The 66,115-nt window shown below is 42.6% G+C and overlaps 1 protein-coding gene across 1 annotated transcript; it reads left to right on the forward strand.

Annotated features, from left to right (window-relative positions):
• The first annotated feature begins 34,523 nt into the window (after positions 1-34,523).
• On the forward strand, positions 34,524-49,963 carry LOC137355592 (tetraspanin-1-like). The gene is made up of 7 exons (XM_068020884.1): positions 34,524-34,596; positions 36,407-36,613; positions 38,584-38,658; positions 40,216-40,323; positions 41,919-42,053; positions 44,413-44,496; positions 49,898-49,963. Exons 1-7 carry the CDS (start codon positions 34,540-34,542, stop codon positions 49,961-49,963), a joined length of 732 nt encoding a protein of 243 aa, XP_067876985.1. The 5' UTR covers positions 34,524-34,539.
• Positions 49,964-66,115: the final 16,152 nt, after the last annotated feature.

Genomic DNA, 66,115 nt, shown 5'->3' on the forward strand with positions numbered 1-66,115 from the left:
TGACATCTTTTACTGTTTCTATTAGGAATCTGGATGTAGCGTCCAGTTTGCTGTCGTCACTGACAGATCGTCCAGCTGCATCTTGATGCAGTTGAAGTCAACGCCTAGAATGACCGGCCTGGACGTCACCAGCAGCAGTGGGAGCTGCTGGACGACGGTCAGCCGCTCGCTGCATTGAACCGGGGCGTACATATTGATCAACCGGAGCGGAGCATTTTTGTACATTACATCTGCTACGAGGAGGCGACCGCCCACCACCTCCTTAACCTCGGAGATGGTGGTCACCTCCCCGCAGCAGAATACCCAGACCAGAGGAACGGGAATAATTACCCCCTGACCAGATCGATGGCCCGCGGGACCACCATCGCAACCATTGCCTGTAGGTGCTGAAGTGTGGTATTCCACACTCCTGCAGAAACAGTAGGTCGGCTTTGACCTTGGCAAGGTAGGTCAAGGTTGAAACACATCGTGTAGTGGATTTAATGCTATGCACGTTAATTGAAGCAATCTTTATACCCATTTTTTAAGTTAGTTTTTGCTTCCCACACCATTTGTCCTTGATAGTGCCAGTCCTTCCGTATGTTCCTGCATACCCATAGTGTACACAAGCTGTTTCACGTTTGTTGGGCTCAGAAACCGCTCCTGGTTTCTCATGCAGGGTTTGTTTCACTGGGGTGACATCGGTGGGGGGGTGGGTCTTGTAGCCAGCAAGGATTGGGTTGTCCTCTGCTGTTCACCTCTGTTCCTCCTCGAAAACATCACTGCTCCCGGCTTCCCGGAGCTGGAGTGCACCAGACGTGTCGTTGCTCTCGGTGTCCCGGAGCTGGGATGCGCATGGCATGTCGCTAGGTTCAGCGCTTTGGGTTTGGGGCGCGCAGGGCCCATCACAGCTTCCAGTGCCCGGGGGCTGGGGGCCTTTCTCTTCCAGCTCCTTTGAGATCTGCCGCTTCTTTTGCAGTTGCCATCGTTCCAGCCCTTCCTCGCCCATTGAGGAGGAGCTGTTGTAGTCTATCTCAGACGGTAGCCTCCTCTTGCCACTGGTTTGGGTGGTTGTCTGTTCCGCTTTTGGCTCTTTTTTCTTTGTGGTTTTCCATTGTACCACTTGCCACTGGCCTGTTTGTCCTTCTGCTGCCTCCTCCTCCATTGATTCTGCCTCCTGAGGGGTTTCCGGGCACGGAGTAGGTATTGGGTCACTGGTTTCAGCTGCCTCCCCTTTCTTCTCCTTCTCAGGTAGACTTTCCTCGCTGTGGAGACGGTTGCTTGTCTCCTTCCCAGCACCAGACGCATTCGTTGTTCCTTCTCCCAGCCTTTCCTTGGACCTTGCTGCCTGAACATAACTGAGGCAGAGTTTGGGGCAGGTTTTGTAGAGGTGGCCTGCCTCACCGCACAGGTTGCAACACTTACTCTGCTAACAGTCCTTGGGGGTCTGATGGCCTTCCTTCTTGCAGTTCTTGCAGACGACTGTGCTGCAGTTAGCTGCCGTGTGACCAGATTTGCCACAGGTGCAACACACTCTGGGCTGCCCAGCATACACCAAGAAGCCTCTACTTCCCCCGATAGTGAAGCTAGAGGGAGGGTGGATGATGGCTCCGTTGGCATCAACCTTCAAGGTCACCTTGACCTGCTGCTTGCTGGTCCAAATCCCAAATGGGTCCTTGACATCAGTGCTGCTGCCAGCCAACTCAATGCACCTGGCGAGGAAGGTGAGTATATCCACGACAGGAACATGGCGGCTGTAGAGGTGAATTGTCACCACCCAGTCGTGTTGTGACGGCAGTGTGAAGAGTGGCTCCTCTTTGAGGATGGACAGCGGCGCCAGGTTTCCCTTCTCCTTGAACAGCTTCAGGAACTTGATGCATCCGCCACATTCTTGAACGTCACATCGAAATATCCACTGCTGGGGAAGTCCTGCAGGCAGAAGATGTGTAGCTTGGAATACACAGCAATCGATGAGGATTTTCTTGATGAAGAAGGTACGATCAACCGGTGCATCTCCTTCCTTGTCCTTCACCACCACCCGAGTGGTTGTTACGCACTCCCTGGCCTGAAGCTCTACAATTGGTTACAGCCATTTTACTCAAAGCATACCTGGAACAGGATCAAAGGCCACTGATCATGGTCTCTCCCCTGCCAGGTAAGTATGGTTATTGACAACAGACAATCAGGCTAATACTTCAACTTTTGACTAGAAGTTGTTACGTTCATCTGCGTGACAACCACCATTGCACATTAAAGTAATTCATCCTATCTGAAGAAATTTGAGGCGTTTCTAAGATGATTAGATTCTATATATTTCAAGTGTTCTTTAGACAATTAAGGGACCAATATTAATATTAACACCAGAAAATTGGATTGCTAAAATTTGATGGATAATCCATTCCATTTTCATGTGATTTTTTTTCTACGATACAACTGCACTTTTATGCTATGATTCTACCTAGTAATTATGTATGACATCGCTATTGCTTGCTTTATGTGTACCTATAGTGATGAATTCTTCACCTAATGTATTATAACTCCAAATGTAGAAATGTAACCCCTACTGCACCAATGTGACAATTCCAGTTCACACATCAGTAATTCTTTAATGAGACTGTCAATATCAGACAAATTCTGTGCAGTTCTGTGGATCTGCATCCACCAGGAACAGGGTTGAATGCCCATCTTGAATTCACGTCAGGCCAAAGGGTTGCCAACCCTCCAGGATTGTCCTGGCATATTCAGGAATTGAAGATTAGTCTCCAGGACAGCACTGCAAACAACTAGAGAGAAAATCTAAAGGAGCATTCCATAAAATTGGTTTTGCTTCCATTTTCCTTCAACATTTTCACTTAGTTATGAAAATATTGGAGATAGTGAAACAGCCATTTTTCCCCTAATAGTCCTGATTAATGCAGTTGGGTAACGAACAGTCTATATGCTTTTCAAGATAGACCAATGGTGGGAGGATGAGGGAGGAATGGTTCAAGGCAGGAGGTCATGCGATGAAAGCTCCAGGAATGCAGCCAACCAGAGTTGGCAACACTAGTAAGAGAGTAGGTCTTTATCCCATCAGTCAGGACTGGATTTGAATGTAGTCCCAGCGGTAAGTGGACAATAGCATAACTGCTGTGAGGTTCTGGATGCCTGCAATTTTCCAACATGTGCGAGGCCCTGCTGGTGATGCAGGCCCTTGCAAAATTTACCCTTGTGTATCCACCCATCAAACTCCTGTTCCAGTCATTTAGAATAATTTAGACTGAAAAAAAAAAATATGGCCATTCCACATAAAATTTATCTTTAAAAGACTATATATTTGAAGTGCATACAGTAAATTTAATATTTATTCTTTAAGCACTAAATGTTCTTTTCAGTTAAAAAAAATTGATTTTTTTTCTATTACCAAAAAGCAGTAATGTTTTCTTCTGGTAAGTTTCTTTAATTGAGTACCACCCTTTGGTGCATATGTCTGGACTTAAAGTAAGGAGAAGACAAACTCAGCATTATTTTCATTATTATGTAATTGTGCAGAAGCTAGATAATAATGTTGCTCGTTGCTTTGAAGATTTCTCAACATTAAAGATTTCATCATGTCTTGTATTTGTAAACAGAAGGGACAACTTTACAGTCCACTTTAACATATTTTTCATGTTACTAGTTTTAAAATTCAGGGCACCCCACAGCTTCACTCAACCAAGTGGATGGAGGCAATGTGCTTCCACTTCACTGTCTAGGTTGCTTGGTAACTGGCCATCAGTAGATGCACAAGAGAAACATCTCAGCATTTGATTGGCACTTCTCCTGCCTCTCACAGGTATTACAGAGTTATTGGCCAATAATTGGGCAAATGGCCATTTTAAAAGTACTGGAAAAACTAATTAGTACTGAGTCCTCTCAGGCTAATAATAAAGTACAACACAGCCTAACTTGACATTTATATTAATGAGCTTGGCTCCAATGAATGACTATTATGTAAGCTATCATAAAGCCTTTCATGTTGTATTGTATTACTAAGAATGTAACACCTGTGTTATGTTAATGTAATATTTTTGCTATATTAACTCATATAATATAGCCTCTGTAATGTTCCATAAAGGGCTATATCAAAGAATGCAATCTAATTTTACACAAAGAGCATACCTAAATACAATGGAGTGTTCCAGAGATTATAGAAAGGCAGGAAGATGAATTTCTGTCCCTATCCTATTCATAACCTGAATGAAAGTAATTTAATTACACAAAATAATTGAGACAATTAAAACCAGCAGCAGCAGATAGCTCTCAGCATTGGCTCAATACAGGTGCTGCATGCAAGACAGTTGGTGTCGCATATAATTTAAGGCTAACATTCTTTAAAGAGGTAATGTCTTCATTAAAAGTGCATGCCAAAATCACACTTCATTTATTTATAAACACTAGAAGAGATGACAAAAAAACTTGCATTTATATAGCACTTTTCACAACCACCAGACGTCTCAAAGTGCTTTACAGCCAATGATTTTTTTTTTTGAAGTGCAGTCACTGTTGTAATGCAGAAAACGCAGCAGCCAATTTTCCACACAGCAAACGCGCACAGACAACATTAGGATATTGACCGGATAATCTGTTTTTGTGATTTTGTTAGAGGGATAAATATTGGCCAGGACACCGGGGATAACTCCCCTGCCCTTCTTCAAGATAGTGCCATGGGATCTTTGACATCCACCCAAGCAAGCAGATGGGGTCTTAGTTTAATGTCTCATCCAAAAGACAACACCTTTAACAGTCCAGCACTCCCTCAGAACTGCACAAGAGTGTCAGCTTTGATTTTTGTGCTCATGTCCTGTAGTGGGACTTAAACTCAGAACCTTCTGAAACAGAAGGAAGAGCACGACTAACAGAACCACTGCTGACACTAGAATTATAGTGATCGGGTTAGATGAGGAAGAATGGGAGGAGATTGAGTGGAGCATAAACATCAGCATGGACTGGCCTGTTTCTGTGCTGGATATTCTATGCAATTTTTAATAGAGGTGTTTAAAATCATGAAGGGTTTCAACAGAATAAATAAGGAGAAATTGTTTGCAGTGGCAGAAGGACCAATAACTAGAGGACAGAGATTTAAGATAATTGGCAAATAACCAGAATCAAGCTGAGGAGAATTTATTTACGCAGTGAGCTGTATGATTTAGAATGCACTACCTTTCTACGATTTGAATTTGGATCCAAATGGTTTTTCCCATTAAAATGCTCTTGGAATTTATTCAGAAATAGAAAGTGCTTTCAATAAAGTATGTGCCGCACAGATCTATTTAATCTTAAACTCTAAAAATATAGAGACCCGGAAGTGTACAGTATTGGGAGTTTGAAATTAACTAAACTGAGAACAATGAGATTATAAGTGCCATGCTAGTGGCTCAATGATGTCATTTCAATTCAATTCACACTTACGGCACTCTGCTCCCTCAAGCAAAAGCCTGACATTATAATCATCTGGACTGTGTTTTAAACCTAGCTTCATGCCTATTAAGCCTAGAGAGAAGAAGTAATCTGAGGAAATGGTGAATAATCTACACAGGTCGCAAATCTTGGCTAGTTGGTAGCACTCATGCCTCTGTGTCAGAAAGCCACGGTGCCTGATTTTAACCCACTCAAAGGCTGTCACTTACATGGAGGGCCCCTTTGGGTTCAAGTTCCACTCCAGTGACTGGAGCACATAATCCAGGCTGACACTCTAGTGCAGTACTGAAGGAGTGCTGCATTGTTGCAGATGCCGCCTTTCGGATAAGACACTAAACCAAGACAACATCTACCCTCTTAGGGGATATAAAAGATTGCCTGGCACCATAAGAGGTAGAGCAGGAGAGTTGTCCCCGGTGTCCTGGTCAGTATTTATCCCCCAAGCAATATCACTGGAACGGATTATCTGGTCATTATTTTACTGCTGTTTGTGAAAGTTTGCTGTATGCAAATTGATTGTTGCATTTGCTATATGACAGCAGTGACTACACCTCAAAAGTACTACAATGGGTGTAAAGTACTTTGGGATGCCTGAGGTTGTTGAAAGGTGTAAATTTACTTTTTCTTCTGTAATGACATCCCTGGAAACTTAACCCATTACCTGCAGTGAGAATAGTTGCCAATTTATCTTGACATCTCATATCCCTGTGCCTTTCCCTGCAATGTTTCCAGAAATACTTCAAAAGCGACTCATTTTCTTCATTACCATGTGCTTTTATATCTGGATGCAGCTGAAAGCAATTGTAACAAAGATAAATGTCTCTGAAAATGCACTCTGGTGACTGATGAGCGCACAAGATCCCAGGAGAATTTTCAGTAAGGTTACCAATAGTTAAGCCCAGAACTTTTCCATACCTCAATGCACAGATGCATCTAAGGAGGAAGCTAGATAAGCACGCTGGGAGAAAATGTAATAGAAGGTTATGTTGATATGGCGAGATGAAGAGGGGTGGGAGGAGGCTCATGTGGAACACAAACTCCAGCACGGACCAGTTGAGCTGAACGGCCTGTTTCCGCGCTGTACACTCAACGTAACGTGATGTAGCTCGGTGCCTGTTCCAACAGCCCTGGTTTAGCAGATATTCAATACCTATGGCTCGTCTCCTGTTCTGGCATAAACAGAGAAGTTTGGTTTAGGCACTAGAATCTTTTGTGGTCCTTTCTGGCTACATTTGCAATCTCTTTGACACAATGCGTTATATCTGGAGCATTTAGGCACTTTTCCAAAGATTTTGTGATCTTTCCGTATCCTTCTCCAGCTAATTAACCTTAGAAAGAGATTTTTTTTAAAGTTCTATTGTTCCCCCCCAACTGCTATTTCCATTTCTGTTCACTATGCTTCCCTTTATAGATTCGAACAGACAGTCGTGTCTATTTACCCCTTTATTTACACGCCATGAATATCAAGCCATTATTATCATTCTGCATGGGAAATTCATGCAGGTAAAAGGAGGAAATTGCAATTATGTTCACATTAGTTAAATGTGAAAAATGGCAACTTTACACATGGACTAATATTCAAACAAGGGGATCATTTGAGACATTAGAGATGGAATCGATAGATAGCGCTGCATAATACAGCTTTAAAAATCAACGCAGGAGAGAAATAATGTGCATACTTTGTACCAGAAAAAAGCCCACATTTTACAGTGTCTAATTCAAAATCTGCTTTAATTCTGTAGATTTCTGAGTCAGGACATCAAAGATACGGGACTGGGTTTTGCACCGGGCGGACCGGAGCTGGCCACTGACGTAAAAGTCGGCGGCGAACCCGCTTCCACCCGGCCTGGGGAGCCGACCCGCATTTTACGGGTCCCCGGGTTTTAATTGTTCCAAGGTGGCACATCCACCCGGGAGTGGTGGCCACTGCTGGGACTGCAGCCCAGCCGAGGACATGGAACCAGGAGTCCAAGTAAGTTTGGTTTGCCTCGCCGGGCTAATCGGTCGCGTCCCAGTGAGGCAAGAATGGTCGTTTGGGGGCAAGGGGGAGGCGCGTCTCGGGTCCTGGGGGTAGTTGGAGAAGCGGGGCATCCCTCAATCAGGTGCCCTGTGCCCATTTGTCCGCACCCCGCCCCCTCCCCCCCCCCCCCTCCACCCAGTGCGCTGAGAGGCCGAGAGGCCACCAGGTTTCACTGGCAGCCTTTCATGTCGCCCAGACACGCGCCTGCCACAGGTAAAATCCCCGTGGAGGAGGGCGCAGGCCCTTAAGAGGCCACTTAAGGGCCTTGATTGGCCTGGGGCAGGCGGCCCGTTTATCGCACCACCCCCCACCCCCCCACCCCACGTAAAGTGGGGCGAAGGCGGGTGCAGGTCAGGAAGGCCTCCCGAAGCCTCTCGCTCAATTTTATGCCACCCCCCCCCCTCCCCCCCACCACAATCTGGCTCGCTGAGGTGGCGTACAATTCCGGCCACGTAGTGGGATTTGTATGTAATGTGACATCTCCACCTCTATATTTATTTATATCTTTTCTAAAAAGAGTTTATACTCTTCAAGTATTGTCTTCCAGGAATCCAGGAGAGCCTTCCTCACCCAGGGCAGAAAATGAGGATAGTGGGTTTAGAAGTTAGTGGGATGGTGTCTGGGGGAAAGCAGTGAACAGTAAGGCAATTACAGAGCTGCCAGTGTCCAGTGCTGCTCTAACTAGGGGTAAAGCCAGTGTCCAGTGCGGCCCTAACTGGGGGTAAAGCCAGTGTCCAGTGCGGCCCTAACTGGGGGTAAAGCCAGTGTCCAGTGCTGCCCTAACTGGGGGTAAAGCCAGTGTCCAAGCGGCCCTAACTGGGGGTAAAGCCAGTGTCCAGTGCGGCCCTAACTGGGGGTAAAGCCAGTGTCCAGTGCGGCCGTAACTGGGGGGACAGCCAGTGTCCAGTGCTGCCCTAACTGGGGGTAAAGCCAGTGTCCAGTGCGGCCCTAACTGGGGGTAAGCCAGTGTCCAGTGCGGCTGTAACTGGGGGGACAGCCAGTGTCCAGTGCTGCCCTAACTGGGGGTAAAGCTGTTGTCCAGTGCTGCTCTAACTGGGGGTAAACACAGTGTCCAGTGCTGCCCTAACTGGGGGTAAAGCCAGTGTCCAGTGCGACCCTAACTGGGGGGAAAGCCAGCGTCCAGTGCTGCCCTAACTGGGGGTAAAGCCATTGTCCAGTGCTGCTCTAACTGGGGGTAAAGCCAGTGTCCAGTGCTGCCTTAACTGGGGGTAAAGCCAGTGTCCAGTGCTGCCCTAACTGGGGGCAACGCCAGTGTCCAGTGCTGCCCTAACTGGGGGTAAAGCCAGTGTCCAGTGCTGCTCTAACTGGGGGTAAAGCCGTTGTCCTGTGCTGCTCTAACTGGGGGTAAAGCCAGTGTCCAGTGCTGCTCTAACTGGGGGTAAAGCCAGTGGTCAGTGCTGCTCTAACTGGGGGTAAAGCCAGTGTCCAGTGCTGCTCTAACTGGGGGTAAAGCCAGTGGTCAGTGCGGCCCTAACTGGGGGTAAAGCCAGTGTCCAGTGCTGCTCTAACTGGGGGTAAAGGCAGTGTCCAGTGCTGCTCTAACTGGGGGTAAAGCCAGTGTCCAGTGCTGCCCTAACTGGGGGCAACGCCAGTGTCCAGTGCTGCTCTAACTGGGGGTAAAGCCAGTGGTCAGTGCGGCCCTAACTGGGGGTAAAGCTGTTGTCCAGTGCTGCTCTAACTGGGGGTAAAGGCAGTGTCCAGTGCTGCCCTAACTGGGGGTAAAGCCAGTGTCCAGTGCTGCTCTAACTGGGGGTAAAGCCGTTGTCCAGTGCTGCTCTAACTGGGGGTAAAGCTGTTGTCCAGTGCTGCTCTAACTGGGGGTAAAGCCAGTGTCCAGTGCTGCCCTAACTGGGGGTAAAGCTGTTGTCCAGTGCTGCTCTAACTGGGGGTAAAGGCAGTGTCCAGTGCTGCCCTAACTGGGGGTAAAGCCAGTGTCCAGTGCTGCTCTAACTGGGGGTAAAGCCGTTGTCCAGTGCTGCTCTAACTGGGGGTAAAGCTGTTGTCCAGTGCTGCTCTAACTGGGGGTAAAGCCAGTGATCAGTGCTGCTCTAACTGGGGGTAATGCCAGTGTCCAGTGCTGCTCTAACTGGGGGTAAAGCCAGTATTCCGTGCTGCCCTAACTGGGGGTAAAGCCGTTGTCCAGTGCTGCTCTAACTGGGGGTAAAGCCAGTGGTCAGTGCTGCTCTAACTGGGGGTAAAGCCAGTGTCCAGTGCTGCTCTAACTGGGGGTAAAGCCAGTGTCCAGTGCTGCCCTAACTGGGGGTAAAGCTGTTGTCCAGTGCTGCTCTAACTGGGGGTAAAGCTGTTGTCCAGTGCTGCTCTAACGGGGGGTAAAGCCAGTGGTCAGTGCTGCTCTAACTGGGGGTAAAGCCAGTGTCCAGTGCTGCTCTAACTGAGGGTAAAGCCAGTGTCCAGTGCTGCCCTAACTGGGGGTAAAGCTGTTGTCCAGTGCTGCTCTAACTGGGGGTAAAGCCAGTGGTCAGTGCTGCTCTAACTGGGGGTAAAGCTGTTGTCCAGTGCTGCTCTAACTGGGGGTAAAGCCAGTGGTCAGTGCTGCTCTAACTGGGGGTAAAGCCAGTGTCCAGTGCTGCCCTAACTGGGGGTAAAGCTGTTGTCCAGTGCTGCTCTAACTGGGGGTAAAGCTGTTGTCCAGTGCTGCTCTAACTGGGGGTAAAGCCAGTGGTCAGTGCTGCTCTAACTGGGGGTAAAGCCAGTGTCCAGTGCTGCTCTAACTGGGGGTAAAGCCAGTGTCCAGTGCTGCCCTAACTGGGGGTAAAGCTGTTGTCCAGTGCTGCTCTAACTGGGGGTAAAGCCAGTGGTCAGTGCTGCTCTAACTGGGGGTAAAGCCAGTGTCCAGTGCTGCCCTAACTGGGGGTAAAGCCAGTGTCCAGTGCTGCTCTAACTGGGGGTAAAGCCAGTGGTCAGTGCTGCTCTAACTGGGGGTAAAGCCAGTGTCCAGTGCTGCCCTAACTGGGGGTAAAGCCAGTGTCCAGTGCTGCTCTAACTGGGGGTAAAGCCAGTGGTCAGTGCTGCTCTAACTGGGGGTAAAGCCAGTGTCCAGTGCTGCCCTAACTGGGGGTAAAGCCAGTGTCCAGCGCGGTGAGGAGGGTTCCTGAGGTGGGCAGGAAGCGGATCCCGGGATTGGTGTTGGACCGAGCTGGATTTTAAAGCCTCCCCCAGTCGGCGCAGGCCGGGCCGGGCCGGGTCTAAAGGCCGCGCCGCTACTGCGCGATTTTAAATGTTGGCCGACTTGAAACCCCGTCTTAAAGGCGCAGCCCCGTGACAGAACCGGAGAGCTAACACGTACCCCACCCCAATAGCAACCCCAATACCCCTCTCAATATCCCCCCAATACCCCTCTCAATATCCCCCCAATACCCCTTTCAAACCCCCCCAATACCCTCTCAAAACCCCCCAATACCCCTTTCAAACCCCCCCAATACCCTCTCAAAACCCCCCAATACCCCTCTCAATATCCCCCCAATACCCCTCTCAAAACCCCCCAATACCCCTCTCAATATCCCCCCAATACCCCTTTCAAACCCCCCCATACCCTCTCAAAACCCCCCAATACCCCTCTCAATATCCCCCCAATACCCTCTCAAAACCCCCCAATACCCCTCTCAATATCCCCCCAATACCCCTCTCAAAACCCCCCAATACCCCTTTCAATACCCCTCTCAATACCAACACCCAATACCCCTGTCAACACCCCCAATACCCCTTTCAATAACATGCCCAATATCTCTCAACACCCACCCACAATACCCCTCTCAATACCGCTCAATATCCCTTTCGATACCAACCCACCCAATACCTCTCTCAATAACCGACCCCCCAATACCTCTCTGAATACTCGCCCCCAATACCCCTTTCAATACCAACTCTCCCAATACCCCTCTCAATACCTGACCCCCCCAATATCCCTCTCAACACCTGCCCCTATTACCCCTCTCAATACACCCAATACCCCTCTCAATACCAATCCCCCCCAAATCACTCTCAATACCCCCAATACCCCTCACAATTCCAACCCCCCAATACCCTTCTCAATACCAATCCCCGAATACCCCTCTTAGTACCAACCCCCTCTCCCCAATATCCCTCTCAATACCAACCCCCTAATACCCTTCTCACTAACACCCCCCCAATAACCCTCTCAATACCAGTCCCCCAATACCCCTTTTTACCAACCCTTCTATACCCTTCTCAACGCCCACCCCGAAAACCCCTCTCAATAACCTTAATACCCCTCTCAATACCCGACCTCCCCAACACACCTCTCAACAGCCGCCCCATTACCCCTCTTAATACCACCCCCATACCCCTCTCAATACCCGACCCCCCAATACCCTTCTCAATACCAACCCATCTGATACCCCTCTCAATACCAACTCCCCCAATACCCATCTTAATACCTGCCCCAATACCCCTCTCAATACCCCCCATACCCCTCTCAATACCAATCCCCCAATACACCTCTTAGTACCAACCCCCTCTCCACAATATCCCTCTCAACACCAACACCCCAATACCCTTTTCAATACCAAACCCCCAATAATCCTCTCAATACCCGTCCCCCCCATACCTCTCTTAATACCAAGCCCCTCCCCCCAATACTCCTCTCAATACCAATCTGCCCAATACCCCTCTAAATACCAACCCACCCCCCCAATACCCTCTCAATACCCCCCTATAACCCTCTCAATACCAACCCGCACAATATCCCTTTCAATACCCACCCCTCATACCCCTCTCAATACTAACCCCCATACCCCTCTCAATACCCAATACCCCTCTCAATACCAACACCCCAATACCCCTCTCAGTACCAGCCCCTCCCCCAATACCCCTCTCAATATCAACGCCCCCCCAATACCCCCCACTAACCCCACCTGGGGGACAAGCCAAAGGGTGACCTCCAACCCTCTCCAATCACTCCCAATACACCCCCAAGGGCCCGGGCCAGAGGGTGAGTCACATATTCCACAGCTGACCACCCCCCAAAAAAAAAAACCTCCACACTCCTACCTCCACTATACCCTCTCCCGGGCCCCAGGCCAGAGGGTATGCCCCCCTCCCATAGCCTCACTACCACCTCCTCCCTGGGCCAGAGGGTGAGTAACATATTCCTCCTCCCAAATACCCCACTAACCCGACCCACTGGGACCTGGACCAGTGGGTGAGTAACACATACCCACACCCAAATATCCTCACTATCCCCTCCCCAATCCAGGTCCAGAGGGCAAGTATCACATGCCCCCTCCCTCCCCAATACCCCTATCAACACCCCCCACCCTGGGGCCATGACTGGAGGGTAACACATTTTCTCCCACCCCAATACAGCCCACACCCCTACTCCAAATGTCCGCACTACCCCACACAACCCCCCTGCCCCCTTCCTGGGGCTTGAGCCGGAGCGTGTGTGAAACCCGAGCATCTTACTGTAGGTAAACAGTGAAAGCTAGTTTCCAATAGAGGAACAAGAGGACTGAGGGCTGTTAGACCATAGAATGCTTCACCTCATGACCTGAGGTAGAGACTAGAACATCATTTAAATGGGAATGGGATAAATATTTGAAAAGGAGTACTATGAAAGGATCTGGGGACTATGGTTAAAGGAGTTCGCACCAACACTGGTGACCAAATGGCCTCCTCCTGTGCTGTAATTTCTCTCATTCTATGAAAAGTCTCCTGTATTGAGTCCTGGCCCAGGGAATGCTTTAGAAATGTTGGTGCTCAGCTGAGTTTAGGACCCTGTGTTGAGACTCAGGTTGGAGGGCGGGGAGAGGGTGACTGGGAATGGAGATTGTGGGGTCTTGGGGCTCTGACGGGAGGGGAGAGACAGAGATTATAGGAACAGGAGCAGTGTCAAAAGATCAGTTGGGGGTCTAAGAGTCCAAATCTGTTTGAATGGTTGAAGACAACTGATTTGATGGTCGAAGAAGGTCAAGTGTTTAGGATCCTGAGGCTGTTCTAGTAATTGTGATCTGGGAGTCAGTCGTGTGAGACCGTTGGGCAACCAAACTGGTCAGTGCTCTGAGGCCATTTGTGGCTTGGCCGGGCAATGATTTGAGAGTGGGTGGGCAGTGGTTCTCAAAGTAGTCTTGAGGCAATTTCTCAGACCGCTGGGAGGATTGGCAACCTGAAGACTCATGGGAGCCTCTATGTTTTAAATATGGGAAATGACACTGTTTTGCCACGTGGGGGCAGATCGTACCACAACCTGAACATCCATTTACCAACGATTTTCTTTCTCTCCGTTTACTAATCCCATTCCATTGATTTTTAACATTTCAATTTTCTTACTATTTTTCATTTCCTAAAATCTAAATGGTAAAGGGGTACGGACGCAATCAAGTGTCTAAAATAACAAAAATCTGGTTTTCCATGCAAAATCATGATAGACAAAAACGCATGTACATAAATTGTGTTGAACTGTATCATGTCACTTGCACATAGTGAGTGTCATTGTTATATAAAATGAGGTACATCCCTTCCTTCCGTGGAAATTTTTTTTTTGCCAAAAACCTTTTCACAATATAGACTGATCTAGGCAATGGGCTTTAATAGGTAGAATTTAGGAGATCGTGGAGGTAGGCTGAAGAAAGGCAGGAAGGTGACCGTTCATTTTTAACTAGCCCCCACCACCCACCCCTTTCCACCCCCACAGGCTCTTTTCAGGTTATCGGAGCTTGGTTGCTCTGTTCTATCCCTATTCTGTAAACTTTCTCCAAGAAGTGCTTTACCTCGCTCCCTTTCCTTCAGAAGCCTGTTAAAAATGTGTCTCTTCAACTATATGTTAGCCTTTCCTACCCCCACAATCTTTTCCATTTCCTGCTCAGTGCCTTCCTCTCCCAATTTATAAACCATTCAACGAGATCCTTCTACACAATATATAATCTAGGATGCCGTTATTTCTGAAATGACATTCTTTGAGGTTACATCGCACTATTTTCATTGAGATTTTAAATATTTATATTTTATGCTAATTTGTGTTGTGGTATAAAATGTCCCCATGCCTCTCACACCTCAAACGTTACTAAGTCCACACTCAAAAGTCCAGTCCAACATGATGGAAAGTAAGTAATAATGAACTTAGATACAATCGTTTTTTTGAGCCATTAGTGTCATTTTGGAAATAGAACGTGTCTCAGACTATTAAATCTGGAATTCTCTCCCCCCAACAAAGCTATTGAGGCTGGTGGTTCAACTGCAAATTTAAGAACGGAAATTGATGAGATTTTTTTTGTTAGGCAGGGGTTTTAAGGATGCAGAACCAATGCGGGTAAATGGAGTTAAAATTCAGATCATGATCTAATTGAATGGTGGAACAGGCTCAATGGGCTGAATGGCCTATTCCTGTTCCTCTGCTCCTATTGGCTTGTAAAGAATAAACTAGTCGTATGAGAGCTGCATAACTCATTTATACCATACTCAAGAGTTCCAAATTTGTCACATATAGTTCATTTTCCATAGCTTGCCTGTTCCCTGACCAATGTACTCTAAGCCTTTCTCCTCAGTTTCAGAAAAATACAGAAATTACACTTGCAATATATATCATGTATCGTTTTAAGAATAAAGCAATACGAGAATTATAAATGTACATAATACTTTAGTTGGACATCATTGCCTTATCAGGGAATTTTCAGAATAGAAACATCCTTGTTCCAAAAACTTTGTTTTGGAGCTGTCATATCGGCAACTGGGAAATTTCTTGTCAAAGTTGCTGCAACATTTGCTGCTGTGGGATCTTCCTGGTTTGTAAGGCTTGGTAGCTCATTGCCTTTAAAAAACAAATCAATCAGAGAAGGAGTTTTCTCAATTTTCTCTCTTGATGTCACTGATTAGGGCGCGGTGCCCTGTTTGCCAGTGAAGGACAAATGCCATTTTTCCTGTGTGACATCAGATAGTGAATTTCAGCAAGCTATTTGACAGTGGGAGACACCATTACTATTCCTAATCCTGTTCTCACACAACACTACATGCTTTACAGCAGAAACTACTGGATGTCAGTCTGTAAGAATTTTGCTCTTATTTCCTCTTACTTACTCCAGGAACACTGACACCAGTTGAGGGTCCAGCGGCCACCAGCTGAGACCAGTTAACCCAGTTCAAATCAGGGCCCAAATCTGGCACCTTTCAATTCTGGAGCCTTTACCAAGTGAACCACCAAGAAGCAACTTTCTTCAGGCAGTTTTTGCAGCAGGGCAAAGATAATTCTTTTTGCCAAGTGTACTGATGGTAAAGACTGATAACACTTTCCCAAACATTTTTCAGTACTGACAATGCCCTTTTAAGTGTAATATGATAGATAAAAGTTACATATTATGCAGCCAGTGAGGTGAACGTGCAAAGCTTACTCAAATGTTTTCCCTAAAATAAAAGCAAAATACTGCGGATGCTGGAAATCTGAAATAAAAACAAGAAATGCTGGAACCACTCAGCAGGTCTGGCAGCATCTGTGGTAAGAGAAGCAGAGTTAACGTTTTCCCAGTGGAGAAAAAGAGAGAGAGAGTAGGAGAGATCAGGTGTAGAACCAGAGTTTGCACCAGGGCATCTGTGGGTGTATATATGTGCGAGGACAAACGACAGCTTTCATTCAGGTTTTTAAAACAACACTGCTCCTGCTTTGAATAGGGGACTTCAAACAGGATTATTGAACCAAAAACCTTGGATTGAGACAAGACATCAAACCACCTTCAGATTAGGGGCGAATACAACAGGGCTACAGCTTAAGGTAAGCAAGTTTAAAATAGTTGTCCTGTTTCTCCAGGAACTAATATTTGTCAGATGCATTAGTGAGCTGCAGTTTTCTATTACTCGGGAATTCTGATTATGCACACACATTTCAGTGCATTTCCGTGTTTTTAGTTTACTGATAAAAGATTTGCCCTGTGTGGTGGCATATTAAGTTCTACGTTATAATACCAGTTCCAATTTTAGATAGAAAAACAGACAGATTTTAAGAATAATTTTAAGTACATCCAGAAACGGTAGATGTACATTGGTTGGAAGAATAAGATTTCAATCCCCCAGTTTGTTGAGTTCCTGACTTGGCAGCATGAGGTGGGAGGAAATCAAAGGGGGATAATATAGATGTTGTCACTGTGCATTCATCTAATCTCAGATCAAGTTACCTCAAAAATTAAAAAAATGATAATGGAAACTTTATACACAACCAGTGTACCCTCTGTATAGATTATAAATTACACTTAATGAGGAACAGTGGATTATGCCACGTCAAAGCCAGCATCAGAGTATTTGTTTTTATATTGTCAGGACAAGTGTAGTTTAATGTTTTAAAATACACTTCTTTAACTTGGAAGTTTTTGCTTCATAAAAAATTTGCCGATATTGTTTGCAGTTTTAGCCCAATCTACTTGGTGTCCCCACAGATATCACTACACTTCTTCACTAAATTCACACTGCAAGTCTAGGTGAAACCATCGAAAAGCAAAACTAACCAACTAATTTAAACTTTAGTTTATTTTCACTAATCCTACTTTGGAAAGAGATTTCTGTACAAAATGGCTACTCTCAGGCAATGAGAAAGCATATACACTTTACCAACAAGAGGGCTGGGATATAACAGTACGTATGCAGGTATCTTCCTATTTCTAACAATTAATATTTTGTAGCAATTTCTTTAGAAAAAGTAAATATATTAAATGAATAAGCCACAAGCAGTATTTTTTTAAATTCAAACATTTTTACAGCCTCCAATGTAGTATCAGACAAGAAGCCTTGAAATGATAAAAGATTGTTTTTTGCTTAAAAATTAAAAAAAGACTTGCATTTATATAGCACCTTTCACGACCACTTGACATCTCAAAGCGCTTTATAGCCAATGAAGCATTTTACAAGTGTAGTCGCTGTTGTAATATAGGAAACCTGGCACCCAAGTCAAGCACAGCAAGCTCCTAGATGTGATAATGCAATGTGATAATGACCATATAATCTGATTTTTGTGATGTTGATTGAGGGATAAATATTAGCCAGGATAACTTCCCTGCTCTTCTTCGAAATAGTGCCATGGGATCTTTTGTGTCTACCTGAGAGGGTAGATGGGGCCTTGGTTTAATGTCTCATCTGAAAGAAGGCATCTTCAACAGTGCAAAACTCCCTCAGTACAGCACTGAAATAGCAGCCTTGATTTTTGTGCCCAAGTCAACTCTGGAGTGGTACTTAAACCCACAACCTTCCAACTCAAAGGTGAAAGTGCTATCAATTGAGCCATGGCTCACATTATTATTATTATCTATTCTAAATGCATTTTTCACTTGTGAAGAGGAATATTTAAGATACATGGATGCTACATTCCACAGGCTCAAAACTACAGAAAGCTTAGGTGGATTTAGTAATCATTCTTGAGTGGAGGATTAATTCCTGTTAAGCATTAAAATTCTTAATTTTGAGTCTGTTTGTCTCTCCCTGTATTCAAACATAATTGAGAATTTGTGTGTTCTTGACAATAATCCTAAACAACTGAAATGGGACAGATACATTGGTTCCAATGCTTTGAGAAAAGAAATGCTAAAGGTAGGCTTAAAAAAAATTGGGTTGCTATTGAATATGATACTAGAAGATAACTTATATAGGATGTGCTGTATCCAATTTCATTACTGTTCAACCCATTACATATTGCCATCAAAATGTCATTGTGGAACAGGCTCAAAGGGCTAAATGGCCTACTCCTGTTCCTAATTCCTATAAAAGCACAATTCCCTGCCATGAACTCTGCTGTACCTGTTTTATATATATAAAAACAGTGGTTGTGTAAGTGGATCCAGGGTGTATAATGGGCCCATACTAATTAGGAGGAATCATAGAATGATAAAGCAGAGAAGAATTTAGAAGAATTTCAGCTATTTAGAACTAAGATGAGGAGAAAATTCTTCATTCAAAAGGTTGTAAATCTTTGGAACAGACAGCTGTAGATGCTCAGTCATTGAGTATATTCAAGGCAAAAGTCGATAAATTTTAGGTGCTAACGTAATTAAGAATTATGGGGATAGCGTGGGCAAATGGAGTTGAGATAGAGGATCAGGCATGATCTTGTTGAATGGTAGAGCAGGCTCGAGGGCCAAATGGCCTACTTCAACTCCTATTTATGTTCTAAGAAGGCCATTCGGCCCATTGTACTTGTGCTGGCTCTTTGAAAGAGGTATCCAATTAGTTCCATTCCCCTGCCCTTTCTTCATAGCTCTGCAAATTTTTTTCCCTACACATATTTAATCAATTTCTTTTTTAAATTTACTACTGAATCTGCCACTGTGTCCTTTCAGGCAGAAAATCAAGAAGATCCTGGGTTTGATCCCAGTCCATGATATAACTCATTTCAGCATGGCACCCAATGAGCCATGGCATTCCTGTTGGGGAGAATCCAGAAAAGATGCACAGGGGTAAAGCAGGATTGTGGTTTGAATTAAAGAAACGACTAAGATGCGACCTTATGGGTGTAGAATAGATAGCAAATGGTATGGAAAAAGTAAATTGAGAATGCATACTTCAAGTTAAAACAGTTACACAGGGGTGGCACAGGTTCAAAACAGCGTAAGACATATTTAGGACTGTTTTCAAGAAGTTTTTCTTTACACATGGGGGGGAATAGGTTTCTGAGTAGAGTAATTGAAATAAATCTTGGGATCTTAAGAGACAGTCTGATGCTGTTGCTGGAGGAACAATAGATTCTTTCTGTAGGAGCTAGAATGAGCAGAGTGACCTTCTCTGATCCTTATCTTGTGAGTTAAGTGGTTGCTGCTGCTCAGTGTGCACTTGTGTATTTGTGTGTGGGTAGATCTAGACCCATAGTCAAGCAGTTTACTAATAATCACCGTCAAAGAACATATCTTTAAGGGGACCAGTTACAGGCAGTTACTGAGGGCAGCCACCACCTTTGAAACCATACCCGAGCATGAGCCACCAGCAGAGGGGAGAAGGTAGAAAAGGGAAAGGAAACTTGGAAAGAAAAATAAAGGTTGGTATCTGTCTCAAGGATACAACAAATCATAGGACTGATTTCTTTAACGCACAACAGCTCAATGACTCACCCCATGGAGTGCATTATCTAACGAGTCCCATACGTCGGAGCAGGTTGTGTTATTAGACAGCTGTGCCCTGGTGTTCCTTAAATTTATATAGTAATTTTAAAGGTGAAGTATGTGCACAAAATTCACGTAAAAGTCAAAAATCACCTGGCAATCTAATAGAGTGAATTATTTAAAAATGGAAAAATGGGTCTTTGTGAGCAAGGGCCAAACACATGATTTGCCTATTGTTCATCTTGCGGTAAAATGATGCTTCACCAGGCAGTTAAGTGTTATATTGAACCCTCTGGGATCCATGCCGGTCTTTTCCATAACATTACATCAACATTGTGCCTGTAAATAAAAAAGTACTGTTTGTGCAGTTTAAATTGGACCCAGATACCCTTGTGATTATAAGCAGCAAAAATAAAGGCATTAGCACAAATTTAAAATTCAAAGCAACTCCTCCAATGAAAAAGAACCTCATTTGCCTCATGAGGCAAATAAGAAGTCATGACAAATATTTTTCTGTGTTTGCCAAATACTAAGAAATAATTATGAACTCCTGTCACGTGCTGTATGTACTCAATGCCATCCTGAGTTGTTCCTTGTCAGTAAGAGTCTGACTCTTTGACTTGTTACTTATCTAACCAAATAGAAAAACACAATGTTCACTAACTACGGAACACAAAGTTTACCATGTTTTTGAAAGATGAATGCCCCATCTACCAACCCAATTAAATGTCAAGTTTTTAACTCATTTTCTAACAAAGGTTCCCTCCCTAACAGCACTGTGGGTGTGCCCACACCAGATGGATTGCAGTGGTTCAAAAAGGCGGCTCACCACCACCTTCGCAAGGGCAATTAGGGATGGGCAGAAAATGCTGGTCTTGCCAGTGATGCACACGTCATGAAGCAAATAAAAAAAAAAGACATTATACACATTACAATATTGGGGAGACATATTTTGCCATCTTTTGTGGATAACAATTGACAAAATTGATTGTCTTCCTTTGTATTTCAATCTCCATCCAAACTTTGTTCACAATCAGGTATTTGAATAAATTAAGCTGGTGTTTCCATTTCTGTAGTTGAAAATAAATCTCTTATTTTGCCCCATTTCAAGATAAATGTTTATGTGTATATTCTCAGAACATCCCAAGTGCCTCACAGCCAATAAAGTACTTTTGAAATGTGGCCACTGTTGTAACATGGCAGTGCGTTTGCATGCAGCAAAGTCCCACAAACAGCAGTGAGATAAGTGACCAGCAAGATCCCACAAACAGCAGTGAGATAAGTGACCAGCAAGATCCCACACAAAGCATTAAACAAAGAACAAAGAAAATTACAGCACAGGAACAGGCCCTTCGGCCCTCCAAGCCTACGCCGATCCAAATCCTCTATCTAAACCTGTCGCCTATTTTCTAAGGGTCTGTATCTCTTTACTTCCTGCCCATTCATGTATCTGTCTAGATACATCTTAAAAGACGCTATCGTGCCCGCGTCTACCACCTCCGCTGGCAATGCGTTCCAGGCACCCACCACCCTCTGCGTAAAGAACTTTCCACGCATATCCCCCCTAAACTTTTCCCCTTTCACTTTGAACTCGTGTCCCCTTGTAATTGAATCCCCCACTCTGGTAAAAAGCTTCTTGCTATCCACCCTGTCTATACCTCTCATGATTTTGTACACCTCAATCAGGTCCCCCTCAACCTCCGTCTTTCTAATGAAAATAATCCTAATCTACTCAACCTCTCTTCATAGCTAGCGCCCTCCATGCCAGGCAACATCCTGGTGAACCTCCTCTGCACCCTCTCCAAAGCATCCACATCCTTTTGGTAATGTGGCGACCAGAACTGCACGCAGTATTCCAAATGAGGCCGAACCAAAGTCCTATACAACTGTAACATGACCTGCCAACTCTTGTACTCAACACCCCGTCCGATGAAGGAAAGCATGCCGTATGCCTTCTTGTCCACTCTATTGACCTGCGTTGCCACCTTCAGGGAACAATGGACCTGAACACCCAAATCTCTTTGTACATCAATTTTCCCCAGGACTTTTCCATTTACTGTATAGTTCACTCTTGAATTGGATCTTCCAAAATGCATCACCTCGCATTTGCCCTGATTGAACTCCATCTGCCATTTCTCTGCCCAACTCTCCTGTCTATCTATATTCTGCTGTATTCTTTGACAGTCCCCTTCACTATCTGCTACTCCACCAATCTTAGTGTCGTCTGCAAACTTGCTAATCAGACCACCTATACTTTCCTCCAAATCATTTATGTATATCACAAAGAACAGTGGTCCCAGCACGGATCCCTGTGGAACACCACTGGTCACACGTCTCCATTTTGAGAAACTCCCTTCCACTGCTACTCTCTGTCTCCTGTTGCCCAGCCAGTTCTTTATCCATCTAGCTAGTACACTTTGGACGCCATGCGCCTTCACTTTCTCCATCAGCCTACCATGGGGAACCTTATCAAACGCCTTACTGAAGTCCATGTATACGACATCTACAGCCCTTCCCTCATCAATCAACTTTGTCACTTCCTCAAAGAATTCTATTAAGTTGGTAAGACATGACCTTCCCTGCACAAAACCATGTTGCCTATCACTGATAAGCCCATTTTCTTCCAGATGGGAATAGATCCTATCCCTCAGTATCTTCTCCAGCAGCTTCCCTACCACTGATGTCAGGCTCACCGGTCTATAATTAACTGGATTATCCCTGCTACCCTTCTTAAACAAGGGGACAACATTAGCAACATTAAGTGACCAGATAATCTATTTTAATGATGTTGGTTGAGGGATAAACATTTTCCAGGACACTGAAAAAATTTCTCTGCTCTTCTTCAAATAGTGCACTAGAATCTATTACATCTCCCTGAGAGGGCAGAACATCTGCTCCAAAAGTTAATCAGTCTGTTTTGGTAATGTTGGAAGAGGAATAAATGTTAGCCAGTGCATCAGAAGAACTCCCTCTTCTTCAAAGAAGGCGGCCTCAGTTTAACATCTTGTCTGAAAGATGGCATCTCCAACAGTGCAGCACCTCCTTAATACTGCACTGGAGTGTCAATCCCAATTACGAGCTCAAAGAAATGTAAGCAAACAGTTTGCACCTACTGTTGAATCACAGAATGTTTAGAGCACAGGTACTCACTTCTTGTCTCCCCAATGCCTGTCCACAAGGCACAAGTCAGGAGTGTGACGGGATACTCTCCACTTGCCTGGATGCGTGCAGCTCCAACAACACTCAGGAAACCCGACACCATCTATGACAAAGCTGCTTGCTTGATTGGTACCCCATTTACCACCTTCAAGATTCACTCCTTCCACCACTGACGCACAGTGGCAGCAGTGTGTACCATCGACAAGATGCACTGCAGCAACTCACCGAGGCTCCTTCGGCAGCACCTTCAAACCCATAACCTCTACCATGGGAAGGACAAGGGCAGCAGATGCCTGGGATCACCACCACCTTCAAGTTTCCATCCAAGCTACACACCATCCTGCCTTGGAACTGTATTGCTAATCCTTCACTGTCACTAGGTCAAAATCCTGGAACTCCCGTTCTAACAGCACTGTTGGTGTACCTACACCCCAAGGACTGCAACGGTTCATGAAGGCAGCTCACCACCACCTTCTCAAGGGCATTTAGGGATGGGCAATAAATGCTGGCACAGCCAGTGACGTTTACATCTCACAAACGAATACAAAAAGATCCTTTTGATCATTAACCCTACATCTGTTTTTCTCCATAAGCGACTTAGTCTAATCCCAGTCCCTTGCTTGTTCCACAGACACTTTAACATTCTTCTTCCTCAAGGAACTATACCCTTTTTAAAATAATTTATTGACTCCACTTCTTGTGGGGATGAGGATTTTTTGTGTGTTTGTGCTGGGGCCAGAGGGAGATGTTTTTGAGACATTTACTCCTAATTTTGGACATTGCGTCCAGAATCAGCCAGTAAAATGCTCTTCTCCACCTCTTGATTAATTTGTTTTTATTTTAACCTCCCATTTTCAGCTCGACACCTGCCATTATACTCTGTAAACTGGAGGAGGGCCTCTCAGCAGATGTTCGTAGCAAGTCTGTCCGTGAGTGACTCCATAGGTTTGGCACAGCTTGGCATCCGTCTTGGCCTCTATAGAATTATCAATAATTTAAAAATCTAGTCAACTATGTTATTGAAATTAAAAGTTATTCAAGAAATCAATTTTTTATAGAAATGTCTCTACAATATTTCACTTGGCTGAAATATTTATTAATGGATCCCAAAGCTGTGTGTTCTTGACAGCATCTACTTTTTTGTGTGAGCTATTAGTTGAAAATAATACCAACAAATGCTTTGATAAAGCATTTCACAATTTAACAGAGGTAGGTGTGGGGCGGGGGTGAAGTAGCAATTGGGGAGGGGGTGGAAAGGAGAATGCGATGGCCAGCAGTGGTCCATGGTTTTTAAAGCTGGTAAGGTGTGTATTTTCAAAAATGTACTACTTTGGTGGCAGCGCTTAAGGACCACTCGCTAGGCTCCATGTTGACCTGATTAAAATGCTAAGTTTTTGTGCTTATTTAAATGAAGTGTCAATATTGGAATGGAACGCTCAAAATATTTACTCCTAATGTTACCAATCACTTTAGGGCCCTCAAGTAGAGGAGGACTAGATATAATTTGATAAAGGAGGCATCAAACAGGTGTTAGGCCACTTATTTGCATATGTAAACCAAAGCCTGTTTCAGGCCTTGGTAGCCTCTTTCAATTAATAATATGGTGGGTGGCGTACTTCGGCTCAGAATGTGTGTGCACATGACACTAGATGTAAACATGGCGGGTGTTCCACTCCTAAATGTTAGCACTCTTCATTTCTAGCAGAACAAAAACTCATCATTTTTTTTAAAACTAAAAAGACTTCCAATTTGGAAGGGCAAACAACAGACCTGCCTGTTTACATAGGAGGCGTTCCAAACCTGCAAATCGGCATCCTACCCTGTTGTAGGACCAATTGTAATTTTGAAATACAATGGGCATAGTGTGTACCACACATGCTCTGCCCATCTGTGTCAGGTGGCAATGAGCTCCCTAACATTTGGTTCTTAAAGGGACTCCTGGTTGGCTGCTCCGCAAAAACCCCCCACAGTCTTTCTTCCCATAATGGATGAGTGGGAACATCTGGTGCCCACAGCTCGCTGGCTCCATTCGTACGAAGTTTGGTCCTCTAAAATTGGCTTTGGGAAGGTAGTGCTCTCCTGACTTCACTCATTTCACAAGAGGTCAGAGCTCAAAAATGCGCATGGCAACTGAGTCATGGTGAATATTTACATCTGTGCAGTCTTAGTTCATTGTATTGCATGAAAATTGTACTGTTCCGTTGTAACAATCCAATGTTCAGAATTCGATGTTGAACGCAATTCACTGCTCTTTAAACTAGACGGACCAGTAAATGAGAGGTAACTGTAATAGACCAAGATCAGCTTTGAGTGAACATCAGCAGCTCAACAGTGCTGCTGAGAATTCAGCATTCTCTGCTCTGTTCTCTCTACTTGAAGATGCTGAGTTATGCCAGGGTCCAATTATATAGGCACCAACAGCCCTATCTTGTCCTCGTGGTCAGTCATGATTTATGAGCCCAACCAGTGAGTGGTGGCAGACTATGTAGCCACAGGGACATCAGAGTTCAGCCCAATTCTGCATTCACCAAACATCAATGTACGGACGTCAAAGCAGAGATCACTGGATAGCAGTTGGAAAAACCCTAGTTGATTAATTAATCTCTCCCGCACCAAGGAAGCTGGATCCTTCCAGACTGAGATTGAACCAATGCGATCAAGCCTGATTTGGTATATATCAATCCTACGCCATACGATTAACTCCTATATTCTGCCAATCCCCAAGCATTACATTTTTAATTGTATGGTTACGGGGTTCATCATGGAGTCTTGTGTCTCATTCAGTTACCATGGAGTAGATGATTATCTAAACAAGTTACAGATCTCTGTTTCCTAATCTTGCAGAGGCTGAGTCTTGTGCTCTTTGAATCTTCAATAATATTTCAAATGATCAATACTTCGCTTCAGTTGGTTCCATTGGAGATTTTGCCAATAAAATGTAAGATTTAGATTCATGACTTTGGTCTTCTGAACATTAATGCTTCATTTTCCCTCTGAGTAGGTGGTAACTGGTCTGATAGTGAAAATGTTTCTACCACATTTTATCGAAGAGAAGATAGGTGGGAGCCTTAAATGTCCAACACCAAGAGTGGCTCAGTCACACTACTAGTCACCAAACTGGCCAAGTCCTGAAGGACGTATCTGCCAGACTGGACTTGCGACATGTGGTGAGAGAACCAACAAGAGGGAGAAACATACTTGGTGGTCCTCACCAAACTACCTGTCGCAGATGCATCTGTCCATGACAGTATTGGTATGGGTGACCACTGCAGAATCCCATCAGTCCACTCTCAAACATCAGCAAAGTGATGGAAGTTGCCAACGACAGTGCTATCAAGCAATACTTAATCAACAACCTGCTCAGTGACGCTCAGTTTGGGTTCTACCAGCGCCACCCAGCTCTAGACCTTATTACAGCCTTGATCCAAACGTGCACAAAAGAGCTGAATTCCAGAGGTGAGGTGAGAGTGACTGTTCTTGACATTAAGGCAGCATTTGACCGGGTGTAGCACCAAGGAGCCCGAGCAAAATTGAAGTCAATGGAAATCAAGGGGAAAACGCTCCACTGGTTGGAGTCATACCTAGCACAAAGAAAGTTGGTTGTGTTTTTGGAGGCCAATCATCTCAGCACCAGGACATTGCTCCAGGAGTTCCTCAGGGTAGTGCCTAAGCCCAACCATCTTCAGATGCTTCACTAATGACCTTCCCTCCAACATAAGGTCGGAAATGGGGATTTTCACTGATGATTGCACAGTGTTCAGTAGCATTCACAACTCCTCAGAAACTGAGGCAGTCCATGTCCGCAATGCAGCAAGGCCTGGACAATATTCAGGCTTTGGGCTGATAAATGGCAAGTAACATTCGCACCGCATAAGTGTCGGGCAATGACCATCCCCAACAAGAGAGAATCTAACCATCTTCTCTTGACATTCGACGGCATTACCATCACTGAATCCATCATAAACATCCAGGGGGGCGGGGTGGGGGGGTGGTGATTTACCACTGATCAGCAACTTAACTGGACCAGCCATACAAATACTGTGGCTACAAGAGCAGGTCAAGGTTGGGAATTCTACAGTGAGTAACTTACCTCCTGACCCCCAAAGCCTGTCCACCATCTACAAGGCACAAGTCAGGAGTGCAAAGAATTACTCTCCACTTGCTTGGACGAATGCAGCTCCAACAAGACTCATGACGCTAGACAACATCGAAGACAAAGTAGCCCGCTTAACTGTAGTGCACCGTAGCTGCAGTGTGTACCATCTACAAGATGCACTGCAGCAACTTGCCAAGGCTCCTTCAACAGCACCTTCAAAACCCGTGACCTCTACCAGCTGGAAGGACAAGAGCAGCAGGTGCATGGTGTTAAGACTGAGATGGGAGGAGTGCACTGTTTATTATAGTTCCACTTCTCCACAGGTCACAACATATATTTAAATTTTCCAAATTACTGATATGGTCAATCATATACTCTTTATCCCCGAATAAAACACACTAACCAGGTTTCTTTAATGAACAACAAAATAATCAGTTTATTATAAAAACAAGTCTTAACCAGTAACTAAATAAAGCATAAACGCACAGATTGAAATTTTAAAGCTCCCTTTTTTACCTTAGCCCCTCACACACACATATACACCGGTTAACTGGAAAAATAAAAGGATTTTTGTTCAGAGCTCTGTTACAGACAAAAAAAAACACTTAGGTTGAATACTTACTCATTCTCGAAGTAAACAGTAGATGAGATATGTTGTGTTCCAAAACTGGCATACAATCTAGCCTCCAAGTACACGTAGACAGGTCACTGAGATCTTTTAGTTCTTTTCAGGTGGCGTTGAGAATTAATTTAGCAGGCTTTTCTTCAAAGCCAGGAGATGAGATGAGTTGACACAGTGGACTTCTCATGGTCTTTTAGAGAGATGCTGGAAAGCTGAGCTGGGTTGTGGTCTTCTCTCCTTCCTTGGGAATTCTCTCCTTCTGCAGTCTTTTTAAAGCAATGGAGCAGACAGGGTTGAGATGGGGTTCTGTCCCGTCAAGGGACTGATACTTCTCTGCACACATCTTCCCCAGTTACTAGCGCTTCTGTTCTATTTTTAACTTGAGTCATGTGACAACCAGTAAACATTGTTGCCGAACCAGTTCTTTCAGTGTCCTACTGATGACCCTCTTGAAAAAAAAACTGGTCCAACATTTCTTCAGTTTGACTATGAATTCCTCAAAATTGTTTTTTTTTAAACAAGAATAGCATCACTTTCATAACACCTCCACCCTTGGAGGAATGAAACACTATTTTTAAATGCGTTTCATTATTAAGTGAGGGAAAAATAGAAAATAAAAAATTTTAAAACACATTTACACACTCATACTCATTCACTCTTTTCTTGTAGTTAATGCAATTCTGATCTCTACCCTCTTTTCATTCAGATAATTCAAAATAAATTTAGATTCTCGATAAAGCATCTCCAATAATATTATTTTTGCCTGCAATTTGGATAATCTTTAAGCGAAAGGGTTGTAATGGCAAACTCCATCACAACAGTCTGGCATTCTGGTTTTTAAATTTATCCACTAAGTTTATCACCAAATCAGCCGACTGCAACCTTCCAAACAGAGCCTCCCAGCTGTTCCAAGTGGTCCTTCCAAGTGTCACTATAGACCAGCACATCATCAAGGTAAACCACACAGTTAGGAACACTGGCTAACACTTGGTTCACTAGTCGCCAAAAAGTGGCAGGGACATCCTCTAGCCTGAATGGCATCACTCGGCACTGGAAAAGACTGTCTGGTGCGGGCAAACGGCACTATTTCTTTAGCTCCAGGTGTTAAAGGAATTTGCCAGTATCCCTTTAACAGATCTAATTTTGTAAGAAATATGGCACTGCCCACTCTATCAATACTGTCTTCCAAGCGAGGAATTGGGTAGGAGTCTGCCTTTGTTACTGCATTAACTTTTCTGTTGTCTATGCAAAGTCTAGGTGAACAGTCACGTTTTAGGCACTAATACCACTACTGAACTCCAGCTGCTTTGACTGGGTTCAATTAGGCGATTTTCCAACATGTATTGGATTTCTGCTTTTACCTGGGCTTGTTTCTCTAGACTTAAGCGGTAAGGATCTGTTTTATAGGTACAGATTCCCCTCCATCCACATCATGTGCGGCTAAGGTTGTACATTCAGGCTTATCCCTACAGACTCTTTTAAATGCTTTGATTAGCCTTGTTAGGTCTTCTCGTTGGTCTGCAACTAAGTATGAAAGTATAGTTTCCAATCTCCCTAACAATTCAGTATTAGTTAACTGGATAGTAGGAGGTTCAATTTGAGAATTGTCTAGGCCTCCTTCTGCCTCATCCTCACTATCCCTTTCATTCTACACTGTCCCTACCACCTGTGCTTGCTTATCCTCCTTCTGGCGATAATATTGTTTTAACATATTGATATGATACAGCCGATTCTTTTTCCAGTGATATGGGTTGTCAATCAAATAATTTACCTTACCAATTCTCCTGATCACTTTATATGGACTGCTGAACCATGCTTTCAATGGTTCACCCTGTAAAAGTAGTAATACTAACACTTCATCCCCTGGTTGAAATGTTCGGGTCTTAGCATGCTTGTCTGCCCATTTCTTCACAGTTGTGAAGCTTTAATGTGTTCCGGAGCCACTTTGCAGGCTCTCATGAGCCGTTCCCAGAACATGGATAATCTAGCACAGAAGATTCATCCCTCTGTTCTAAACACCTTTCTTTAATTAGTTTTAGAGGACCTCTTACCTCATGCCCATAAACTAATTCAAAAGGACTAAAACCTGTAGATTCTTTAGGTGAATCCCTAGTGGCAAACAAAAGAAGTTCTAGCCCTTCATTTGCAGGTTTGTGAGGAGGTCTCCACTTCCTCATCAGAATCGCAATTTTAATATAATAGCTTTCTGGAACTCCTTTTGCCTCAGCTTCTGTTACAGCTGATTGTGCCACTTTATTTAACTCGATCAGCTTGCTGAGCCGTGATCAGAGAAGACTTATTAAACATTCGGATTATCCAAATCCCCAAAGAAAGTTTCAGATATTCAACTATCTATGGTGCCAATTTTACCTCCGACAATGGAACCTGTTTCGCCATTGCTCGGATTACTACACATGAAGGAAAAATTCCCGGAACCTTTTCCTGCAACTGTTCTGTCTCCTTAACTTCACTTGGTTTTTCCCGTGACTAATGGAGAAGCTACTGCTTTCGCTCCGGCCAAATCATTCCCCAGGAGTAGGTCAACTCTGACTACTGGCAAACTATGGACAACTCCCACGTTACCATTCCAGACATTTGGTCACACTCTAGCTTCACCCAATACAAAAGGTACAGGTATATATGCCCTGCCAATACCATTCACTAAAACTTTGGCACTCAGTGCGCCCTCTGGTGGAATGTTATGTCTTTCCCCAGCAAAAGAGTTTGGGTGGCTCCTGTATCCCTAAATATAGCTATAGGTTTACCTGCCTCACTTGAGGGATAAGGAGTTACTTTTCCTTTCAACATGAATTCCCTGTAACTCTCAGGTATCTTCACAACCACTGCACTCACAATTGGTTTTTGTATTTGGCCTTACAGCTGCAGTCAGAGCTACAGCCTGATCAGTCAGGGTCCCTTTCACTGCACTGGCCTTGTGCACCCCAATAAGTCCCATGGGTTTACCCCGCAACTTCTAGCATTCTGAACGAAGATGTCCCACCTTGTGACAATGGTAACACTTAGGCTTGCGGACCATACTTCTACCCTCAGCATCTTCCTTTCTGGCCTGAGGAGGAGATCCCAGGGCGTTCCCAGCTATCCCTTCTTGTCCCCGGCTATTTGCCTTCCTTTCACTCTCCCACATTCTAGCCTTCTTGGCTTTGTGGGGGTGACGGACAAAGGGTTTGGGCTTATAAGCACATAATCATCAGCAATTTCCGCTGCCTGTCTGGCCTTTGAAATCTTCTGGTTCTCTACATGGGTTCTTACTAATGGAGGGAGTGAATTTTTAAATTCTTCCAGGAGAAGTAGTGCCCTAAGGTTCTCATACTTGGCTTCTTTAGTGCCTGCATCCAATGATCAAAATTAATTTGCTGTACCCTCTCAAATTCTATACGCGTCTGTCCAGACAGTCTCTAGAGGTTCCGAAATTTCTGTCAGTAAGCTTCAGGGACTAATTCATATGCAGTGAGAATAGCCTTTTTTTCCATCCCATAATCTGCAGAAGCCTTCAGAAAGCATGGCATAAACTTCATGAGCTCTGCCCATCAACCTGCTTTGCATAAGCAGTGTCCAGTATACCTTTGGCCATTTCATTTGTTTGGCTATCTTTTCAAAAGAAAAATGCCTTTACACCCCTTTCCTCAAACTTAAGGAGGGCTTGTACAAATTTAAACAGCTCTCCACTGGGTCCTGGTCTGGAGCCAGATCTTTCCCCACCAGAATTTTCACTGAAGTTAAGACCACTCTTTTGTCTTAGTTCCATCTTTTTAAATTCAAATTCCTTTTCTTCTCTTTCCTTTTTTTTCCCCTCAGGTTCAAGTTTTGTCATTGTCAATTCTTTTTCAAGCTCAAGTTTTTTCTGTTATAACTGAATTTTAGCTAATTCAAATGCACTACCCTCTGGTTTGCCTTCTTCTTCTTCTTCCAATTCCAAATGGTGCGCTATTACTTCAATTATGTCTGCTTTCTTAACTCCTGATTTTAACTCTAACACCAACAGTTCTGCCAAATCATTTAGTTTAACCTGGGTTAAGTGTTTCAAATCACTCAGGGATACATCCTTCTTCCCCAGAAACTGTTAAAGACATCTCAGTAGAATAAATTTTATTCTATTGCACAAGAAACCTGGTTTATTTTTTGTTTTTCCAATTATTATTACCCCACTTATAATTGTACGTCATTGGCGTTGGGTTTATCTCAGCAAGAGAGCCCCCAATTGTTACAATCGTGGTGGGAGGAGTGCATTGTTTATTCCAGTTCCACTTCTCCACAGGTCACAATATATATTTAAATATTCCCACTTACCGATACGGTCAATCATAGACGCTATTTTTATCCCAGAATAAAACACACTAACCAGGTTTCTTCAATGAATAAAATTATCAGTTTATTTGAAAACAAGTCTTAACCCGTAATGTAGTAAAGCGTAAACACCCAGATTGAAATTTTAAAGTTCCCTTTTTACCTTAGTCCCTCAGACTCACACACACATACACCGGTTAACTGGAAAAATAAGAGATCTGTTACAGACAACAAAACACTTGGGCTGAATACTTGCTCATTCTTGAAGAAAACAGTAGATGAAATATGTTGTGTTCCAAAACTGGCATACAGTCTAGCCTCCAAATACACGTAAACGGGTCTTTTAGTTCTTTTTCAGGCGGCGTTGAAAATTAATTTAGCAGGCTTTTCTTCAAAGACAGGAGACGAGATGAGTTGACACAGTGGACTTCTCAGGGTCTTTTAGAAAGCTGGAAAGCTGAGCTGGGTTGTGGTCGTCTCTCCTTCCTTGGGAATTCTCTCCTTTTTAAAGTGATGGAACAGACAGGGCTGAGATGGGGTTCTGTCCTGTCAAGGTACGCACAACTGACACTTCTCTGCACATATCTTCCCCCAGTTACCAGGGTTTCCGTTCTATTTTTAACTTGAGTCATGTGACAACCAGTAAATATTGTTGCCAAACCAGTTCTTTCTGTGTCCTCTTGATGACCCTCTTGAAAAAAACTGGTCCAACATTTCTTCAGTTTGACTGAATTCCTCAAAAATTTTTGTGTACAAAAACAGAATCACTTTCATGACAATGGGAACACCACCACCTGCAAGTTCTCCTTCAATCACACACCATCCTGACTTGGAACTATATCGCTATTCTTTCACTGTCGCTGAGTCAAAGTATTGGAACTCCCTTGCTAACACCACTGTGGGTGTGCCTACACCACATGGATTGCAGTGGTTCAAGATGGCAGCTCTAGGACACGTGATGCTCACATCCCAAGAACGAATAAAAAAAAGGAGGAAAAAGACACAATGCAGAAAAGCCTCATTTTTAGCTGGTTTCATTCCCACCAGAATAGAGTGAATTGTGGTGGGTCAGCAGTTCCAGCTAATTGCCCATTTAATTGATGCTACCCACTTGTTAGCAGGAACAAATCATTAGCTTCAGTGGCAATTTAAAAATGCCCATTGGAACCCCAACTCTAAGTTACTGTGTGGGGGATTTTAGTCCATTGTTTTCAATAAGAAGCTCCTTGGGACTTAAATTACAATATTTTTAATAAATGTTGTTAGCTTAGTCTTGGTGCATTTTACACAGGGGCTGGTATACCAAAGCTTACTAGCATTACCTACTAAAACATTAATCTGAGATAAGATCTGACTTGGCAAATGCAACAGTTAGTTGTTGTGGTGAGTTATTGAGGTGAGGTTTACAAAGAGAGTTGAATTGTACAATAATGTCTGAAATCTTTTGTAATTTACCAATTATAACCTGTAAATTGTAGACAATGCTCACATTTTTGTAACATATCCTTGAGCTAAATTTATTTAAATGAATGGAAAAGCTTATTCTCATTTTGGTGAGCTATCATTCAGATTATATCCAGTGTTATACTTTGCAAAGTCAGCAGGAAGCTTATTGTCATTGTGGATAATTGTATTTTTGATAGCAATTAGTGCTGTTCAAACTGCCCATAAAGGATACTTACAGATGTGTGGACCTCATCAGAATCAGTCTTTTTGTTATTTATCTGAGGTACTATAACTACATCTTGATCACTATACATCCATTTTAGGTTCCATTGTTATGTCATTTAACTCTACTTAAGGATTGCACTTGCTGCTGTTCAATATTCAGTGTATTCACGCCTAATCTGTACTAATGCTTTGTCTTTCAACACACCATTAACATATTGTTTGCCTTTTCTCCGTGACCTTTTGGTCAGCTATGTGGCCTGGTCCAATCTGCACCTTCTCCTTTGTTATCTCTTGCCCCACCCCCACCTCACTTGTTTATAATCTGTGACTTTTCTAATATTTGTCAGTTCCGAAGAAGGGTCACTAACCCGAAACGTTAACTCTGCTTCTCTTTCCACAGATGCTGCCAGACCTGCTGAGTGATTCCAGCATTTCTTGTTTTTGTTTCTACTTAAGGATTGCCTGGGGTACATGCAGGGCAGGCAGTGCTTTTGAGCTGCCAATTGACTTCTCCCTGATTTTCTCCATATTCCCTGTGATGATGCTTGTATCTTCTGAGTGCTGGCTCAGTTGGCATAAAGAACCTGCCATGTAACTAATCATTAAAGGGAACCTACGTGTCACAACCTTGTTACACAGAAACCAAAACTGGCTAGTCCTTTGCTGAAACAGATATAAAAGCTCACTTCCTCCATCGAGAATGTTGTCCTAATATTACTATTTGTTTCATGTCTATATAATAGTGAATTGTGCCTGGAAGATCCCAGGTTCTATTTCTTGTATATGATAAATAGAAAATGTTCTATATAATTGTGACATAATATTGTAGACATTGTAAGAGGTATATGTGATACAATTTAAATTCAGATGCCAGTTCCTGTGCCCCTCCTTCACTTAGTTCAACATATGTGTTTATCATTGATGCTAATTGTATATTTGTTTTCACACAAAATGTTTGATAATTAGAAATTACTTGGCAGGGATGTAGTCATAACTAGTTAATGCTCAATGGATCTGTCTGTATGAGACTGTCAAACAGTGTTTGAATGATGAAGTATCTGAAGGAAATTGTTTGATACCTGTTGCTGCTTAAGTTTATGGTGGCATTATGACATTTCTTTCATAAAAGATCTGGGAAAAAATTGGTCTTTTTAACTTTCAGATAACAGAAGATAAAAAGAAGATGGGGTGTTTCAAATTTTTGAAGACAATGATGTTCTGCTTCAATGGCATCATCTTCGTAAGTAGCCTAATGACTATTTCACTGGAAGTTCTTGGTCCTGCCAACTGTTGAGAAGACTAATGTGTAGAATCATAGATGATCAAACACAGGTTTGATGCCCAGACCCACTCTGCGCTGTGCCAAATATGGCAATACCAAGCAGAGACCTCAGAGGCTCCTGAAGACGAGAGAAAATTATAAGGAAGACTCTTAAAGATTCAAGCATTACACTGCTGTACATGAAATGTAACACATTTACTCTGCACTGCAGACTACTCTCTCAATACTTCATTCAACATAGCTGCTTTTCAGCTCTGCTGCAGTTTAGTTTCTTTCTGCTAATTTTCTTCACATTTAGCTTTGGTTTCTTAATTTCCCATGACACATCTATTTCTCTTTTCATTCCAAATCTGTCACCAAACTGAGCTGCAGGACTTTCTAGAGAGGAAACATTATCTACCTGTAATCATGTGCAGATCTAATTTTTGTAGTAAAATCCTGATTTTTTTTGTGTGAATAAAGAATCATATATAATTACAGCACAGAGCAAGTCCTTTCAGCCCATCGTGTCTGTGCTGAAACTTTGCTATAGCAATCAAAAACTAATCTGGGTGCCTGTTCCGTCCCTTGCAGCTTCCTCTGCTCCAAGCATTTATCCACTTTACCCTTAAAAGATGCAGAGGTCTGTGACCCAATTATTCTTGGAAGCAAATGTGACTGCCCAATGACAAGGGGTCATCAAATTTAAAATTGTCTGTAGTACCAGTTAAGATGGACGACAAATTCATAATGCATAAATGAAATTCATACATTATGTTTTCTGTGAATCTCCTCAAGCCATTATCAAATTGGAATAACAAATATTCCTTCTCGGAAAAGCCCATACTTGTGGAGGATGTAAAAACTGATTGACCAAGTGCAGTGATGCCCTCACTGATTGAATTTCTTATAGGGAAGGAAAATAATGAATGTTGTACTTAAAACATTGATGACATTTATTTTATATATAGTACATCATAGTGATCTTTATGGCATAGTTAAACAAATATTTGTAAATATTAACTGTGTGAAGGACCTAAGAACGTAAGACATAGGAGCTGGAGTAGGCCATTTGGCACTTTGATCTTACTGATCTTCGACCTCAACTCCACCTTCCTGCACTATCCCCATATCCCTTAGTTCCTTTAGTACCCAAAAATCTGTTGACCTCTGTCTTGAATATGCTCAATGACTGAGCATCTACAGCTCTCTGGGGTAGAGAATTCCAAAGATTCACAACCCTTTGAGTGAAGAAATTTCTCCACATCTCAGTCCTAAATGGCTGATCCCTTTATTCTGAGACTGCGACCCTGGTTCTAGATTCCCCAGCAGAAACAGTTTCTCAGCATCTACCCCTGTCAAGCCCCTTAAGAATGTTGTATGTTTCAATTAGATCACCTCTCATTCTTCTAACCTTCAGGGAATGCAGGCCTAATCTGGTCAATCTTTTCTCCTAGAACAATCAATCCCCTTATTCCAGAAACAGTTTGGTGAACCTTCATTTCATTCCCACTAGGGAAAATATGTCCTTCCTTAGGCAAGACCAAAACTGCACAGAGTACTCTAGGTGTAGCCTCATCAATGCCCTGTGTAATTGTAGAATAGGTATAGATTGTGCAGAAAGCATAGAATGTCTTATTGAAGTGTACAGCATATTTGAATAGAATATTCAGCCAGGTTATATTTACCATTGATTGATCTGGAAAGAAGATGCAATCCTTTGTTAATGCACCAACTCTTTCCAATTGAATTCACTAACAAGGATATCATTCTTTTTTGTCTTTTCTAGCTTGGAGGTGGTGCTATATTGGGAGTAGGAATCTGGGTTAAAGTGGATGGTGGATCCTTCCTTGATATCCTGGCACAGTTGGCACCACAGCTGAAGCAAATGGTGAATGTGGGGTATCTCTGCATCGCAATAGGGTGCTTCTTAGTACTGATTGGCTTCCTCGGATGCTACGGAGCAGTGAAGGAGAACAAGTGCATGTTGATGATGGTGAGTAAAAACTTCTTGTTTGTTACATCTCTGGGTTCTGCTGTAAGGAAAAAGGCCGTAGGACTGTTTACTGGCTTCGCTGGTTATGACACTGAGTAGCTGAGCTACAGTTGATGTTCTATGGTGAAGCTGGTCTCAGCTGGAACTGGGATAGGGATGTTCCAATTGTTCTCAGGCCTCCCACGTTAACGAGGTGAAAACCATCTAGAATTCCTATATCAAGTGGTCCTTGCACTTATGGATGGCAGGTAAGGAAAGGCTTAGCTGTGATACTTGCTGCAATCAAATAGTATTTTAACCCACACCTTTTAACACAAAAAATGGGAGCTTGGGTAAGGTACTGAAGCTAATTAGCACCTGTGAACTAAGCCTGGCCAAGGAACCAACTCCTTCAGGAGAAGAAGGAGGGAATAAATTTGGAAGAAAATGATGGGGTAAATGGGAACTTGAAATTAGATTGACTCAAGAATGAGATTCATTTTTGTGTAACATGAGGAAGGAGTGTTAGTTGGATGTTTTACCATCAATCATACAGAATCTTCAAACACAGTATGACTGCAAACATTTCAGAATTACATAAATTATATCAAAATATTGTATTTCTTTCCATTTTCACTATTCAGACCCAACTGAATGATTTAGCACATTGTCCTTTCACCCCTAGTTTCAAATTCAGCCCTATTGGCATGAAAGTCTCCTCTCTGCAGCTGTAAGGACCAAAAAGTGATCTGAAATTATATCAAAAGAAATACACGGCAGATGATGGAAATCAGAAATAAAATGCTGGAAAGCACGCAGCTGCTCAGGTAGCATTTGTGAAGAGAATAACAGACTTAACGTTTCAGGTCGATCATGTTTTTTCAGAACTGGAGGATGTTAGAGATTTGACAGTTTTAAGCAAGTACAGGGCCAGATAAATAGGGAGGGAGAAGAAAGAACAAAGGGGGAAGGTCTGTGATAGGGTGGAGGGCAGGAGTGATTAAATGACAAAAAGGATGGTGGTGCAAGGCGAAAGGGTTGGAAATGGGACAAGTAAATAAAGAAAAGATGTGTTCAGAGGAGGTGAAAATGGTTATGGCAGAAAAACAGAAGAGGAGGGAAGCATGGGAAATTTGGCAAAGAAGAGATATCAATCCAGATCTGAGTGGGCATGGATTCACAGAATGATAACTAATAATCTCTTTTCCTATTCATAATGTGGCAATCTCACTGAGAAACAACACAAGGACAGCTAAGGCACTAAATGGAAACATCACAAGAGCAGAAAGTGTTTTGAGATTTAATTTGTAACTGTTTCTGCCTATAACACCTAAACATTAATTTATGATTAACATTATGGCTAAATAAAAATCAAGAAATTCCACAGGTGTAGAAGCCATACTCCTACATATACGAGATATATACGTTGGTGTGGTAGTAGTAGGAAGGTCACAGGTTTAATTCCTTGTCAGCACTGATCTCAGTGATAACAGCTTGGTAAATGAGCAATGTGGATGTCATATGAAGGAAGAATCAATATCAGCTTTTATGCCTTTATAGTCAGATAACGCACTGGTACTCATTGTCTGCCTCACAATTGAAGATTGCCTTTTAGATGAGGGAATAGAGACTAATATCCACACCATTGCTCCTGTGTGTGGAACTTTTTACTACACAGTGACCACCTAGAACTTAGTCCCATATAAGCAGAAGTTCAAATTCACAATTAACCTTTACTTAATGAACTTGGATGCTGTATCACAAATTCAGCCATAGGAAACTTCTGGCTCCGTCTCTTGGCAAGTTCTCTTAGGTTTTTCTGTGTGCACACTTAGTAGGGTTAATGCATCGTCTACTGGATTGCCTCCAGCTATCATCTGTTGTTATCTTACCAAATATACAAACAAAAATGTTTTTAAAGTACCTTGATTTCCCAAGACACCAGTAAACTAAGAGACAGAAGTGTTTATTTTTGCTATTTCTCCTTCTAGTTTTTCATCATAATACTGCTGATCTTCATAGCGCAAGTTGCAGGTGCTGTGGTTATCCTTGCATTTTCTGGCTTGGTAAGTATGCCTGAAATAAAAGGTTCAATGATATTAGAGCAACTTCAGCAGGAAAGGAAAAACGTGTAGGAGATGTGCTTCTCGATTGCACAATAAGACCACAAGAAAACATCCAATAGCTCAGTAACTGAAGGCAGTATGTAACTGACCATATTGATCAGATCATAAAGTCATAGAAATTTATAGCACTGAAAGAGGCCATTCAGCCTATCATGTCTAAAAGAGCTATCCAGCCTAATCCCACTTTTCAGCTCTTAGCCCATAGCCCTGTAGCTTACAGTACGTCAAGTGCATAGCCAAGTGTTTTTTTTAAATGCGATGAGGGTTTCTGCCTCTACCACCCTTTCAAGTAGTGAGTTCCAGACCGTCACCACCCTTTGGGTGAAAAAGATTTCTCAACTCCCCTCTAATCCTTCTACCAATTACTTTAAATCTATGCCCCTGGTTATTGGCCTCTCTGCTAAGGTCCTTCCTATCCACTCAAGGCCCTTCATAATTTTATACACCTCAATTAAATCTCACCTCAGCCTCCTCTGTTCAAAGAAAACCCCAGATTATCTAGTCTTTCCTCATAGCTAAAATTCTCCAGTCCTGGCAACATCCTCATAAATCTCCTCTATGCTAAGTTCACTGATCTTACCCAGGGTAGCAGTTACAATGGCCCTTAGTATCTTGGGTGCGAGGTGGGAAATCAGTCAGGGTTTCCTCTTGTGAGTGTATTGCTGCAACACAAGCTGTAAAGTGTACTTTCATGGATGGTGGTTGAGGACAAGATTATCTATAACTGCCTCTGAGATGGACGAACCTGCCAATAATGACCGTCATGGTTTATGTATGAAGAGTGACCATTTGGCCAAGGAATTGGGGATAGCCAGAGACTAGTATCCTGCAGAAATAAATGCCTTTGGAAGAGGATAGGGAAGGAGGAACATTGCCATTTTTTTATTGCCATCACCACATATGATAGAATTCCATTAATTTATACACTCTCGTAGCAGTCTAGAATGTTTAACATTTTCAGGTTATTTCTCAGTTTCAATTTATGTCTTTAGCTAAAACAATTTTCTGGAACAGTAAGCCTTGTCATAATATTTTCAATTATTTAGTTTGAATATTTAGAATTTGGATCCCATTCATGTACTTTTCTAGAACTGGATAAGACCTAGAACACAAAAGGATGCTAGAAACAAGATAGACCAAATGACACGGGAATCGCAGTTGTGTATTTGGGCTACATTTTAATCTCCATCATTATTAAATTGCCTTACAAAATACCAACCTAACAAATCAAACCTTTAGTTTGTAAGAAAATAAATACAATAAGGATCAGTAAATCAGGTGTAAAAACAGATTTTGCTGATTTATCAGTCCATAACCATTAATGAAATATGCTTCAACTTAATGTCTGCCAAGTTGAATGCTGTAGTTAAATCTAGCATTTTTAAAGATAGCCTAGTCTATTTTAATACTTTAGAAGTTATAACATTGTATATGTACGCAGCTGTGACACTTCATTTCAAAATTTTTTTTGAAAAGATCTTTTTGTTTTGTTTCCAGGCTAACATTTTTATGAGTTACATTCAAAACGTGGCACTGATATCAATCAAAGAGGAATATGGCAAACCGTCAGACATAACCGCAATATGGGAAGCAGTAATGAAAGAGGTAATTATGTAAAAGACATAAATGTTTGAAATTGATAATATAGAGTTAAGACTCAGTTATACTGAAATTTGTAGTTAAATGTTTATTTTGTTTAAGATCAATTTTGATAACTGATCTGTTCATTGCCCTATCTACAATAACAGGATAATGTACACGCTGAGTGCACATAATAGTAACATAAAGAGATTCAATTACATTATAAACCACAAGAGTTGGGCCTTGTGAGTCACTGGGTGCAGTACTCAACTAGGGCAAGGTACCTGGTCAACAAAAGGGAAGAGAGAGGTATAAAATCAGTAAGGCATCAGGAACGCATAAAAATACTTTGGACTTGATTTGAACTTTGGGCAGGCAGGAGGCTGCTCAAACCCCTGGTGCCAACAGGTGCAGTGTGTGCAGTGCACACTCCACTCACTGGTAGTTCAAAATTACATCGGGGGTCATACAACTGGCATAGGACCTCAATTTGCATATTGATAATCGGCTGCCACCTCAAACAGGCAAGCGCCTGGGCCATCCTGCTGAAAGACCTTAATAAAATGGCCATGACATGGGAACAGGGCAGCGAGTGGCACACTTCCATTTTTTTCCCCAATACTGCCCTGTTCCCGCAGGTTCAGTCAATGTTAATCAGCCCTTTCTCTCAAATAAGCTTGTTTGCTCACCATTTTTATTTGATGGACAAGCTGTGTAAAATGCTGCCTTTCTTTCAACTTTCCACGATTCTCACCTCACAGTTGTTATATGTTAATGTTTTGCCTAGTTTATCACAATACAATCTAGGTATCTTTGTTCTACAAAAGTAAGCTGAAAATCGCAACTCACACGAAGGATTCTCTTCACAGAAGTTCTGAACAGGGACTAAAACTTTTTTTTTGACTTGATTGTCACATGGTGCAAGTTATTGTTGAGAAATCCAGTAGGCCAGTGCAGTAACTTTATTAAGTGTGCACTGCAATTCCACATGATCTGTTGTAAACAACAACTCTCACAAAGCATCTCTATCAAACACAGACAGAATTTGTCATTGGCTGCTGGAAATTCCCAGCACTTAGGACAAAGAGAAATTTCCAAATCAAGATCCAGGCTCGAAGAAGAGCAGCAGTTCTAAATCAGCGGAAACAGCATGAAGGCATTATTTCAGGAACTTGGGTCAGTTTTACAGTGACTTGCAGCTTTCAAAAAGCTGATAGATTTGCCTAGCCAGATTTTTGTTGGGTACTTTGCAGTCTGTACATATTTACTCAAATGGATTGATTAGTAATTTAAAAAATAAATGCTTACTTCAGCCAGTCACTATTTTTCTACAGTATGGAAGGGAAACCTTTGAGGTGTTAATGCCCTGAGGTGAAGTACTATAAGGCAACACCTTGAAAGGCATAATATTTTGGCTGCGCAACTGTAGCCAACAACCAGAAAATCCAAACAATAACACAACGGAATCCAGATACGTTATATAATTGTTAAACGCAAACCCATTTAAATCTCTGATCAGCATTCTGATGCTTCTTTAGAAATCTTGGATAAGAGAAGAGAACATTCTGAAACCACAACCAACTTTTAGTAAATCCCTTCTCCCTTTTTTATTTTTCCAGTTCACGTGTTGTGGGTTCAATGGCTACAACGACTTTACATACTCTCCTTTCAATAACAATACATCAAGGTATCCTAAGGCATGCTGCTCCGTTGATGGTCCGTGCCTACTCAGCGATGTTGATAAGTCCGTGCCGGTAACGTATGCATTTATAAGCATTTTTACACTAACATCTTGCTTTTGTGAATACTATGCCCTGTATAAAATCCTGCTACACCTTCCTAAAGACTCAGCTGATTAAAGCAGTGAATATCAGGAAGGTCCCAGGCACAGCAGTATGCAAGTCAATCATGGAAGTTCTACGTTCGGCCCCATTATCTAAATCAGCTGAGTGCAACCATAGTAATGGAAAGACAAGAGAAATAAACTTGGACCTATGTAGTGCCTTTCATGTCTATAGGGTGTCCCAAAGTGCTTCACAACCAATACATTTCTTATTGAGGTGTCGTTACTAAGTAGGCAAACACAGCAAATTCTCAAAAACTACAATGAAATAAAGACCACTTAATTTAGTTTTGGTGTTGGTGAAGGATAAATGTTAGTCAGGCCACTTTTTCGTGCTTAAACAGTGCCATGGGATCATTTACATCTATCTGGACAGGCAGACAGGGCCTGGATTTAAGGTCTCATCTAAAAGATGTCATCTATGACAATGCAGCAGCCCCTCAGAAATGCACTGAAGTCTCATCTTAGATTATGCATTCAAGCCCTCCAGTGGGGCTAGAACCCCCAATCTGACTCAGAGGTGAGAGTGCTACCACTAAGCCAAGCTAGCCACAATTGGGTAATATTTAGATTTAGGGAGGGGCCAGCTAGCTAACATTCCCACTGCTGATCACTATCCAATCAGCCTCACTAGAAGACATTGGGAGAAGACAGGATTGAGCTCAACTGTGTTAGTGAGTGTTGATATTGTAGGAACTATCAAGCTTTATTGGCGACCACGCACTGGAAGTGGTTCAAGAGTTCACCTACCTAGGCTCAACTATCACCAGTAACCTGTCTCTAGATGCAGAAATCAACAAGCGCATGGGTAAGGCTTCCACTGCTATGTCCAGACTGGCCAAGAGAGTGTGGGAAAATGGCGCACTGACACGGAACACAAAAGTCCGAGTGTATCAGGCCTGTGTCCTCAGTACCTTGCTCTACGGCAGCGAGGCCTGGACAACGTATGCCAGCCAAGAGCGACGTCTCAATTCATTCCATCTTCGCTGCCTTCGGAGAATACTTGGCATCAGGTGGCAGGACTATATCTCCAACACAGAAGTCCTTGAAGCGGCCAACATCCCCAGCTTATACACACTACTGAGTCAGCGGCGCTTGAGATGGCTTGGCCATGTGAGCCGCATGGAAGATGGCAGGATCCCCAAAGACACATTGTACAGTGAGCTCGCCACTGGTATCAGACCCACCGGCCGTCCATGTCTCCGTTATAAAGACGTCTGCAAACGCGACATGAAATCGTGTGACATTGATCACAAGTCGTGGGAGTCAGTTGCCAGCATTCGCCAGAGCTGGCGGGCAGCCATAAAGACAGGGCTAAATTGTGGCGAGTCGAAGAGACTTAGTAGTTGGCAGGAAAAAAGACAGAGGCGCAAGGGGAGAGCCAACTGTGCAACAGCCCCAACAAACAAATTTCTCTGCAGCACCTGTGGAAGAGCCTGTCACTCCAGAATTGGCCTTTATAGCCACTCCAGGCGCTGCTTCACAAACCACTGACCACCTCCAGGCGCGTATCCATTGTCTCTCGAGATAAGGAGGCCCAAAAGAATCAAGCTTTATACATGATAAATAGCTAGTTGAGTGAAGTAAAGAACTGTGACAAACACCCATGGAATCAAACCCCAACAAGAGCCATGTGCCTACAAATTCTCCTCATAAGGGTGCAGAACTGTGGCAAAGCTAAGCTGGTGAGTCACAATTTGGGATAGAACCAATATCTGCCGGGTTTCTGCTCTACTTTAACAACCCAAGAAATCCCAATGGAGGGAGGCTTCTTCTGCCTGTCCTACACACTCCCAAAAAAAGTCTTGTTAACAGTTTGGGGACATACCCGAGGATGTTTAGCTACTCCAGAATCTTGCCAAATGCACACCTGGAAACTGCGGCATAACTTGCTTCTGCCAAGTGCAGAAGTAGGTCCTGTTCTGAGCCTAGTGAAAGTGGCAACTGTGCGAATGCCAACAGTGATCAACCCCAGCTGGTCGACATAGTGGCAGCTCTGAGTTCCTGCTGCCTTGGTGAGTCATGAGCCTCTGATGGGCTTCTACAAGTGCAGCTGCCCAACCTTAATTATTTAAATCATCCTGTTCCTGGGATTTGGAAGGAATTTACCCACACCAGGATAGTGGCGGCAGAAATGTTTTCTTGCCATACTCCCAGCGCTCACTGTCTTTGCAGGATTTCTGTGCTCATATCTTTAAGGGAGGAGAAAGGCAAAAAATTGGTAGGAAAATAAAGATCAAGGATTGAATTATTTTTTTTATTGTTTTCAGGGTTGCTACAGCGCACTTCTCAATTATCTGAAGAGCCACACCAAGATTCTCGGTATTGTAGCTTTGGGAATTTGTGTACTGGAGGTAATGTACTCTACCCCTGAATTGGAAATGTTTACAGTGGAAATGATGACTGCACATATGAGCAAAAAGGGTTAAATTATGAGGAAAGGTTACATAGACAGCTTAATTATACAAAAATAAGGGGTGAGGTCTTTAAGATGATTAAAGGAGTTGATAGAGGAGATGGAGAAAAATTATTTCTGCCGGTTGTGGAGTCCAGAACAAGGAAGCATATTCTTAAAATTAGTGCTAGGACACACAAGAGTGATGTCAAGAAGAATTTCTTCATGCAAAGCGTAGTGAAAATCTTACATTCTCGCCCCCAAAAGCTGTTGAAGCTTGGCAGGGCAGGGTGAGGGGGTGGGGAGTCAGTCGAGAATTTTGAAACTGAGATTAACAGATTTTTGTTAGGCAAGGATAAGATTATAGACCCAAGGTGATGGAGTTAAACTACAGATCAGCCATAATCTGTTTGGCAGAACAGGCCTGACGGGCTGAATGACCTACTCTTGTTGCTATTATGCAGTGTTTCTCTAATTTGATTTAATATCCAGGACATAATGACTGAATTTTATCAGCGTGCTGCGCTGTGAAGTCGTCAGCCTTCCCACGCGGAATTGCCGCCACACAGTCCCCGCGATATTACAAGTGGGGGCTCATTTAAATGGAGGGGGCGGAGCGGCTGTCCCCAGTGACATAGAGAGGGCAGCCGCCGCGTCCCTGGCAACGGCGTCCGGCGCCACCACGCAATCGCCGGTGCCATTTTTAAAGGGTTTCAAGCCCTTTGGGAAATATTAACATATTTAAAGGCACCGATGTGATTTTAAAAAATTAATAAACTTTTAATTTAACGTTGAATCCCCTCTCCCACCCTCCTCCACTGAGTCCTTGACACATAAATTGACCCACCCTCCAAAACTTCACTTTTTGAAATTCCGAAATTTCCCCCGTGAACTTCAGTATCTTTGACCCTCAACCCCTTTCCACCATCCCCACAACCAATAGGAGAAGTTTTCCCCGCTGCTCCCCCACCTCGCTCTGATAATTTTATTCCTCCCCCCTTCCCCACCAGTGTCTGGACTCCGAACTCCAACGGAGTTCTGCAGGCGCGCGAGTTGCTGCTGGTTGGCCGTAAAATCGGCATGGGACAGCCGCCGCCGGCAGGTAGGTTTTAATGACCTCATTTTAATGTCGTAATGACTGCCAAGCGGCTGGGGGGAGGGGGCGGGGGGAACCACACCCGCTGATATCCGGCGGGGCCTTCTCTGCTAGCATTTTACGGGCCTTCCCGCCACGACCCACGGCATCGAGGGGTTAGTAAAATTCAGCCCAATGTCTACACAATGGGAAATGGTGGAATAATTTATTCACACTATAATGAGGAAGCCATCAGACCTGAGTAAGCTGTAAATGTATTTGCCATGCAGGAAGATTTCTATGATATCCCACTTTACATTCTAGCTACGCCATACCCCAAAATAGACCTGACTGTGATGCTAACCACAATTAAATAACTTGACAGTTAGACCTGCGTTCTCCATTAAAAGTAATACTCATTATAGGGTGATAAACAGAGTAAAATACATTCATATAGTCTCAAATTTACACTGAACAAAACGCCTACAGTTTCCTCCTAAAAGAAATACTAAATGTTGCCCCACCATATTTCATTGGGTTGAGATGAGGCTGACTCCTCCACCTCATTCTCCTCCAAATCTGCCCCAAATCCCCAGCACAAGTAATGACTGCCACTATTTGAGTAGTGGTAAGAGTTCTTCAAGGTACCCCTGTGATACCACACTGATGAGGCCACTTTATACGCTGCTACTGAAGGTTGGTGTTTCTTTGCCTACACAGCAATCTTTTCAGTACTTTAGATATATTTTTTTAAACTCACCTCTGTTCAAAATTATTGCTTTACACTCTAGATGGACTTTTCAATGGGAGTACCATTATTATTTTGATGTTAGGGAGGTGGAGACACCATGGAAGATACTAGGTTAGAGGCTCTTAAATTTAGGGATCACTATAGGCATCTCTTCCCTGCACCTAGATATTTACTCACCAAGGTCTGAGATCAAGAAGGTCTTAGTTAGGCATCCCTTACAGTAGAAGACGAGGACCTGGAACAGGACAGCCAGCAGCCAGCACCATAGCAAGAAGAGCATAACTGGTGACCCAGACTTTTACTAAATAGATGTTGACTCACCACATTAACATCGTTCACACTTCCCTTCCCCTCCAACCTAACCCTCACAAAGTCCCCTCACTTTCCAAGGGTCTTCATAAGACAGAAGTCTACATTTTTCTTGCCAGAAGGCAACCCCCAAAAGTTGAAAGCATACGCAGAAATGGAGCTTTTTCTAAAAAAAACATTCACACTTGAAGAAAAGTCAGGCAAGTATAAAGCATTACAATACTTTGAGAACACACATGAAACTGGTATATGATGATCCTTGCCCAGCCTTTATCAGTCTTCTGTTATCTGCTTGCTTCCAACCTCACCTTCTCCTGTATAACAGCCCATTAGGTCCAATGCTTTCTCTTCATGTGGACTCTGTAATCGTAAATGTGCCCTGGTTATCACTCTGAATTGTTCGTTGTAGGTCATTATTCCCTTTGGAGGGAGAGATACCAATGTTACTGTGTCATGAAGACTCCTCCCATGCATACTATGATGATGAAAGATGTCCTTGTCCCTTGAAATGATGGGCTGAATGTTACAGACCCCCCGATGTCAGGGGTCGTGGCGGGAGGGTTCCGGAAAATGACTCCAGGAGAGGGCCGCCACGCACCCCGACGCCGGGAAGTCCTGGCCCGATATTGCCGGTGGCGGCGAGGCCTCGTAGCAGACCCCCGCCGCCGCCGCTCGGCGACAGGACTGCCATTTAAATATTTAAATTAATTAAAATCAATGTTCCCGCTGTCTGTCCCAGTGTGATCTTCGTGCCGCTGACCAGCACTCCCGCCCCTTCGAATCCCCATCCGGGGAACCCAAGTGGAATACTTGTGGGGAGGGGGGTAGGAGGTAAATTTTTCAGTGCGGGAGGGGTGGTCCGGGTTCAAAGTGATATCATTGTATAGGGGATGGTGAGGAGGGTTATAGTTTAAAGTTTATGTACTTTGTGGTGGTGGGGGGAATGATCAGGTGGACAAGGTAAGTGTTTTGGGGGAGAGCGCAAGTAATTAATTTAATTGTTATGGGAGAGGGGCAGAATAATTGTATTTAATTTTTTTTATTCAATGTCTCTTTAGATGTTTAAATTGAACAGTAGGTCTCGAAGCACTTTAAAAGTGGTGTCAACGCATGCGCACAGGCAGCTGACGCCATTGCCGGGGACAGATAGCCCTCCCCCTCCGTGTCATCGGGGGGCAGCCCGCCCTGCTATTTAAATGAGCCACTGCGCTTAATATCGCATGGGCGGGTCGCCATTGTTTTCGCCCACCGCCAATTTCAGCGGTGGGAGTATAAATTTCAGCCCGATGTGGCCTTGAACATGAGCAAAAGTCCACAAGAGGGAAAGTGTATTGAGAGCATAGTTTTGAATAAATAAGATACTTGAGTATTTGGAGAAATTGCCCTCGGCAGAAGTGAGTTTCCCTGATATCCAAGTCCTGAGAGAGAAAGACTATGATAGGTAAGGAAGTGAATGGAGCTGTATGAGTGGCAGAGAATGTGTATTGGCAAAAGCTCCTTGACTTACCTTGACCACGCCTATGAGGTCACTGAACCTTCTTTGCAGTGGCACTGTTGCTCTTAACACCAAATCTCCATCATCTCCCCTCCAGCCCTACAGTCCTCTGAGATATCTGCACTCCCCCAATTCTGGCCTCAATTTTAATTGCTTAACCATAGGCGGCCTTGCCTTCAGCTGCCGATATCCTAAACTCTGAAATCCCCTCCTTAAACCTCTGTCTTTCTATCTCTCCTTCTCCCTTTAAGACATTTATTAAAACATTCCTCTTTGACCAAGCTTTTGGTCCTCTTTCTTAATATCTCCTATATGGCTCGATGTCAAATTTTGTTTGATAACAGTCCTGTAAAATGTGTCAAGACACTTCGCTACTTTAAAGGTGCTGTATAAATACAAGTTGTTGTTGCATTGGGTTACAGTTCTTGGGGTGGTGTGGGGTTGCACTGATTGCCTCTGCCACCTCCCAAAAGTCAGGCTGCCCTCAATGCCCAACGGACAGTTTACCCTGGCTTTCACATTTATCAACAGCAGTTCTAGTCAGGCCTACAGCAGCCATTTTCCTTTTTCTCACCATCCCCTCTACCAGCTTGTGAGCCTGCCAAAACTATTCAAATCAGTGCCTGCAAAATATTCAATGAGGTCACCAGTAGCCAAGTTCGGTGGATATACAGCTTGCAGGGCGAACTGTTCCTCAAAGCAGAAAATCCCAGCTCCCATGTAGTTGTCCACATGTCTCTTGTCTTTATAGCTGGTAATCAATGTTGATTCATCCTATTGACATTCAAAGCTAGTTCTTCAAAGGGATTATAAATATTTTAAAAATTATTTGAATATTGAATCGTGGAGTCATTTATGGCACAGAGGTAGGCCATTCAGCCCATCGAGTACTTGCCGGTTTGATTTTGAGTTTGGTTTATCTTGCCTTGGTTCATGGGTATGAATTACTGTCTGCAAGTTTGTGGTTAAATAATCCTTCTGAAGACTATAAGCTGTTTTCACTGAAGAATGAGATTGCACATTTCCTTCTGAGATGTACTTTGCCTCACATTATGCAAAGGTTCTAACTTGTGACATTGATCACAAGTCGTGGGAGTCAGTTGCCAGCATTCGCCAGGGCTGGCGGGCAGCCATAAAGACGGGGCTAAAATGGGGCGAGTCGAAGAGACATAGTAGTTGGCAGGAAAAAAGACAGAGGCGCAAGGGGAGAGCCAACTGTGCAACAGCCCCGACAAACAAATTTCTCTGCAGCACCTGTGGAAGAGCCTGTCACTCTAGAATTGGCCTTTATAGCCACTCCAGGCGCTGCTTCATAAACCACTGACCACCTCCAGGCGCGTATCCATTGTCTCTCGAGATAAGGAGGCCCAAAAGAAAGAAATGCAAAGGTTCTAACTTCTTTGATTAATCCTCTGTGAAATTATTAATCTTAAACTGCTTAAATATCCCATTTATACCATATAATCTGTTGTCAACTAGGTTTATGAAAAAATAGTCTTCTGATCGTGTCAGGTTAATGTAACTTAAAAAAACACATGTTTTTAAGTAATACGGCCAATATTCCTTTTGTGGGATTCCTCGTGGAATTGAGAGATATTTAAGATTTAGTCCATTTTTGACGTTTTAGTTTTTACTCCCTTGGTATTTTCCTCTTCCTGATAAGTGCAACAGTGTTTACTGCGATAATGTAAATAAATTGACACTGACTGTTCTTTCTTTCAATTTTACAGTTGGGGGCAATGATAGCATCCATGACAATGTACTGTCAAATCAGAAAACAGGAAAAGACCGTATGAGTTTGGAGCAGAAATGATATGTTTAGATGTACCATTCTACTTTACAGTTTGTGTTTCTTTCAGTTGCATTTGTTTATTATTAGGTAAAGGGTGTTTGTTGCTAATAAACTAAAAAGCTTCACAATAACTGTCCATCAATATGTATCGTGTGCACAGGACGACAGTGAAACAAAAGTGTGATCTCTTCCAGCAATGAACCCACTTTCCCACTTACTGGGTTGTGGACTAGACCGTCTTTTTTCTTAGCGGCAATATATGTAAACCATTACAATGTATTGGCATTCATTATTGTGATCACTAAGATTTGCAATTAATTTTTATTACCAGCAAAGCCAACCTCATATGCCCATTTCCTTGCTCTGTTCCCTTTCTGGTTTGGCCTTGTTCAAAGGTAGCAACCCTAGCTACAACTAAAATCTGTCTCCCTCCTCCCATCTGGAAAGGAGTTAAAGGTACAGTGTAAAAAGACTGAAACCTGCACTTGGCAAACTGTTCATTATGGTAATTTTCTCCATTTCATTTAAAGAAATGGCAAACAAGACAAATCTGGAAGGCATTATATCAGTCGTGTAAACTTTAGAATAATTTCCAGGCCTGTGTAATTTCAATGGATTGGATAGGATCTGCAATAGAAGACATAAAAATATAGAAATTCAGCTGCACAGCACCCATTTTTCAGCTGCAAGATAGCCTCCTAAACTCCCAATATGGCAAGCAGGAAATACATGCACATTTACATCCGGAAGCATGCTAGCCGCCATATTGGTTAAGGTGGTTGCACTGGCATCAGCAGCTTAAATTGGAAGCATTCAAAGGTGAAAGTAATTTACTTAAATTAGGCTCCTGTGCTTCATTGTCAAATGCCCCAGCATTTCACTCGCCACACATTGAACTCACAGAGCACATAGTGATAACTGGCAGGAATTTTTCCTATACCTACCTGAATGAGGAACTGGGAGGAGCAGGAGTTCTCCCAAATGTACATTAAGACAACATGGGGAGCCCCATCTGACCTGCTACCAATCACATTCCCAACTGACGCTCCCCTCCCCCAGCCAGCGACCACCCCTCCTCCTCATATATCTGAGGTTTACAGCAGCCTGATCTTCAGCAATGCTTCACCTGGCGAGCTGATTCTGACACTCTGCAGCATGCCCACATCATGGAAATAAGATCCAAGGCCCAATATCAGGGATTGTACCCAGTCCTTGAATTAGCCTTTTGAACAAAGCATAAACTTTCCTTAGCCTGTTGCAGATAGAGTTCTTTCTACATTAATAGTTCACACTTTCTACAAGATTAGAAGTTTCATATGGGTTAGTTTAGTTTAAGATTTGTTTATCACTGTTCAGTGGAGATGAGACCAAAATAATTTATTAGTCCAGATAGAAAATAACTAATGGTCTAAATAGTTTAATCCGAAGAAAATAAGGATATTTTTTCAGATACAGTAGAGGGGAGGAATTATCAGTTAAAGTCTTTTCTAAAACTGCTAACATCAGGAAAAATAAAAACCATTAAAATAACATGCTGCTCACTATATAATAGCCATTATGGCATTATCTTTGTCAATCAAATATTTTGTGTTGTATGAGATTTAAAATTCACTTTCTTCTGTAAGAATAAACCTCTCTGGCATTTTGCATTTTTACATTCTGCTATCAATAAAAATTCCCTATTTTCAAAAGTTACAGTGAGGAGGAAAAGAGGGAAATAATCTGCTTTCTTTGCACAAATTATCACTCCAGCCAGTAATAAATTCCACGCCACAGTACTGGGTGAGCTGGATGCCTTATGGAAACTACACCACAACTATGCAATTACTGCCTTCAGAGACCAAAATTTCAGTCCAAAAGCTTTTACAGAATGTAGAATGAAAATGAATGACAGCTATGCCCTCTCTCAAGAAAGTTAGAAGTATTACTATTTATCTGGAAAGTTTCAGTTCCAGTGCTTTTCCCAAACATGGCTTGTTCTTTTTTAAATATAATTTGCAGCAAGTTCAAGCTGATACAGATAAAATAATTTCTACCCAACAACTTAGGACCATCAATAGGTTAACAAAGCAGTGGCGCAGTGGTTAGCACTGCAGCCTCACAGTTCCAGCAACCCAGGTTCAATTCTGGGTACTGCCTGTGTGGAGTTTGCAAGTTCTCCCTCTGACTGTGGGTTTTTGCCGGGTGCTCCGGTTTCCTCCCACAGACTTGCAGGTTGATAGGTAAATTGGCCATTATAAATTACCCCTAGTATAGGTAGGTGGTAGGGGAATTGAGGTGGGGAAAATTATGAATTAATTTACATTTTCTTTTAATCTATCCCAGAGTTTCATATCGACTTTTATTTTCCTTTGATGTTAATAGTTTTATCAGGAGCTATAGGTTTATTATAGGAAGCAAATGTTTCATGCTTGGAGCAGGCAGTGTATTGATACAGTAACACCCTCCTGCCCAAAAATTAATGATACAATGCAGTTCCAAATTAAGACTGCAACAGATATGTTAACTGATAAGACAACAAAGCTTTTAAACTTAAATATTGTTCAAGAAAAGTAATTGAAAAGTTCAAGTGGAACGTTTTAGCGGGTAACAGATCTTTTTTTAAAAGCAAATCTTATGATTTTACCACCAAATCATTGTATTTTTAATATTCACTTGTCTGCATTCACCTGCTATAATTTCCATAACATATTTAACTAATAAATGATTATCTGAATATATTCGTGGTCCCCTCATTTTTTATTTCTTTTTCCAGTTTCTCTTGGAAAAGCTGTGATCTGCGCAAAGGTACAATCCTCTTCTAAATGACTGTTCTTCCTATATGAGCCTGTACATATCAGGACGCTTTGCGATTATCGTAGAGAACCACAAATGAGCCCAATCCTGTCTTCACGGAAGGGGTTCACTGGAGCTGGACAAAGCATTTTTCACCTTGCTACACTGAGGCAATTGTTGTGCCCCTGCTCCATCTTGATCTCATTTCTGTCATTAGGGCTACTTCCACACCAGGGGGCCATGGTGAGACAGCACCCGACAGCATGGGCATGGCTGGAAGGGGCACAGATGCTGTCCTCACAGTGCTAACATACACCTCAGCCCTCTAGCCAGCTAACTCCAGTGATCCAGAAGGGCCAGAAAACCTGCATGCCTAGGCTGCCCATACAGTAGCTGCACTGGCTGCAGCAGATCTATTTCAGGACACTGGCTGGAAGGCAATGACCACCATAGTAAAATACGCTAAGTACCACCAGCTCACATATGAATTTCATTAAGACAGTACCAAGAAGAAGCTCCAGACTTGGTCTAAAAGCACATACATCAGACACTGTCACTAAGGAAAAACATTGCAGAAGCTAACACTAGGAACTCATACACATATTTATTTAATTAAAAACCTGGCAGCACTGAAACTGATGTGTAGTGAGCATTATTTCAAAGGTTTGCCAACATGTCTCTGAGTTGCATGATATGGTAAGTAATTTAGTCATTATACTACTTGTAATCCAGAGGCCTGGACTAATGATCCAGAAACATGAGTTCAAATCTCATCACGACAGCAGGACAATTTAAATTCAATTAATTAAATAAATCAGGAATACAAAATTAGTATAAGTGATGGTGATAATGCAACTGCTGGATTGTCATTAAAAACTCATTTAGTTCACTAATATCCTTTAGGAAAGAAATCTGCCCGCCTTACCCAATCTGGCCTAGGTGTGACTCCAGACCCACAACAATGTGGCTGACTCTGAACCACACCTCTGAACAAGCCCCTCAGTTGTATTCAAGAAGGTGGTTCACCACCATCTTCTCAAAAGCAATTAGGGATAAGCAATAAATGCTGGCCTTACTGGCGACAACCCACATCCCATGAATGAAATAAAAAATAAGTGTAATGCTGAAAAGGATGAGAAAAGGCCTATAGACACATTAAGCCCAACCCATGCTATTTTCTGAGAGAGAAGAAAAACTGCATCCAATTCAGGAAAACTTTTGGTAAAGCTTTCTCTGACTTTCTAAGACAATCAAGCACGTTCCAGGAAACGGCAGTAGCCCACAACTCATCATTATACCACCTGATTAACAATTTAGCCTCTATAATTGGAAACGTTCTCTTTCAGAAACTCATCAAGTTCTCTTTAAAAGGCGTATAATGACTCCACATTTATCACACGTTAGTAGTTTATTCCAGAAGCTGATGATTCTGTGTGAAAAGAATTATCTACAACCATCTAGCCTCTGTACAAGTTTCATAGGCTCAAACTCTAATCCTACTATCCCTATCCATTTCAAATAATCTGCAAACTGTCTTGGACAATCCCTCATTATTTTAAAAATCAATCATATCTTCTCCAAGCTTGCATTTCTCCAAAGTAAAGAAATCCAACAGAAGGCATATTTGTACAATGCATGGGAAGATGGAGGCAGGGCTGTTAATATGGCCAAATTTCCACGTTAAGAGAAGTGTCTTGTATGAGAGCTTGCTGGATGGCCACCCTTAGATATGCCTATGTAGATCAAATCTTTGTCGGATGATGGGCAGACTTAAAATGAAGGCGTAGTGACAGCTGCCAGTAAAGTGAGCACTAATATGCTGCAATTTCTGCTCTGCAACCTCTTTAGGCTCTTCCTGTTCTTTGCATTAGTCCCATTTTATTTACAAGAGGTCCTCAATATAAAAGTCACGAACAACAAGAACAATGGTTTGGAGACACATCTATACATAGGGGGTTGTTGCAGTAAGGAATTATTTTACCACAGGGACTGGTTTGGACATTGTAAAGGGAGCTCTACTCTGTAAGTCACCCGTTGATGTACCCGATGCTCGTCTTCTTACAGGACCTCCATGATAATGACTCTTTGAACAGCAAAGTTTTGCAGTATGCAACACACAACAATCCTTGAAAACCTGGTTGGGTTGTATTGCAGGATAGCTCAGGTTCATTCAGGCACATGAATGATACCCGCTCAACGATTATACTGCCAGAGTCGGCATATTACTATACCATTACTAAGTTGGCATCCTTCAGGTTTTATGATACATGGTTTCAAAGAATAGCCTTGATCATCCAGGAGTCATCTTCAAACTTGTTTTTGCAGGTCAAATATTTGTGAGATGGTGGATTGTTAAAAGGAGGGCACCCAGAAAGCTGTCTGCAAAACAAGCATTGTTGATTGCAGATGAGCCTCGATAGTGGCATTAAGCAAGGAAGCACTACATGACCAAATGTATATAATCTATAACTTCCTAGATTATACTAAAGAAAACTGCACAGTCCTCTCATACCACTGTCAAGATAGCTTGCAAAGCAAGCACAGCACTGGTTACTTGCCTTAAGAATATATGGAAAGCTGATCGACTTATGGTGCATATGTCTCTAGTGACATTCTGAAACAATCTTGAAGCATAAAATTTAAGGGCCATTCCGAATATACCATTCCTGTGAAGGACTTTGGCTACAGATCTGTTTGGAGCATGTGGCATAACTGCATCATAGCTTCTATGATAAAATTGATGGGATTGAAGGCCGAAAAATCCCCAGGGCCTGATGGTATGCATCCCAGAGTACTTAAGGAAGTGGCTGTAGAAATAGTGGATGTCATCTTCTAAGATTCTATAGACTCTGGAACAGTTCCTACAGATTGGAGGGTAGCTAATGTAACCCCACTATTTAAAAAGGGAGGTAGAGAGAAAACAGGGAATTATAGACCAGTCAGCCTGATGTCTGTAGTGGGGAAAATTCTAGAGTCCATTATCAAAGATTTTACAGCAGAGCACTTGGAGAACAGTGGTAGAATCGGGCAGAGTCAGCATGGATTTACAAAAGGGAAATCATGCTTGACAAATCTACAAATCTACTTGACAAATTCTTCAAGGATGTAACGAGTAGAGTTGATGAGGGGGAGCCAGTGGATGTGGTTTATTTGGACTTTCAGAAGGCTTTCGACAAAGTCCCACATAAGAGATTAGCATGTAAAATTAAAGCGTATGGGATTGGGGGCAGTGTATTGCGATGGATAGAAAATTGGTTGGCGGACAGGAAACAAAGAGTAGGAATAAATGGGTCTTTTTCCGAATGGCAGGCAGTGACAAGCGGGGTACCACAGGGATCGGTGCTAGGACCCCAGCTATTCACAGTATACACAAATGATTTAGATGAGGGAACTAAATGTTATATCTCCAAATTTGCAGATGACACAAAACTGGGTGGGAGGGTGAGTGGTGAGGAGGATGCAGAGAGGCTTCAGGGTGATTTGGACAAGTTGAGTGAGTGGGTTAATGCATGGCAGATGCAGTATAATGTGGATAAATGTGAGGTTATCCACTTTGGTAGCAAAAACAGAAAGGCAGATTATTATCTGAATGGCTATAAACCTGGGTGTTCTCGTACACCAGTCACTGAAGGTAAGCAAATAAAAGCAAAATACTGCGGATGCTGGAAATCTGAAATAAAAACAAGAAATGCTGGAATGACTCAGCAGGTCTGGCAGCATCTATGGAAAGAAAAGCAGAGTTAACGTTCGGGTCAGTGACCCTTCTTCGGAACTGAAGAAGGGTCACTGACCCGAAACATTAACTCTGCTTCTCTTTCCACTGAAGGTAAGCATGCAGGTCCAACAGGTGGTAAAAAAGGCAAATGGTATGTTGGCCTTCATAGCGAGAGGATTCGAGTACAGAAGCAGGGATGTCTTGCTGCAATTATACAGGACCTTGGTGAGGCCACACCTGGAATATTGTGTGCAGTTTTGGTCTCCTTATCTGAGGAAGGATGTTCTTGCTATAGAGGGAGTTCAGTGAAGGTTTACCAGACTGATTCCTGGGATGGCGGGACTGACATATTAGGGGAGATTGAGTCGGTTAGGATTATATTTGCTGGAGTTCAGAAGAGTGAGAGGGGAATCTCATGGAAACCTATAAAATTCTAACAGGACTTGACAGGGTAGATGCAGGAAGGATGTTCCCGATGGCGGGGGAGTCCAGAACCAGAGATCATTGTCTAACGATTCGGGGTAAACCTTTCAGGACTGAGATGAGGAGAAATTTCTTCACCCAGAGAGTGGTGAGCCTGTGGAATTCGCTACCACAGAAAGCAGTTGAGGCCAAAACAGTGTATGTTTTCAAAAAGGAGTTAAATATAGCTCTTGGGTCTCAAGGGATCAAAGAGTATGGGGCGAAAGCAGGAACAGGTTACTGAGTTGGATAATCAGCCATGATCATAATGAATGGCGGAGCAGGCTCGAAGGGCCAAATGGCCTACTCCTGCTCCTATTTTCTATGTTTCTATGTTTCTGGCCGAGAAACTGAAAAGGGCATAAATGACTGGAGACCTACCATAATGGATTCTTACCTTTTTGTCACATTTTCTGCTCATTTTGTGCACAGAAATTGGGCATTACCGATCCAAAAACAGACCAATATTAGCTCAATGCAAACACCACGTCCAGACTAAGCATGATATTTATTTCAAAGAACCCGGTTTAAAATTGAAAATACTCAACAAACAAAAGGATAAATAGACCAGGGCAAAACATTTCTCATACCTACATTATTTACCCTTTCCCTGCTTTTTTCCCTTTGCATGACATTTCCAGTGCTGCATTAGCAAAAGCCTTCCATTCAATGTTAAATCATTTCTGTCTCAGGAATTATTCTAATTACCCTCAATCCTGTTCCCAACCAGATAGTCATCCAACTCGTTTTAAAGATGTTAATTAACAAAAAGCTCAAGCTTTTAACAAGGAAAAAGCTCATAAGATGCTACATTCAATCCACTTTCCTATATGCCCTCAGAAATGTGGACAAAAGGTAAACATCTGTGGATGAAAATAGAGGCCTTTGAAATGTGGTTGCTGAGACATTTGCTTAAAATTCCTTACACAGATCACAAGACAAAGGAAGAGGTGCTTGAAATTGCAAGAGCAAAAATAACTCTTAAAAAGTGACATCCAGAAGTGAAAATGCCAGTATTTTGACCATTTGATCAGAGCTGAAAAGCTACAAAGATCTCTTCTAGAGGGCAAAGTGGAGGGCAGCAGAAAGAGGGGCGACATTGGCGTAGTTGGATGACGGATATCACAGTTGCAGATGAGCTGCAGTGGATGTACGAGGATGGTGCAAGATAGTTGAGCGTGACCTACCATGACAGCAGATGTCCTGGTAGGAGTAGCTACAACCAGCAATTAAAAGATCAACTACTTTGTTTAATGTGCATATCCCCTAATAGGTGCTGGTCAGTGCAGGGAAATTCCATCTAATCCTGAATTTTGCTTGAGGCTCATTAATTTTATTCTACAAAATATTTTCTAAAAATACAAATAAAGTTACTTTACTTCTAATCCATTCTTTTCCGCATTTGAAAAACCTATGATTCCTCTCAATCTCCTTTTCCACAAAGAAAATAAGTTCAAATTGTGAGTTGCTTCTTTTACCTTAAAGCTTCAGTTCTCACAAACATCCGCTCATACACCTCTCAACCCTCTCCTATGCGTATATTGTTACGAGGGTTTCCCTTTTTTGTTAAAACTTGAGAATCTATATTTTAAAAGAGAAGCTGAACTTGGTGTTTTTTTTAAAAAGGAAGGTCAACTGAAGGTTCCTGGTTTTGGCTAGTATACATGTACTGGAAAGCATGTGATTTCAAGTAAACACAGTAGAGCTTTTCTAACCTGAAGGGACAGATATTTACAAGGAAGTGACATACCACGATTTATAGCTGTCACAGGATTGCAGATAACTTTTAGTTTCATTTTGAACTCTTAAAAAAGCCAGTTGATATGGCTAAAAACAGGCAGTTGGGGTTTGCTTATTGACCTGCCAGAGAACAGAAGATCCAGCCAGCCCACCTTTCTCTTGAAAAGCCAATCCTGTATCTAGTTGTACTGTTGCCTCCTGTATTTGGAGAAATCCTGAATGTTTGCAGAAACCTTGCATCTTTGAAAGAACTTTCCATCAAATGTGTGAAAATTTAAACCTTTGTTGCTGTACACCTGATGTAAGACCTATGTGAAGCCTTCTGTAGCGGCATCTCTTGAAAGTCTACCCAAACTGATCTTCAACATCACTTGGAAAGAACTGCTTTAGGAACATTCATGGTGGCAGCCACCTATTCGCCTTTGGGACACCTTGCCAAAACAGAGGACTTCCATACCTTCTCTTCAGTCTAAGTTTTTTCTTTATTCCGTCTATTTCTTTGTAACAGCTGTAAATGAAAATCCCTTTTTCTTCCTGGTTAACTGGTTGTGTATGCGTGTGTGTGTGACTCTGTCTTAAATGGGCGACCCCTTATTTTTAAACTGTGTCCTCTAATTCTAGTCTCTCCCACATCCTTTCAGCATCCACCCTGTCAAGTCTCCTCTGAATGAAAAAAATTCTCTTCTCTCCTTTAAATGTTTTCCCCATGTTTTTGAATCTGTCATTGACCTACTCCCTATTTACTGTATCAAAGCCTCTCATCATATTTAACCTCTGTGAGGTCACCTCCTAACCTTCTCTGTTCCAAGGAGAACAGTCCCAACTTTTCCAACCTCACTAATGAACCAATTAGGTTTTTACAGAATAGAATAACAGAATGGTTATGACACAGAAGGAGGCCATTTGGCCTGTTGTATCTATGCCTTTTCTCTGCAAGAGTAACTCAGCTAGTCCCATTCCCCTGACCTTTCCCCGTAGCCCTGCAATTTTTGTTTTTGTTTTTAAATTTCTAAAGCAATATTTTAACTGGGTGACTACCCACAAAATTACTAAACTTACCCACAAAATTACTAAACTTATTGAATTTAATATGACAATTTGGCAAGGATGGGATTACAAACTCAACATCTTTAGATTGTGAATCCACTACCATTGCTACTACATCACTTGCCCCATTTTATAACCATCTAAACCAAATATCTAATGAAATCTCACTTCATTTTATGCTGGTATGACTGCTTGCATTTCAAATTCACCTCATGAAGTTAATTTCTTTTTTAAAAAAAGTGGATTCGAACAGCTTACACATTTAGAACCAGAACTGGGTCGATCTGCACTCTGGCCAGCCTGAAAGCACATTGACTAGCTCTCGCCCTCCTGAGACACACTTTGTGCAGACCTTTTGGAAGCGTGCAGTGGAGGAGAGGTGTTGGAGAAGTTTCCATCTTCATCTCGCCTTCCCTCCATTGTCAAGAGGTGGACAACATGGCTTCCCGCGCGCGGGCCGGCCGTTGGGCTCGTGCTCCCAGTTCAAACCAGTTGCGGGTTCGGTTCCAGTAACGTCAACACCAAACCAAGGAGCAGGCTCAACTTTGTAAGTCTTTATAATTCAGTCAAAAAATAACTCATTTTAACCATATTTACCAAACATACTTCATTATAATTTTAGTCAATTGAAATCAGTCAAGAGTGGAAACCATCCCCTCCCCTTATTTTTTTTAGTCGATTGCAGATATCATACTCCCCAGCATGAGTTTTGCAGTCGTTTCCATCCTTCATGCTGACCACATCTTTTCCAATTCAATGTACTTTTGGGGGTGAGAATAGGTAATATTGGAAATGGGAATTGATGATGCTGGTAGGGTTGTATCAGTGTCAAATTGGGACAACTGGCCTTTTCTAAATAACTTTTTATGCAATCTTTTTGCAATATTAACACAACAAAATTTACTGAAAACTAACAGAAATATATTAGAAGACACCAGATATATACTACAAGGCAAAAGAATTGCCCTAAAGGAATATAGAACAATTGGAGTGGCACTTTTTGTTCAAAGTACTCAATTTTATACATGTTATGGAAACAAAATTGGTGAACAATAGATTTTGTTTTCGAAGTGTAACCTTTTTCAATTCACTGACCCAATGTCATCACTCTAGGCTGTTCCAGTTAATGGTGGGGTTATAACAGCTCCATTGATTGAAGTTGAGACAATGATATTCAGCTACTTTGGGAACTGACCCATAGGCATCCCAGGAGGAAACATGTTGAGACGTCAGTTGCTGCAGTTAGTTAGACATGTCCATGCGTGTTTAGTTTTTAAAATTTTTTGTGCGTGGCAAGTTGCTAAAAGTGTGAGCTGATAACATTGCAGCAAGGGAAACCGGGCATCTGGGACCTGATTGAACAGGGCAACCAGCACGGTATCTCCCTAACCAAAGAGATTGAAGGATTGTGAAATTAACAGCACAAGGACTGAGATGGAAGTATAAATTAGAGTGTGTGAATTCAATGCCAAATCAGGTACAGAAGAGAAATGAAGAGAGGGAAAGGAAGATTGGATTGAGAGAAGGGGCAGAAAGGAAAAGTTAAAAGAAGTTTTAAATTTGAAATTTTTACAATCTCCAACAATTAAAACCTGAACAAATGCAACTCCACACCTGTAACAGCTAATTTTCCCTTCCTGAGAGGTTGACTGGCAGTAATTAACACTTATCACATTGTCAAAAGGGTACTTAGACTGCGCAGGATAAGACTTAATTTTCTGTGGTGAGTTTAACTCCTATCTACCGTGCGAATATAGCAGCTTTACACCATTCAATGCATTTGTAACTCAGACAGCAACTTTTCGATTTTTGAGTTTAACTGCTCATCTGCCCCTTACCTGAAGTCGCTGTACCATTAATGCATAAATAATGGCGAGCGCCATTAGCCTCACTGTTACTTTGACAGGAAAATCTGAGCTGTTGCCACCCTTCAACAGTGCCTTAGAGGTGAGGAAACGCAGCATGGCAGTAGGTGAAGAAAATGGACAAAGAGAGCAACAGAAAAAATAAGATACCTGAGCAAATGGGAGGAAATATCAAAGAAGGGTAACTGAAGAAAGGGGCACAGGAACAGCCCTGAGCAAATCAATAGAAACAGAATGGGGGGAGTCTCTGTTGACCATGTTCTCTCCAAAAGTTCTGAAGAAAGGGAAACCACACCATAACAACTTAACCAGAGTAAGGCATGAGAGAATACATGATCCTTGTGACGGGGCAATTTTCCAGCCTGTCAACCCAAATGAAGCTTGGCCTTCAAGTGGATGCCATAGGACCATAGAAATATTACGCACAGAAAGAGGCCATTCAGCCCATCATGTCTGTGCTGGCTGAAAAAAAAATAGCCGCCCAATCTAATCCCACCTTCCAGCACCTGGTCCGTAGCCTTGCACGTTACAGAACCTCAGGTGCATGTCCAGGTACCTTTTAAATGAGTTGAGGGTTTCTGCCTCCACCACTGTTCCTGGCAGTGAATTCCAGACACCCACCACCCTCTGGGTGAAAAAGTTTTTCCTCATGTCCCCTCTAATCCTCCTACCAATCACCTTAAATCTGCGCCCCCTGGTAATTGACCTCTCCGCTAGGGGAAACAGACCCTCCTGTCCATTCTATTGAGGCACCTCAATTTTGTACACCTCAATTAAGTCACCCCTCAGCCTCCTCTGTTCTCAGGAAAACAACCCTAGCAGATCCAATCTTTCCTCACAGCTGCAACTTTCAAGCCCTGGCAACATTCTTGTAAATCTCCTCTGTACCCTCTCCAGAGCAATTATGTCTTTCCTGTAATGTACCAGAACTGTATGCAATACTCCAGCTGTGGCCGAACCAGCGTTTTATACAGTTCCAGCATTACATCCCTGCTTTTGTATTCTATACCTCGACCAATAAAGGAAATAATTCCATATGCCTTCTTCACCACTCCATCTACCTGTCCTGCTACCTTCAGGGACCTGTGGACATGCACTCCAAGGTCTCTCACTTCTTCTACCCCTCTCAATATTCTCCCATTTATTGTGTATTCCCTCGCTTTGTTTGCCCTCCCCAAATGCATTACCTCACACTTCTCTGGATTGAATTCCATTTGCCACTTCTCCGCCCACTCAACCAAACCATTGATATCATTCTGTAGTCTACAGCTATCCTCCTCACTACTAACTACACAACCAATTTTTGTGTCATCAGCAAATTTCCCAATCATGCCTCCCACATTTAAGTCCAAATTATTAATAAATACCACAAATAGCAAGGGACCCAACACTGAGCCCTGTGGAACGCCACTGGAAACCGCTTTCCATCGACTACTACCCTTTGTTTCCTGTCACTGAGCCAATTTTGGATCCAACCTGCCACATTAACCTGTATCCCATGGGCTTTCATTTTTCTGACCAGTCTGCTATGCGGGACCTTGACAAATGCCATACTAAAATCCATTTTGACCACCTCCACTGCACTACCCTCATCAATCCTCCTTGTCACTTCCTCAAAAAACTCAATAAAGTTAGTAAGACATGACCTTCCCTTAACAAATCCATGCTGACTATCCATGCTTAATCTGTGCCTTTCTAAGTGGCAGTTCATCCTGTCTCCCAGAATTGATTCTAATAATTTACCCGAGGTCAGACTAACTGGCCTATAATTATTTGGCCTATCCCTCACACCCTTTTTAAACAAAGGTTTAACGCTCGTAGACCTCCAATCCTCTGGCACCTCGGCCATATCCAATGAGGATTTGAAGATGATCCTCAGTGCATCCACTAATTCCTCCCTGGCTTCCTTTAATAACCTGTGATGCAATCCATCCGGCCCTGGCGATTTATCCAATTTCAAGATGTCAGACCCTCTAGTACTTCCTCTCTCATTATGCTTATTGTATCTAATATTTCACACTCCTCCTCTTTTAGTACAATGTCTACATCTACCCTCTCCTTTGTGAAGACAGAGACAAAAAACTCAAAAAGAACCCTGCCCACATCTTCTGCATCCACACATATGTTTTCTATACATCTCTCATAGGCCCTATCCTTTCCTTAGTTATCCTCTTACTCTTAATGTACGGATGAAACATCTTTGGGTTTTCCTTGATTTTACCTGCCAATAATTCTTCATGTCCTCTTTTTGTTTTTCTAATTTCCTTTTTTACTTCACCCCTGCACTTTCTATACTTTCTATACTCCTCTTGGCTTTCTAAAGTATTAAGTTTTTGATGATAATCATGAGCTTTCTTTTTCTGCTTTAACTTGCCCTGTATGCTTCTGGATAACTAGGGGGCTCTAGATTTGGCTGTACCACCCTTTATCTTTGTTGGGACATGTCTACACTGTGCCTGTAGAATCTCACTTTGAATGCCTCCCACTGGTTTGACACTGATTTTCCTTCATGTAGCTGTATCCAATCCACTTTTGCCAGATCACCTCTCAGTTTCGTAAAATTTGCTTTCCCCCAATTTAGAACTTTTACTTCTGTTTTATCTTTGTCCTTTTCCATAATTATGTTAAAACTAATTGTATTAAAGTCATGATGCCAAAATGCATGGACAGGTCAATGTACAGAAAAAAGGAAAGTCTTATTAAGTGACACAAGTTTGGGACTCCCACCCTGGGAGTCAACCACAGAGTGATTTGGAATGGACTTGATCACAACTCTATTACTAGCTTTACTTCATTAAAAATCACAGTTCAATACACTTGGACCTTAACATACTTCAGGAATTTTGGATCACTGACAATGCACTGAGCAGTATACCTATAAAGAATCTTAATTTGATCCTCCTGTAGGTGATTAAAGGAGTATTGGAGTATTCCAGTCCTTGTCTAGAATATCTACGTTAAAGTTAGCACTTGATACTGTGCAAAGGGAGCTCACCAGATTTAAATAAAGCCAACGTAACATATAGCTTCAAAATCAGATTACCCTCACAAACAAGAGTGAGCTAAAATGGCATCCAAAGTTAGCATGGCCGGAAACCTTTAAAGCAAAAAAAAATGGCATAGAAATTTGCTGTCTTAAGAGAAAGCTGAATCCAAAATAGGGGCAAAGATCAACTGTTTTTTAATCAAAAGATAGGAGAAGGATTTTAAACCTAAAATGGCAGTAATGACAACACTCCAGTGAAGGAGAATTATCAGAATGATCCCTAATAGCAGAGCAGGTGGACAGGCTCCATGGTAGTATTTGCAGGCAGAATGCCATTTAGTCATCGCGCTAAAGATATGGTTGGGAATAAGCCACCTCTATTGCAACCTACAAATGCTGCAGGGATGCATTAGTTCAGGCCAACAATGATCTCAGTTGGAATTGGGGACCTCCGTTCAACAGGGTATTGTAATGTCTTAAACTAGATACAAGAGCATCTGTCTCTTCCAATAGATCATGGCAAGTGTTGACCAACGAGCCTACAAGCACTGGGAGTGTTTGAAATAGTTAAGATTACAAAACACCAGTCCTCCTCAATAGAAAGGTTGGAAGTCGAGGGCAATCATCTGGTCACAGACAAGCTTAAAATGAAAAGTAAGGAAGTTGACACAGTAGGCAATGTTTTTGTAATATTAATCACAATATTATTTGTATTATACATCTAAATAGAAACAGAACATTCTTATGCAGAACTACATTATCGTTGGTGACACTGTATTTGTGAAAAAGATTAACTGGGTTAATTGTTACCAATTCATTGTCAAAGCATGCTCCATGTACTGTAAACTCTTCTTACACAAATAAAATGTATTGGTTTCACTCACTTTCTTTTAAAAACCTTTTCTTTAGATGGTATAACTTAAATAATAGAAAGCTGAAAACATGGAGTCACATGTCCAGAGTACTTTCTTCTGTATAAAATTCTTAATGGTTGGGATCAATGCCATCATATCTGTAAGTACTTTAAAATATCTATACCAGTGTATTGTAAATATCCCCTTCAGCTGAGAACCAGGCTCTGTAGTGGGTTAATAGATTGTCACTTCATCCTAACACCTAGGGTCAGCCCAGCCATATGACATTAAGATTTCTCTGTCAATCCCACCCATTCTTGCCCACAACATGCTCCATTTATAGCCTAAGGACCGCAGTATTTCAGAGATGCACCAGGTCAGGTTTTCTTGCTGCCAGACAGCACTGGTGACACCACTGACTGGAATGAGTCCTTGTGTCCCAGAGCAATTCTGTTTATCTGTGTGACTTTCAGACCAGTCTGGCTGCTGTTTGAGTAGCTAGCCTAAAGTATGTTTAGATATTTTCCCCATTTTATCTGGCCTGTGGGTGAGGTATACTGCAATGGTCAATGGATGATGTTTTGGGTAGGGAACATGCAGAAGACTCTGCCAGCTACTTTGATAAATTCCCTTGAAAATCTGTGTTCTGACAAAGGGAAGTTTGCACGTGATGTGAAGAAATTAGTTTTTAAAAAAATCTTTCTTTCATTCC

Source organism: Heterodontus francisci, chromosome 43 (genome assembly GCF_036365525.1).
Source record: "Heterodontus francisci isolate sHetFra1 chromosome 43, sHetFra1.hap1, whole genome shotgun sequence".
NCBI lineage: Eukaryota > Metazoa > Chordata > Chondrichthyes > Heterodontiformes > Heterodontidae > Heterodontus > Heterodontus francisci.

Bases quoted from the DNA above. Each gene is read 5' to 3' on its own strand.
- LOC137355592 (XM_068020884.1), top strand. From the start codon at position 34,540: ATGGGGTGTTTCAAATTTTTGAAGACAATGATGTTCTGCTTCAATGGC. The intron at 34,597-36,406 runs GTAAGTAGCCTA...TGTCTTTTCTAG, and splicing joins GCTTCAATGGCATCATCTTC to CTTGGAGGTGGTGCTATATT. The intron at 44,497-49,897 runs GTAATGTACTCT...TCAATTTTACAG, and splicing joins TGGGAATTTGTGTACTGGAG to TTGGGGGCAATGATAGCATC.